Genomic DNA, 60948 nt, shown 5'->3' on the forward strand with positions numbered 1-60948 from the left:
CTCAACTATAGCAGAGGAGAATGAATGAACAGTTTTCCTAGATGCCTGGTCTTTCAACCGTGTCAAACCATGACAAGTTGTAACATAATGCTGAAGGGATTTTCAGAGATGTCTTTCACTAGAGGCCAACTCAGAGCAAAACTCACTGTGAAATCCTGGCCTGAACAATAGCCCAGTATATGTTCAGTGTATGTTTCTTTTCACCACAGCAAATGACAATACAAGCAAAATGAACTCCACCTCCATCACTTGGAGGTTGCTTTGGGTAAGTCAGAGCTTTGCAGAGACTTCCACTTTTTTGTTTGTGCTCTCCCTCTCTCACCTCTCTGCTCCTGAAAACAAAAACTGTGAGGTGTCTGTGTGAGTTGGCAGGCTGCCTAGCTGCCCTTGTCAAAATGGCTTGGTAAATTTGACCTGAGTGCTGAATGTTTACACAAGGATTGCTTCTACTTAATGAGCTGCTTGATACTCAGGGCATATAATTTCTGTGCACTGAGGGCTTAAATGAAGGGCCACATTCTGAATTTTGATAACAGTAAATCACCAACAGAACCCACACGTAACACTTGAACATATACAAGTTTGGAACACTGACATTCATGATGGATAAAACTCGTGTGATTTTAAAGATAAATGAGCAAAAGGGAGGTGAACAGCACTGAGGAACATCCTTGTGCCATAGGCTGATGTACTGCAAGATCTTGCTTGCTCTGGAAGTACAGTGATTCCTGGTCTCAGCTTAACTTTAAATGAAATATAGTAAACCATGCTCACTTGGTCCTGCACTGAAGCAGACTGGCCTAGCACATTACAAATATTTTTTTTACCAAACTTGCAGCAAGTCACTGGATTCCTTCCATGTTTTGCCCACAAGAGCAGCATATTGTAACTCATGAAGCAGTCTTTCTGTCCCAATTACCACGACATTCATAAAACTCTGACAAGAAGTCATTGAGGGTGAAAACAGATGCCCCTGATGCCTCTCCCTTGATCACCTTTTCTTTCCTTCTCCTTCCTAGGTTCTCAGTCCAATCTGATCTGATAAATTTAGGGAGCTGGGATCTATTCCTGGGACCCTTGCTCCAGGCACAAACAGCAAAGCAGCATGGCACAGGGAACCCTGGGCTTAGTTTTTCCCTTCTTTGCTTTAACACATCCCTCAGACTGTGCAAAAAACTCACTTGCCATCCTGGCAGCTACCTCTGATACAGAACTCAGCTCCAGAACTGCTCCTGGCCATTACCGCTGCCGGGCAGGTCTCCATTGGAGGAGGAGGGGACCATAGAGTGGGGCTTGGCCTCTGCCCTGCTGCCCAGACCAGGACACAGGGCACTACAGGAGCACTAAGCCCCACATCACTGTTACCCTGGCATGGCTGGGTCTCACACACATGCAGGACAGCAGAGTTGCTGAAGGCCTCCAGGCCAGATATCACATACCCTAAGCCTGGCAAGTGGGGAATAACTTCTCACCAATAAACATGCCTATGATCAACTAAGGACGCCTTGTTGCCAACTGCACAGACCATCCAGATTTTTGAGCTACGGTATAGTTTGTCAAGCTAACATATAAAGCTGGTCTGCCTTTCTGCATGAGGGAGGGAAGCGCACTATGAATGGCTCCTACTGCAATGACAAGAATTATACCAAGGAAAAGAAGCCTGCTCAAGGGAGTCTGCAAACCATTTTAACCAGGAATCAAATAGGGTGGGTTTTTTTCTTAATAGAGCATTATGCTATAAAAGTAATGTGAAATCATGAATGTTTTAAGTGATGTAAGTGAAAAGCCCAATATAATATAACAGTATTTTCAGAATGGGGGCAGGGGAGGGGGAGAGGAAAAGGGGAAGGGAGAAGCAGACATTTTTGAAGCAGTCTTGGAAATGTTAAATAGAATATATTTGTAACTATTAATTTGTAACCTTTTTAATCTCATTTCTTCTGGAATATATATATTCCTACAACTAGGTGACACAGAAAAACACAAAATAGCCCTAAGGATATCTACATACAGCTTTCACCAGAAAATTGCCTGGGAGCAGGGGCATTAAATTTGCCACCTGGCAAAGTGGTCCACTCCACTTATGACTGGCAGTTGGATAAGTTGCTTTCAAGGTAAGATCTGTTCCTAGCCACCACCTTTCCAGGGGGAGGGCAAGGAGGATGAGGCTCATCAGCTGCCATGATAGCAGCACGGCCCTGGAAACCCAGTGGTATATCCCACACTTGCACATTGTAGGTGTGTGCGCCAGAAGCCAGAAGGGCACATGTGAACCCTAAGTACTTAGAGACTGCAGAGCCGCAGAAGCTACAGCAGCCAGTGCTCTGCACACAAGGCAGGCTGCCAACAGTGGTTCCAAGGCCACACCACTGCTGCCCAGACAGAAGGCTGCCTGACTCCTTGTATTTCAGACCACCCACCAGCTCAACAGTGGAGGAAAAGCCAATCACCGCAGCAGGTTTTCATCTTATGGTAGAGTTAGGCAGCCAGGGCTTCCTTTGCACACAGCAGACACAGCACATATCCGGGACTCAACTGTTAGGTGTCTGCTCTAAGGAGACAAATCACACCTCGATCCCATCTTTCTCCCCTAGCCAGAGAAACAGCTTTCACTATTTCAGATGAAGAGTTACTCAAATTGACCCCACCCTGGAAAGCATTCACCTCCCAGCTTCAGAACTCAGGTATACAAAATACGCCCAAGTAAACTAATGGGCAAGCCTGAGTTACCAGGCCAGGGATGACTCTGCCCACATAAAGGAGTCTGGGTTTGAATTCACCTTGGATAGAAAGTGAAATAAGGAAGTGTATAGTTCTGCAACATCACTGTTTGCCTGGGATGGTGTGCATGACTGCAGGCAATGTTTGCCATGACCTCCAGGCCTGTTGTCCTCTACCATCACGTGAACGAAGTTCCATAAGCATTGGTTTACCAAAATTTCAGATCAGCCCAATCACACAGCTCAAAGCTCACATTTAGTAAGATCAGCAAATATGTGCCTCCTCATTCCCTTTCCCAAAAGCAGTTGTGTTGAAAGAAAGGAATGGTACTGAAGAGGTGTGATAAAAATTTAAAATCTGATCTCATGAATATGCTAAGATGCTTCAATTTCTTGTCCTAGCAGTCAGCAGCATTTTTTGTTGGTTTTTTAAATAGACAAGGTAAACTTTTCTACAAGGAAATAAGAAAAACACTCAAAAAAATTCAATGTATATACCACAAAAAACTCTACCAAAATTCCACTAAAAATGCAGAATTTTAATCTTAGAATAACAATCCTTTTTACAAAGAGATTTTATAGGCTGAGTGTATGCATTCACAAAAGCGACAAACTAAGGCATATGCTCCATAGCCGTGTTTGTAAAAGAAAAGCTCTGGAAAGCTATGTGACATGATCTCACATAAATCTTGTCAAGGTACAGGCAGTATGAATTTTAAACATTTAAATTACTTCTGCATGTAATGGACTGTCAGTTTATACAGTTATGAGCATGAGCTAAATTAATTTCAAATCACTGCAACAAATACTCTAGTAAGACCATGAAACTTAAACAGTATTTTAAAGTGCTCATTAGAAACCCATTTAAATTAAGCAATGTTAAAGATATTACATTCCTTACATATTAAGTCCAAAGGTACAATATGTACACAATCTACCATCTTGTCTTTACAAACAGGAAGTAATTTATCTGTTTATCTCAAACATGACTAGTAGCCAAATTGAAGCTGAGAGACTATCTCGATTTGGCCAGAAAAACAACAAAATATCCTTCCCCCCAGAACAGTCATCCCACACATACTGCTATCAGAATTCTACATCTGAAGCACTGCCACTTTGGCCAATCTCCTTGTCTAATTCTCTTTCCACCTACTCATGAAGCATCTGCCAGTACTTTGCCAGTAAAAAATTACAGCACCTCTCTTGTAACAGAATTGCTTGGGTCTCTAGAACTGGGAAGGCTTCTGTTAAAGACAAAATGTAACTGAACAGAATAAATATGCCCTGCAATATACCACAGTTTGCAAAGAGAAAAGAGCTCTTAGCTAAACAGCCCATCATATAACAAAAATTTTGACAGTTGTTAATTTTTGAATCAACTGTAGTGTTTATTAAAAAATAAGATGAAACTTATTAAAAGGCATTTGTGACACATTTAAAAGCCTACATCAGTTCTCTTATACAGCCCTAACCTGTCCCTTTCAATCCATAGATGCAGTACATTTGCTAGTTAAGTCTTGTCCTCACAGCAACTAATCAAACATTTCCATTCACTACAAGTTTTCTGTGATTTTGACTTAGCAGTTTTGCAGCATGTGGTATTACTCTGTCACAGGTTAAGCCTGTTTCACAGAGGACTAATTCGAGGTACTGTGAAATATTAGCACTGTGCATCATTTTAATCCCCATAGCGCACATGCTCTTCAATAATCCCCTTCGAAGTGCATGACAAATTTTCAAAGATACAAACAACCATAAAACACAAATCCCAAGTTAATTAAAGCACAATAAAAACATTTATGTTCCTGTCAATGATTTCATGTCTCAGCTGCCATGAATGGCAACATTTTGTCTTTTCAGACTTTGCAACTGGACTTTGTCCTTTTCAGACAAAGAGCACACCCACTCAAATACAGTAACATGATTACAGTAAAATCAAAACCCACAAAATAAAATAACAGTGAACATTCCATAAGCAGATTCTTAACTTTAGGTAAACATTTCTGCTAGGCTAAAGGCAAAAATATGCTGTACAAAATCATGTTAACATCTGCAGTAATAAGCTTTGTTTAGCTTAGCTTAGCTTCAGCGTAGTGTGTGGCCAGCCTGACCAATGCAATTTCTTAAAAGAATAAGTAGATAGAAGATTGTAAAGCTGTAGTTCTTCTCTACTTGTACCCATGAGCAGATTCTTCCCTTGCAAAACATTCATGTGAAAAAGGTCTACTGTGGCACTCAGTTGAGTTACAAAATACACGTTTTTGGGCAACAGGAGATGTCAAGGTGATAACCGACTCATTGGACTGCTTTCTTCTCCTCCTGCAGCAAGCTTGAGCGTTGTGAGCTTACGAGGGGGATGCTGAGGACTCTTGCGAAGGTTGTCGTCCATCTGCAGAGAAACAATGAGAGCCGGGTCTGGCAACAGCAGAATATAGATTGTATAATTAGTCTTAGTTGTCAGGGCTGCCATCATTAATACTGGGTTGGTTGGTGTATGTTTACTGTCAGGACCAACAACAACTACTGCTTTCGTTTCTTTCCACTCCCAAATATACATTTGTGTTAGAGCTGCTAATTGTTCCTTACATATGATGCATCAACCCAGGGCACCTGGATGTGCTTTTGCCCAAGTTACCTGGTCAAGATTACTGAAGGAAGCAACACCAATTCCAAGAGGTCAAATATTGTACAATAACCAAATGCTGAGAAGGCAGATCAAGAGTCAAACTGCTAACAACAATGGATGCTTCTGTATATTCAGCAGCATGCAAGAATAAATCTTTTGAAATCAGAAATGTTCTGCAGATGCTGAATGAATTTGTATTAGTTACACATTTTGAAAAGTATGTAATAAAGCACTTGTGATAAGACCTTTTCAAAGACAGGTTAAAATTAATCTCTGAATATAAACAATTTACATTTTCATAAGAAGTCACTCTAATGCCCTATGTGTAATGTGGTCTGAAAAGGTTTAGTTGGTACAGAATAAAAGCACAGGGAGATCTGCAGAGGCTGTCTAGTCTACTCCATTTCTTCAAGTCAGGATCACATTTTCCTCAGTCATGCCTAACAAATGTCTGTGTAACCCATTGTTTAAAACTTCCACAGCCACACTTCAATGACAGAAAAAGCATCAATACCTAATGCTACAAAAGCTGATCATAGTTAATGATCTATTTCATAGTTAAAGATCTATTTCTGATCTTTCTCAGAAGTTAAGCCTTCTACCCTTTCAGTTAGAGCATTCTATCTGCATGAAAAGGCTAATTCTTCAGAAGTATTTTTCAGTTAAGTTGTATAGCTTTTGATAGGTGCTGAGTGACAGCCTTAGAAACAGAGAACATAAGAAAAAATGTTAGATGTAGAACAAGCAGGAGAAGAGTGACTGCTGGGTAGTTACTACGGCATGCAGCTGGGAGCAAGGAAAGCCAGTGATCAATCTTAATTTGCAGGACCATTTCTGAGTTTTGACCAATACATTTTCCTCCTTCTTAGCTGAATGTACACTTGCAGAAAGATACCACTCCTCTCTTGGTGTGCACACCTGCAAGACAATGTTCTTTTGGTTGTATTAAAAATACTTTTTAGTGCAAGGCTTCATTAATTCCTCCTTCCAAATGATGTAATATTCTTCCCGCCTCTCTACACATTCACTAGAAAATAAGTAATTAAAATAAAGTCCACTGTACAGTTGCAATTGCCATGCAAGGATATCTGTGAACAAGTAACCACAAAAAAGCAGTGAAATGAAAGATACTGAAGCAAAAATAACCTTTTCAATCAAGTTGGATTCCTTATTTACAAGCTGTGTGAGTTTCTGCAGATTAGCATCTGCTGTATCCTGTCCAGCTGGAGAATGGCCTGGAGAGTGAAGGCAGAAAGAAGAAGAGTGAAAAAGTATTTACAGAAGCTTTTAAATTCTTAAAAAATAAAGTCACATTGAAGAGAATTCATGCAGTATTTTAAAGCAAAGAAGAATTTAAGTGTAAAAGCCATTCCAGGTGAGAAAATAAGAACTACTAAGCATGAGCTGTAAGATTTTGTCAATGCCGGACAGAATCTAAAACTGAGTATTAACACTTGCTTTTAATTTTGAATCCTTTCTGCCCAGCTTTAGAAGTTTCTTCATTTCTCCACAGATAGGCTAGCATAAACTACATGAAATCTAATCTGCCTTGGTTCACAAGTGCAATCCTGGAGTACTAATCCATGGGTACAGATGACAAAAAGGAGAAAAGAAACACAACTTACCTGAGACAGTTAACCTGAAATAGCAAGTTAAAATATCATCACAAAATCGGCACAGATTGGGAAGCTGTTTCAAATGCTCTTGCAAATGTACCCTCGGGAAGCACACTTTATAAATTGGTGCAAGGAAACCAAACACGAAGGCATCCAAGGTGGTAGGCCTAAAAGAGTGACACGGGAAAACACTGAAGTGACTTGAGAGAAGACCTTTATGACTTTTACAACCTAGTTTTCCGTGTATGTCAAATACCACTCAGGACAGAATACAGTCAGTCCTTCTGTCATTCCACCTTTGCCTATCAACCTGCTAAATGCTTTTTACCAACTATCTACTCCTTTCAGCATCTCTTAACTAGAGACATGCTGACAAGCTGAAACAGTAATGTCAGCATCACAACACAGTCATACTATCCCATACATTGATAAGCAAGCCCCTCTAAAACACCTTTCTGGCACCATAAAATTTGTGCGGGGTACCAAAGGACCAGTGCATCCTCCCTCATGGAGGATCAACTGCTAAACTTCAATTGCTTAAGAAGAGATCATGCTTTTCAGGACCTGCTGGCTCTGTGTTGCTAGCCCTATCTGCTTCCTGCTCTGCACACATACCACAGGAAGAGTGCTCCTGGACCTATGCCCTCCTCCCTTGAAGGCAGTAATAGTACCTCAGCCTAAAGCATTTTTTCTTACATACAAAGCCAGGAGGTGACATTCAGTGGCTAGAAAAGGGTTCTCCAGTGCACCTCACATTTTCTTAGCAGCTGTGGGAAGCATTTCCCTCTCTGTGGAACAAAGTAGGATAAGAGAGACCCCACATTGACTCAGTCTGACAATCTCATTTTTGCCCTGTTTGCTCATTCAGTTTTATCTGAAAAGCAGACTGTGAGACATAAAACTACTGGGAAGCACTTTTAACATTCTGGCAGGTTAAAAACAAAAGAGAAAGTTCAAGTATTCATAGAGTGGTGTGGTACCTTTTTCATTACTCATTTACCAAAATAGTTTTTAAAAAAATCACACTCACGTATCTCCAAAGAAAAACTGAGATGTTCCCAATCTCTTCGACAGGAGATTCAGGCACTCCTTGGCATCTCTGTATATCTGATGAGACACAAGAGCCCTAGTAGTAGCCAGGCTGGTATGCACAGCACCATTCATCATTTGACAGTGTGCTAAATTGTTTAAGTTCTTGTCTTTGACAGAACCAAATTACAGATTTCCTTACTGCACAACCCATACCTGTGCTTCCACTTCAGTGAGACTGTATAGTGGAGGGCCTCCCTTGGTCAGCAAGATCCTGTTCAACGCTTCCCTGGACATCTTTCCAGGCAGATACAAACTCAGTGGGAAGGCAATCCTTGAGGCAAACCATGGCTTTGTCACACTGCAGTAATTTTCAGCCTCAATCCAGAAAGTGTGCAGCTGTATCAACACGAGGAAAAATGTAACTGAAATTCGAATTACATGAGTAGACATCTCATGACACCTGATATGCAAGACCTCTATCAGAAAAGCAGAAGAACCAGGAATTATGGTAATTTAAGGCTATCAAGCTCTTCACTAATCCTCTGAGTGCAGAAGTACACGAGTAAGGAAATAATTACCTTCCAAATAAAGAAAGACACCAAAGATATTACAGAGATCTATATGCATCTGCATAAAATTACATACGCACTACGTACATACAGATACGTACACACACACACACAGAGTATATTGAAAATATATTCCAAAGGAGTTGCATACAGAGACATAAAGCAACAGGTTTGAACTTCCCGGAATTTTGTTTTGAAATTTTATATAAATTTTAAAATACAAGATACTACGAAATTAAGAATTTGAAACCAAGGTCAGCTGAAAAGGCTAGCTCATGATACCATCTGGTCAGAGTAATTTTCACTGTACAAACTGAAGCCAAAGTCATTCAAGAGAATCAGTATCTGTGAGTCTTACAGCTCTAATGTAATTACACTGAAATGGTGAGGGCAAATGGCCATGTATTTATACACTGTATTCAGAACTGAAAAATTAAACTATTTATGAGCATTTTAATTCATTAGAAATTTTAACTCAGCAGTTCAAAAGGCTTTCAATTGTGTGTCTCACAACAGAAACATCTTAATTAAAAGTTTTTCAGGAAATCAAATGAACCAAAAAATGGCCACAATAAGGTGTTTTCAGGATACTGTTCCCCAAACACCAACAGAAAAAAAAATACCCAAGTAGGTGTCCTTTTAAATGTCTTCCATAAATCTACTGTTACTACTTGACACTCCACAATCACACACTTATTTCCTTTTCAAAAGTTGGTAGGCAGTAATTCCAAAAAACAGACTAACAAAACAACTATGTTCCAGCCAGTGCTGTGGCTCTCACATTGGGCACCTCTGACAGTATTCAATTCCAAGTATTCGGACCATTACAAAGTATTTATTAATATTTACCAGAGCAGGAAGCAATTTCTCTTCAAGCAGTGCAATATATGCCAGTGTATCAGCTCCTTGTTTTGCAGACAAATCATAATCAGCATTGTATTTCTATGAATTAAAGAAAAATAGACTTACTACGGACTTTCAAAAAACATCATCACTGGAAAGTTACTTCAAACTTAACACCTATGAAGGCCGTAAATATATATACAATTTTTGGAACAGAAAGCATGCACTCAACAGAATTTTCCTCTCGCTTTTCCACCTTCCCATTTCTAGAGCTTTGGGCCCTCCTATTTCCAAAATAATTCTTGTGTCTCCCTTCTATTGGTTTCCAAGCAAATGTTCAGCGATACAGAGGCAATTTTTCAATACTGAGGGATGTAGCAAACCTCTGGTAAATCTCCACTGTTATTTTTCAAGAAGCATCTGACACTTCAGATGGAGTAAGCATTAAAAAAAAAAAACATGCATTCCCATATTTTGCTTTTATATTTGCTCCCTTATATTGTTACCATCCAATTAAGAAATTGGATGGTAACAATATAAGGGAGCAAATATACAGCAAAATTAACACAGTTACTGACTGAATTTTTAATTCTAATAGTGGATTCTTTTAAGATACAATATAAAGATTGAAAAATTGGGGGGGGGAGAGAGTGAGTAGATTTGCTTCATTAATTTATAAACAAAGGGCCAGTGCTGACACCTGAACATCTGAAAAGAAAGCATACAATTTTTATACATTAATATAAACAAGGGTTTTCCCCCCTCAGCATTATGGAGCAGTAAAAAACTGCTCAATTAGGGACAGTTTGTTGTCCTTTGCAATTAATTTTTTTTCATTCTTATTTTTAAATCTTTCACAATGATAAAACTTTTAAACAGCAAATTCTTGTCCACCATTTTGCAATTCTCATGCTTGTATGAGAAAAAGAGAAGCACTGTGTGTGAACTAAACTCCAGGTTTTTGGAAGCCTGTATCAGCGTACACAGGAGACATGCAAGAGTCACTGCAAGTCAAGGAAAACAAATCTTTTTGAAAGACACCTACCTGCTTTCTTAAAAAGTTTAGTATTTTTGCTGGCTGAGAAATAACAATGTCTTCTGATACCAGGACTGGCAGACCTCCTAGAAGGCATAAATAATACAGTCAATCTGTATGGATGACTTCTAACTAGAAAGCAATCAGTCATGGTATGTACTTTCCTTTTCTCAATAGCATGATCTCATTTTCCTAACATGTAAACATAAACTTAAAATTTTACACAGCAGGAGAGTTCCACCAAGACCACAAATACTAATAAAAAACATTAAAAAGGGCAACATCAAATCAGACTGAAGCCAATGTTTTTTGCTATCTATCCAATACTTTGAAAACCAGGCTACTTGTCTGGATTTCAGATGTTCATCTTAAGACAGAAATTCCAGCTCAGTCCAACTGCCCTCTCAATTCATTCACCTCTGAGCCTCTTTTCAATTTTTCCTCTGTCCTTTCCCTCCGAATCTCTTTTAACCATCTTTTTTTTCTCTAGCCTTGCTAGAAACAATGCCCAAGCTACCACTGCATAACCACGAATTACTAAAAAAACTGAGTACTTCCCTTTTGCCAGAAGTTGACTGATCAGCTTTTAGTCATAAGATTGCAGGATCAAAGCCTATAGAGCGCAAAGCCTCTGTAACAGGGCCTACCTTACAGCACATTCACAACAGAACTGCCAGAATGAGCCAAAAGGGACAGTGCTAAATACTATTAAATTATCAATCATCACCAGCAATTACTATTTAAACTGCTTTCTTAACTGATTTTATATATTTTCCTTATGAAGACAGCCCCCAAATTCCTACAAATCCACCCAGCTAGTTCCTAGTATTTTCTCCTAACAGGAAACAACAGACTGAAAAGCAAGAACCAAAGGCTCAACTTCTGCAGGAACACTGTACTGCCTGAACCGATAATGTGGGTAAGTCTAGTGATGTTAACCCTGCAGTGATTTTACCTCTCTTAAATACAACAAGACAATAACTGCTAAGCAAACAAATACGCAATGCATAGAAGCATCCAAAACAAAGACGTCCTCTCTGACGTCCTCTCAGTCAAACCCTCTAATTCAACACAACACCAAACATCCCAGCTAGTGTAAGCTGTATACTTGCTGAGGCTCACATTCTACTTCCACCTGTACCAACTAATTAAGCTACAGGTAATTAAACAGCTCTTCCATACACATGTCTAATTACTACCTTCATAAATATGCAAAGTGCAAAAAGCTTACAAATTTGCTTTCACTACACCATCAACTCAGACTGCCTGAATGAAACAGTTATGTACTTGGCATTACTGCTTTGTTAACTGTCTGTTGCCTCACCCATACACATTTTAACAAACTGTCCTCTGGAGCACTTTTATTTCTGACTTCCATTAATTCGTTCTCTCAAATTCATCACACTTGATCCTGTGAAGTCATTCAATGGGGGCAGACTGCACTCATGAACACAAACCCAATGCAAACACAGAAACTGGAACCTACATTTATAACACGGCTGTGATTAGAGCAATAAAGGCTACAAAGACGGTACCTTTTGGAGTTCTCCAGGACTTATTTATAGTATTCACTGTCAGGGGAGCACCAGAAAATTTGGCGTAAGCCTGCAATAAAGATTGGAGGGCAGGGAAGAAAACCTGTCACAATGTGTAAGAAAAGCGTAAAACAAGGCTTCAGAAGTTGTGTTAAACACCTTCGTGCACTGAGGACCAACCACCAGCAGGTGCGCGACGGGTTTCGGCTGGGCTTCATTGCCCTGAGGAGGCTCCAGGGAATGCTGGGCAGAGGCCCCGCTGTCCCGGGGAAGGGCGGCAGCGCCGCCGGGAAGGGCTCGGCGCCCCCGGGAATGGCGGCAGCGTTGCTCGCGTCTCCCGCGGGGAACGAGCCAGGCGCGCACCGCGGGCCCAACATCCCGCCTCCCACCCCCGGCCTCTCCCGAGGCAAGAAGGAGCCCCGCGGACGTCCGTGCGAGCGGCGGGCAAGCCCCGGGGCGCGAGCGCTCCCTCCCTCCCGGGCCGGACGATGGCCGCCGCCCGTTACCATGACGGTGAGAGACTCCGGGTGCAGGGACGGCAGCCCCCAGTCTCCTCCCCAGCAGCTCAGCTCCATGGGAGCCGCCATCTTGTCCGCCGCGCCGGCCGGGCAGCGCGGCGCTGGTCTTCCCGCATGGCGGAGCCCGAGCGCCCGCGGCCGCGCACGGGGCCCGCGGAGGGCTGCGAGCGCCGCCCGGAGGGACGCGGCCGCACGGGCTCCTGCCCCCGGGAACCTCCGCCGCCCGGGCTCCTGCCCCCGGGAACCTCCGCCGCCCGGGCTCCTGCCCCCGGGAACCTCCGCCGCCCGGGCTCCTGCCCCCGGGAACCTCCGCCGCCCGGGCTCCTGCCCCTGGGAACAGCCGCCGCACGGGCTCCTGCTCCTGGGATCTGCCTTCCGCCCTCGGGCCGGCGAGTCACCGAATCAACTGGGTTGGAGAAGGCCTCTGAGTTGATGACGACCAACTTGTGGCCGAACACCGTGTCAGCCAGACCATGGCAGCAAGTGGCACATCTGGGTTTTCCTTGAACACCTCTAGGGATGGTGACTCCACCACCTCCCTGGGCAGCCCATTCTAGTGTCTAATCACCCCTTCTGTGAGGAAATTCTTCCTAATGTCCAGCCCAAAGCTCCCCTGGTACAGTAACTTAAGACTATGTCCTCATAGTACCCACGTCCCTTCCCAGGACAACCCTTCCCTGGAGGAAAGGAGGTAATGAAAAAAGCGGTAAATGTCTTCCCCGGGGCGCCTCCTTTTCACCAGGCTAAACTCAGCTCTTTCAGCCCCTCCCCACAGGACTTGAGCTCCAGAGCCTTTCACAGCTCTCTACCGCTTCTCTGGACTTGCTCCGGCACCTCAATGTCCTTGAATTGAGAACTATGTCCTCTTGTCCCGTCACTGGCCAAAGTCGTTTCAGGTTGTACCCAGGTGGGGGTCAGTCTCTTGGGGAAGGACATGGGTGGCCAGTACCTGCGTTCCTGTGGGGAAATGCTGCAGCCGTAGTCCTCTTGAAATGCTTTTGGTACTGTCTGGCTGAGCCCTCACCCTCCAACCCTGACACTGCACACAGAGTTGTGACTTTTCATAGGAGCAAAAGAAAAGATTGTGATTCTCAATCAACTGTGATGAGCAGCCATCAGCAGTTTGGCACTAGAAACAAGGAGCTCTGATCGTATTTTGCCAGTTTTGACCAGGTTATAATGATAACCATTCAGTGTTATTTTAACTACAGAGCTTTAGAGGCATCAAGTTGTCAGCTGTTTATCCAGAGCTGTGCAGACGTGCCCCAGCACGTCTAAATGCTAAGTCAAGTTTCCATCCTTCCCACAAAATGAAAAAATGCCACACGCTGACTAAAAAAAAAACCCTGCACTGACCACCCTTATTTAGGTTTTCTATGCATAAGGAGAGTAAGGAAAAAGCTTCATTTTTCCTTTCACCTTCCCAGATCCACAATTTCAGATTCACTTGAAATTTGTCGAAGAAAGTGTGACGAAAGTTTATGCCACAGATCTGAGATCATTCTGTTCCATTTAAAAGGAACATGGGAGAAAAAATATGTACCCACTTTTTCCCTCATAAAACTATACCACTGGCAATATTAACAGAAGCAATTTTTTAAATTGCTCTGTTACATTTTTCCTTCTAAAGACTTATTTAAGATATATATTTTAAGGATATTTTTAATGTCTTTTCCTCCCTACAGGAACCAGCTAACTTCCCAGTCTGTCCAAGTACTTTGCTTTGGTCCTTTCACCATGTGAACTGAGATGCAAAGCTCTGAAAGGGAATTGTGGATGCTAGCAGCTGTGATCCCAAAGATCTGTTTCTATAAGAAGTATTTTACTAAGGGCTCATTACTTGTATCAGCCCTTTTTAGTATCTTTGTGGATTTTGGTGACATGGACAAGGGGATCAAGTGCACTCTCAGGCAGTTCACAGGTAACACCAAGCTGAGTAGGAGTGCTGATCTGCTGGAGGGCAGGGAGGCTCTGCAGAGGGATCTGGACTGGCTGGATCATGGGCTGAGGGCAATGGTGTGAGGTTCAACAAGGCCCAGTGCTGGGTCCTGCCCTTGGGTCACACCAACCCCAGGCAGCTCCACAGGCTGGGGCAGAGTGGCTGGAAAGAACCTGGGGGTGCTGGTGACAGCAGTTGGACATGAGCCAGGCTGTGCCCAGGTGTCCAAGAAGGCCAATGGCATCCTGGCCTGGATCAGTCATGGTGTGGCCAGCAGGAGCAGGGCAGGGATTGTGTCCCCCTGTGCTGGGCAGCTGCGGCTGCGCGGGCGTCTGACCCCAGCTAGCGGCCACAAGTGTCCCGCAGCCCACAGCCTGGTGGGGCCAGCCCCTTGCCTTCGACAGCGCTAGCCCCGGAGAGGCGGCTGGGGAAGTGGCTGGCTGCCAAGGACCTTCCCTGCGTCGAGGCAGGAAAAGGCGTCCCTGAGATTGCTGAGAAAGGAGAGGCGCAGGGCAGCAACACAGTAGCGAGGCGAAGAAACGTGAAGCAAGGCAGAAGCTCGCAGCAGGAACCGGGTTTATTTAGGGAAAGGGAACGACAGGTCGGGTAGGGAGTGCGAGCAACTGCCCCCCGCCCGCCCCTCGGAGGGGGCAGATAAAGGAACTCCGAGGGGAGGGGGAAGGCATAAACAACCAATGAGAACATGAGTACAAATAATAGACATGGCACGGCAGCAAAGGAGAACATAACAAAGGAGTGGCTTCCCACCCTGCACCAATCACCCTCAGCCCCTGATGGAAGATTCTAGGGACAGGGAGTGGGGAGAGGGTGATGGACAGGGGGGTCGCCGGGGCAACTGAGGAGGGGATAACTGATGGACACAGAAGGAGATACAAAAAGGCGGGAGTAACTAAGGTGATAGGGTGAGTGGCAGTTGGCCCGCATGGGGAAGAAGGGGGAGGGAGGGGGAGCCCTGAATAAAAAATCGCCATCTTAAGCAAATGGTAAAACCTATAAAACTCAGTATAACCTCTGCAGAACTGAACTAAACATTTACGAAAACTTCTTAAAACAAACCGCGCGCACCGCGACAGGCGCTGCTGAGGCCACACCTCAAATCTTGTGTTTAGTTTTGGCCCTTCACCACAGGAAGGTCATTCTGGTGTTGGAGTGAGTCCAGAGAAAGGCAATGGAGCTGGTGAGGGGTATGGAGGACAAGTCCTGTGAGGAGTGAGCGAGTGAGCTGGGAGTGTTTAGCTTGGAGAAAAGGAGTCTCAGGGGGGACCTTATCAGCCTACAAGTACTTGAAAGGATGCTATAGATGGGTGGGGTTCAGTTTTTTCTCCCAAGGAAGAAATGTTAGAACAAGAGAAAATGGCCTCAAGTTGCATTGCATTGGGGAAGGTTTGTATTAGACATTATGAAAAATTTCTTCACTGAAAGGGTTGTCAAGCATTGAAGCAAGCTGCCCAGGAAAGGGGTTGGAGTCACCATTCCTGGAAATGTTGAGGATACATTTTAGTGGTGGATATGGTGGTGGTGCTGGGTTGATGGTTAGATTTGATGAACTTAGAGGAGTAATTTTAAGAAAAACTTAACTATTCTATGAGCTTTTCTGTCATACGGCTTTTCTTGAAGCAGGCTGCAGGAAGGCTTAGGAGGTAAATAGGGAAATAAGCTTTGCATTGCCTTCAGGCCCAGTTTATATTGTTGTGGAGTCCGGAGCAAAGATTAAAAAAAGAGGCAATCTGTACCTTCCCTCCCCCATGCCAGGAACTTTTTCCTCTTGGTTGCCTAAGTGGAATTCCTATCAGTGTAAATGAAAAGCAAATAAGTGCACTGAAGATGGATATATGACTTGACTTGAAAAAGTGGAGCTTCAATTTGTATTTTAGAAAACCAAAAGTTCTTTTGAAACCTGTCTTTGAAATTTGAAACCCTTGAAACCAACATTTTTTTTAAATGAAGCAGGATCAAAACCAGGAGTGTTGACATAAATATGAAAGGATGTATTTTAGAGCTGATACTTCACTTGCCTTAAGATTTCTATATCTTAATTGCCCATGAATCCTGATTTTTAATAATCCATATAGTTCCACGAAAACAGTGAGTCTCCTGATGCATATTAGGAACAAAACATGTAAGGTGAATTAAGCAGCAGGGTTCTTTTCTCTTTCCCTTACCCCATTATTTGGAATTTGAACAAGTTACAGACACTTCTGTAAAGGAAAATCTGTAATGTTTGCAGCTTCTCTGTATTCTGTACGCTTAAAATCTTATCAAATTACATGATCAGGTCAAACATTATAGTGATTGAGGTTTTCTTGCAGATGCTATTTAGAAATTAGTCACCTACTTATGACTTCCTTACAAAATGTGACCAACATTATGGAAGTTTATTGGAAACACAACTGATTAATCATGTTTTTATTTTTGCTTCTTATTTAACCTCCAATAATTTAAGCTGGAGTTTGTATTTCAGAGAACACAGAAGAGTGAAAAGGGAATTGCTAGTATTTAATTGTTTTTATTGAAAATGTTGATTAAAAGGTCAAATAGTCCCTTCCAGACAGCAGATAAACTTTCTACTTTGTGAAATTCCTTAAAGAAGGTTGTGCTTGAGCACCAAATCCCCTTTAATCTGTAACATATTCCAACATAAAACTCAGAATAGAAATGAAAATTGAAAAAATGACAGTGACCTTTAAATGTGCTAAGTTCATCTAAACATGGACTTAAGCTTCTGTTTATAACATCATGAACCAGTCCCCTTCTGTCATACTGAATTGTGCCTTGTGGGCTGTTTGCCAAACATTGCTTCCATGTGCATTCTTTGTGAGTAAGCACAAAGCATAAGCAGATACAGAGCAAGAACAGAATATGGTTCTCACAAATCTAACACTAATGAAGATATAATACTACAAACAAAATCCTCCTCCTGGAGGGCTGGTCAGCACCAGTATGAGAGACTCCTTTGTATTTAAATCAGAAGTAAGGAATGGTAAGTTATAATTACTTAATATTTCTGTCAGATAAGGAAATCTTTCAAGAAAACATTTCATATGCTTTAATGATCTCAAACTCAGTAAACTCAAAGTGCATAATAAATAGCTACAAATTATTGATGGTGTTCCCCTTAGGTAAAAGCAACCCCTACTATGTCATGCACTTAAATATATGTTTGCAAAAAACACTTTTTTTTGAGTCAAGTTTTTCCTTAATAAACAGTTGAACATCATCAGTACTGCTCTAGATCCACGTATTAGCCTTGCAGCATTTGTACTGTCTCTCCATGCTTTAGGCTGGGGACAAATTTTGAACTAACACTTCTTTTTAAGGAGTTTATGACATTCAAAGTTCCTCCTTTTCTTTTTCCATCTTCTTGCCTCTTGCCTCTTACCCCTTTTAGCTGACCTTTTTTCCCTGTTCCACAGCACTCTGCACCTGATGATCTGTTTTTCTCACTCCCCTGTGCAGCTCTTGGCCAGCTCATTGACACTATCATGTCATCCTGTCACTTGCACTGCAGGGGCAAGGATGTGGGAGTGAAGCTGAGGTATTCTTGTGTGGAGACCTATACAGAAGAGCAGTAGGGTGAGGAGGAGGAATAGCACCATGCTGTCACACAAGGGCTTATGGCAGAGCACCCTTCTGCCTGGCAATGGGCAGAGGAAGAAATAGGCAACTTCAGGAGCGGGTCAACACTGCTAACAAGAATAAGCTAAGAAGTAGGGGTGTGTTATGGAATATATGCCATGTAGGGAGGGCAATTAGAGGACGTGAATATAGGCCAGCTGAAGGTATCTGACAATTTCACCGGGGCTGTGTTGGAGAGCAGCCCACAGCTCTCTGTGGTGTAGAGCTGCTGGGGCAGCCCCTCTGCAGCGCTCACAGCCCCCACTCTGCAGCATGCTGTGTTTTGCCTCCCACACAATGAGCCCCTCAAGGGCAACATGTTCTCTGTGGTGCTTAGATGTATGCACCAAGCCTGATGAGACTGAACATTAATCAACAATACTTTGCTCACTTTAACATAAACTTTCCCTTCTATTGTTGCCCTACTTTTTATGATGTAAATAATATCAGACAGCTCCAACTTTTCCAACTGAGTGTGGATAGCAAGCTGCGAAGGGGCCAAGCAGGGTTTCCTGGATTTCTGATGTGCCAGAGGTTCATCAGCAGAGCTGATACATACAGAGATGTACAGGACAAAGAGAGCTGTGCAGCAGGATAGGAAGCTCATGATGTGTTTGGGTTTCTCACTTGCTCCCTTTCTCCTGTGCTTTCTTAACATCAGCAGTCCAGAGACTAGAATTTTCTGAAGTAGAGGACAAACAATGTGATAATGATGTCCTCAGGGAACACACAGTGCTGAAAATTGTTGTAGTTGAAAGAAGGGTTTTTTTTTAAATTTACTTTGGCTAAGTTATTGAGTTTGGGAGTTTGCTAAGACAAACAGCCTTTTTCCATAGTCTCCATCTGGTCAGTTTGAGCACTCCCAATGCTTCTGAACTCTTTAAATGAAACAAAGGAGCAGATGATACATTCCTCAGTTTGCCAGTCAGAGTCTTCTAGAAACCAAATTTGCCCCAGTCTGCAATCTGCATGACCCCTTTTAGTGACACTCTTCAGTTAGGAAAAGTGGAGTATTTAAATTCCTACCAAGACCATGTCTGCACACCAGAGCATCCCCATTTGTTTTGACTTCAGATATGCATGAGAGAGAATCTGTTCAAATAGATGTTAAACCTTAACAGTTGACACTAAACATCTGACTGCAGAGCAGGCAGAGAAACCTGTGAGAGGGCTTTGCAAAGACGACAGCTGTATTGCTGTCAGAAGACACAAAGAAATATATGGTCACCACTTGCTGAACATAGAAAGGAAGGCAAGAGAGGTTTTAAAGTAAAATTGTGCCAACCTCAAAGTTGCAATCCTGCAGTCCTCAGAACTAGGTGAACAAGGCTGCATTATCTTCATGTTTCTGACACTCTTCTACATCCCTCACCAGGCAGGTGGTTCTCTGAAGGGCTGCTTGCAACAGCGCTGGACTTGCTGTCCGTCCTGAACTTACAGAACTCTTACCCAGCTCTTAAAGCACACCCAATTCACTTTTGGGGCCATCTTCTTGTGACTGGTAGTAAGCTTAGTGGCTTATTAACCACTGAACTCCATGATCTTAAAGGTCCTTTCCTACCTCGCTAATTCTGTGATATTATGAATTTAAAGTCATTAAACACATTGCAATTTTCAGGGCTCCTCAAAGGGCAGACTCCAGAGAGGGTCCTCACAGGTGTTGATTTTGGGGGTCGTCGCCAGGATCTCCAGTTCTGTCCGAGCCACGTCCACTGGTGCCAGTTCCCGGCTCGGGTTCCAACGGCGCGCTCCCTCCTGGTCCCCCCCAAGGGCTCGGCCGTCCCCCTCCGCGCCCCCCGCCCGCCTCCCGGGGGGGAGCCCCGGCCAATGGCCCGCCGCCTGCCGCCGGCCGTGCCCGGCCCCGGGGCCGCCCCCGTTAAACAGCGAGGCCCGGTGCGGAGCGGCGGCCGTCCCTCGCCGCCCTGCCCGGCACGCGGCCGCCATGGGTTGCGAGCGCGGCGCCGCGCTGCTGCTGCTGCCGCTCGCCCTGCAGCTGTGCCCGGGCCGCGCCGCCGCGCCTGCCCCCCGAGGTAAGGGCCCCGTGCCCCCGATGGAGCGCGCTCTCCTTTTCCCTCTTCCGTTGGGAAAGCTCTGGGCTTGCAGTGTCCCGACCCTTGCCCTGCGCCGGGAGCCCTGCCTTGCAGCGAGAGGGAGCGCCTCTGCAGGTGCTAGGGGAGCCGGAGCCGTGGCGGGCAGCAGGAGCCGTCGCTGCCCGTCGGGGCGCAGAGCGCGCCCGCGGAGCCGCCCGGACTAGCGGTGAGAACCGGAGGAGATGGCGGTGACGGCCGCTCTCATGCAGGCTGCAAAAAGTGTTTTTGTAGGTGTGCTGGTGGGTGCGTGAAGCATCTGAATAGCCCTTTTCCAGCTGCAAGTTCTCCTAAATGAGAAGTGAATTTCTAAGCCGGGAAAACTCTACTACATAGTAGAGTCCGTAGGAAAACTCGTCCTTTTAAACCCAGCATTGCCGTGGCAATATTATGCACGTAGTAGGTTAGGAGCTGCTGTATTTTAGAGCTTGAGCGAAGTGGGTGGTATTGCTCTGCGGTAGCAGCTCGTGACTGCAGCCAGCTCGGCTGCCGAGTGCAGCAGTTCGTGCAACTTCGTGCTACTCCAAGAACCTTAAGGCTGCTTGTGGTTTTCGCTACGTTTTTAACCCCCTCCACTGCCTTACAGAATTATTTTTGACACGTCAATCAGTTATTACTTAGGCAGATCTAAAAGCCAGCCAATCACAACAATATAGCTGCATTTTCAGAAGCCTTTGTTGAAGACCTTTATGATGTGAAGACATTTCAGAGAATTTTTGTAATGACAAGTTGCATATTACCGGATTAGAAAAAAGCCAGTTTTCTAACTTGTCAGGGGCAGTGGCCAATGAAAAACTCCACTCTCAACAAGGGATGCATTCAGCTTCTTGGGGTCAGTGGGAAATTGTGGTAGGGGTTAGGATTTCACTCCAAGTGTCTAAGCCATTAATAATTACCTTGAAAAGTGCTGAACAGTAGTGGAGCAGTGTTTACATCTACAGCTATGATTAGGTGTGACCAGAAAACAGCCTTGGAAGGTCTCAAAAAGCTGGAGTGATATGGCAACAGAGTTAGAGAAAAGAAGGGGTGCTTTAAGTTCCATGCTCTCCTGTGTCACTAATTTCACTCCTTCATGCCTCCTCATCCTAGCACTTTTTGTCATGTCTTCTAGCTCTCATCTGAAAAGCTAGCCTTGATGGGTTTGGGCAGATTTCCAAAGTGTGGTTTGCCACTGTCTCACCATGTAGCTCATCCCTTGTTAGCATTTGGCTAGGAGGGTAAGCAACTCTATTTTAAAAAACACAGAAGGAAGGTGCAGGAGAGAATTCCTGGTATGTCTCATGAGCAGGCTCAGTTTAGCCCAGTGGGTATGCACATTCGTGCTTGAAGGCATGAAGGCATGTTGGAGTTTTCAGTCCATTGCATGGATTAGAACCAGCTGCTTGTGCTTTTCAGCTTTGGCCGTTGTATTCTGTACATTTGCTTTCAAGTCTGCCTTTACACCGAGGAACAAAGAGACAGGGCTCTTCAAAAAATGAGATGTGAAATCTTTGTAATCTTTTTTTCCTTGTTTCTCCCAAACAAATAATTGTCTCTATAATGGCCAAGAGCTGTCTCTCTCTGCCAACTCTACTAAGGATGTAAAACAAATGTTCATAGCCCCCTCATTCTTCTGCTAGTTGCATTTGCTAGCTTGTGTGTAAGTTGTGCTTAAGGATGGATCTGATCATGTAATGCATCCACATACTAGTCAGTGAAGATATTCCAGGAAAGAGTTTGATAACATGGTACTAAAGGATCTGGCTGAGGCACTGTGCTTTGTGGAACACAACTGCCAAACCAATTTGAGTATTAATTTAAGTATGCAAATAACAAAAATTTCAATAAATGTTTTCTGTAACATTAGACAGATGTTTCACAGTGTTTAGTCATTACTTTTGTAATATTTTTAAGTGACTCTAGCATCGATTAATGAGTATCACAGAAATTGATAGAAATTCAGCCAATAGACCTAGAATTGAACAAAATGTATGGCTATATTTCATGCTCTCAAAGTCCTGGGTATGGTATTGCATTGCTCCAGCTGAGAGAGCACAGCTGTATTTTATGAATGGCTGTTCCTTGTAAAATGCTGTTGTACAGAGTAGTGAGTTGCATTTCAGTCTCTTATGTGGGCAGTTGCTCTACTCTCTCTGCACTGATTGTGATGAGGTGCCCAGCCTTTTGCTTCTGCTTTCCATGTCCCTGGTTTCAGTGGGAGCAGTGGTTGTCCTGGGATGCTGTAAATCTGAACTTAATGAAAGACAAGTCTTTTGACCAAGTCCACTTACATATATATGTCTTAGTTGTTTGACAGCAGTACTACTAGTGCATGCGAGTCAAGGGCCTGATATTTTTTGTAGTGTGTCCTGAAAATTTTCTGTAGAGATCGTTAGACCCAATGCAAGTGTAGATTTCAGAGATTATTTCAATGACTTCATGAAATGAAGGGAAAAAGGTCTTCATTTTTTCTCTTTTTTTGGAAATAACATTAGTGTCTAAATGAATGGATGCTTCAGAATGAGTGATGGGAGCAGCATGAACCCACACTCTATTATAAGGGAACAGGGTTTCCCACATATCTGTGGGAAGGTCTGCGTGCCCATGTGGTTGTTCTTTGAGTGCTCTTCAGTCTTTTCCTGTGCGTAGCTTATGGAAACACTGGAATGGTAGGATGGCCTCATCACCTTATAGACAACAACAGCTTTGGGGTTGTGCTGCATAGACAAGGCTCATCTGAAAAGGTCCACCAGTATTTTTTCAGCCTGGGAAACGAAACTTATTAGTACAACCACGGGCTTGAATCAAGCTAAGGCAGAATAGCTGTCATGTACCTTTGCCATCTGCCTGGTGTCACAGCTCTTCTCTGGTGGGAGCTCTCCGGTAGTGTTCCAGAGTGGGAGAAAAATATGGCCCAGCTATGGTAGGCCTTTGGCGTGTCAGTGGTATACAGTGGCTGAGTGTGCTCTTATATTTCAACAATACTTGTGCAAAATCATTTATCAAACTTTACTGCCAGGATATAGTATATATACTGCTTTAATTGCAGCAGGTTGGAATAGGATGTAATCAAGAAACCTAACAGAAGCATTTATTGAGTTCGGAGATGTCGTGGATTTAGGAACATTGAGGAAAATCCCAGTTCATTGTTTCAATGCCATAAAGGACATAGCTGACTTTTATGTGTGTAAAATCATAGACTCTATGCTGATGCGTTGTGGAAAAACTAAAATAAAAATTTGAAAGTGCTTTCACTATGCCTTCAGGGTTTGTGGGTTTTGTTTTGTTTTGTTTTTTGTCAGGCCTTTATTTCTTTGTTTCCTTTGCCAGAAAGGAAAGATGAGTCTTATTTGTATAATATATATTCTGAAAAGTCAGTGAAGTGAGAAGGTTGTGAACATCATATTGCTTACTTGGCTTTTTGGCATTTTAATTGGTGTTCTGCAAAAGCTATCAAAGGATGAGCACCCTGGAAATCTGTCTGAAAATTTTAATGCTGAATCCTTATCTAATTGAAGTGTGAACACAAACATCTGAATTTATGAAAGCTGAAGTAGATTAAAAAGCTTTCTGTTGAGGTGAATCCTCAGAAGAGGAGCACCTTTGAGATCTACCTAAAATATTTGCGTACCTCAATTTGAAGACTAGTTATTTCTATGTTAGTAACTTATCAATAATTCCTTTGAAAAATAAAAATAGTTAAAATAGTTGCAACAAATTATAGATATTTTTATAGAATGATAAAATATCATAGCTGTAGCTGGCAGGCACCATCTAGTCCAAACTCACTGCATCTATGGGGACATGTTTCCCTAGACCAGATTGCTTAAGATATCCCTTCCAGTGCCAGGGATTTGAACTTCATATTTACAGATGATCAACATATTGATAACTTTTTTTTTGGTAGGAAGAATATACAATCTCCAATATGTGGCTTCAAATATCATTCTTCTTTGGTCATTATTATATTTAATTTTCTGTTGAAATTTGCTTTTTGTTCCCCTCAGTTTTTGATCTTCTTCCTTATTCAAACAAGCGAGTGGTACTGAACTTCTTGCAACAAGCATTTGGGGATCCTATGCTGAATGAAGTGTACTTGCTCTCAACATTCAAATTACAGCCAAAGAGCACAGCCACTGTTTTTGGCCTATATTCATCAGCTGACAACAGCAAGTATTTTGAATTTACGGTAATGGGACGGATGAGTAAAGGTGAGTTGCTTGGAATGTGTATGGTATAATTGGTGTTGGATCCATAATCACTGGTGTGTGACAGATGAATGCTGACAACTGTGTGATTAACCTTTGTGCTTGAGTCATTCCTGTTTCATACTGTCACTTTTCACATCCCCTCTCACCCCTTCATCTCTTTCCTTCATCTCCTTGATGCTGCTCTCTCCTGGCCAGAGAAAACTGACCTGACAATCAGCTGATGTCTTCACTTGGCTGCAGTGCTTACTCTGAGCAATGCTGAGAAAGGAGAAAAAAACCCATGGAATATGGAGCAAGGAGACAATTTGGTTTGGTCTTTTAGTTTTTTCCTTTTTTCCCTAGGGACAATCATTGGTTCTTATTACTCAGGAATGCGAGGGACACACGCACATGCTGCCTCATGCATATGAAAGGCAGGTTCTTGTTCCAATGACCTTGGAGGTTAGATGTGACTATGCAAGACAAATATTCCTGGCACTTACTAGATCTGTTGGGTGAAATAAAGTGTTCTTTACTTACTGGAATTAGTTAGTCAGCAGTCAAAGTAGGAACTGCAGCACTTTTAGAAATAATAATAATAATAGTTTCATTGATCTGTTAACCAGATCTGGGATATACTACAATTTTAAGATTCAGTGAAAGATTGTTGATTTATTGATTGGTTGTTGTTGGTTTATTTTTTGATTTATCATTGATTGTTGATTTATATACATTATCGTTGCTGCATTGACTTCACCTCTGCTATAGTAATTTGCTACTGAGTAATTAGCTGAATCGAATATACTGTGAAATTCTACTGAGAAATTTCAGTTTCTACATAGGGAAATTATTCAATACGTTGCAAAAGAAGAAAAACATGCCTTTTCATTAAACATTGTTGGGGAATCAGTTAGGTAAAACATTGGTAGTTTTATCAGATCTGCCAAAATCCTTCTGAGGTAAGGAAATAAGAGCTATGTGTGTATAGGGAATGGGTAATACGTGGTCACACAGCCTTATCAAAAGTGCAGGGAACGGGTAATACATGGTCACACAGCCGTATCAAAAGTGCCATACAATTCCCAACACTGACTTACTTAATTGCTAAATAAATTATAAATTACACATACTCACTCTCCCTCTCGCACATGCACAACTATGTGTGCAGATGTTGTACATATATATAGGAACATATGTATATGCACAAATTTGTCTATTTACATACAAGTTTAAGCATATCAAACTGATTTTCAAAACTGTCTGCGTGACTACATGACAGTCTCTTAAGCCTGTTAGAGTGTTTCTGGTGGAAGGTTACATGGTTTCTTGTCCTCGGTAGGTTGGTGTTTGAGTAACATCTATGTGAGAGGACATATGCAATAATGGCGTATGCAAAGGCAGCATGAAGCAACTTGTCCTGTCAGTGACCAGTGTTGAGTAGATGGGGGACATCCGTAACCTATTTGATGTAAAGGATTGACCATCAGGTTGATGTAAAGGATTGGCCAAAGAGAGGGAGGCTTTTTGCAGCAAGACAGTTCATTGAATTTCTTTGCCTCCTTATTACTTTAGAGTACCTTGGTTAAGGCATATGGCAGTGAGCAAGTGGTAGGTGATGTTTCCACATGTGATTTCTCTGAAGTGTTAGGGATTCCATATGGCTACTTCATACAGTAAGTTAAACTACATCCATGAGATTGTCATGTCAGCTGCAAGTATGGAGTGTGTGAGCTGTGTATGATCCTCTCAATACTGAACAGCATCGCTTAAGTGATGAACCAATGTTGGCATCTCAGCAAAATGCTGGGTCTTCATGTCAGTGGTATTTCTATGCATGTTACTTCTAGTTATGTGCCCAAATCTGATTTAGAGAGCTCAAAGCAGGGCTTAGTTGTACTTTAAAGTGCCACATTTAAGAGTTTTGTTCCCAATGGTTGCCTCATATTCTGGTTTTATTGTGGTATAACTGATAGTAATGTGTTTGTACCACCTAAATGTTTATAAAAGCAGAGGTCTGAATTACTGAGTTAACAGCTAAACTTAGTGTAGACAATTGTGCCTTTCAGAGACAGATAGCATCCATGGATTTCTTATCCTTTTTTAATTATTCTTTTGTGGAGCAAACAGCAGTTAGTGCATAGAAGTGTTGCAGTTAAACAATTCTGTGAAGCAGTTCCTATTTTAATTGAAAATTTGTTTCTTAAGCAGTTTACGTGACACTCTTAGGAATATCTGTAAAATATTCGAGCAGCAAACATACTGCAGGGGCTTGGGTGAGTCAAATCTTGGAGGTGGAGGCTGTGATCCAAGAAAATCTCTCTTCAAAAGCCTACTCTAGTTTACCATATGAATATTTGGCTTTGGCTGAGGCAAGAATACTTGCTCTTCCTTCCAAGTCTGATTGCTCCTTGTCCTGAAACTATTCTGGCAGGGTGTGTTCTGGGCCCTGCCTCCATCTCTTCTTTCTTTCTCTAGGCTACTGTTGTGTTTGGTCACTCTGAGTGCAGGACCCAGATCCAATTTTATATGGCCAGGCGTGCATAATATTCACATAAATAAAATGCCTGTAATGTACTCTGTCTTGCCTTATCTTTGAGTTTGCCAAGAAATGCTACCTTTTAGCAAGTTACTGGTGACCTCATGCACCTTTGCAGAAATCTCAGCTCTGGCAGTGTTTTGACATAGACAGTAGTGAAAACATTCCTGATATTGATCACAGCTGCTGAGGCTCTAGCACTAGTGTAGACTTCAAAGATGGAGACATACCCTGCCCAATTCATGCTGGTATAAATCTGGGGTTTTTTTCATCATTAGACTGAGGAATTAAAAGAATTTTAGGGACCATGTGCACATTAAGTTGGAAGGTCACCAACAAACAGGTATCATAGCAACAAAGCAATTTTATTAGTAGTGGAAAGATGGGAAGGTAGTTAAATGAATAGAAATTGGATGGTTTCAGTAAGTAGCTGGTATTAGGTCCAAAGCTAGTATGAGCTTTTACCTCCACTATATCCACAGTTTTTGGTTGACTTACTTAATGTCAGATCATTTGTCAGCTCTCACTTAATGCAGCAGCCATCTGTGAATTTCAGACTTTAACAAGAGCCAGCATGTAAATATTTAGATGCCTGATGTCTCTGCAGCTTGATTCCTCATGCACATAGCTATTATGATCAGGAAATAAGAGACTGTCACCTGGTGATCAGCGGGATCTTTGAAGGTCTGTCTGATATTGCAGGGTAGTTATGTACGGTCCAGAGGCATTCTGCTCGTTGCTTCTGCAGATATGCTGTTGGAGAGACAGGGAGAGATTTTGTGGAGAGAACTAGCTAACTGATCTTAGAGATCTGGCTCACAGAATCTAGCTTACTGATCCAATTTCCTTAGGAAAGAGGCTTTCTTTTCAATATTACTCAGCATGTATTTATTTTAAGAGTATTTGTCTGCTGTTGTGGGGTTTTTTTGATGGTGCATTTTACGTAATGAAATGAGAATTTTTGTCAGGTAGGTCAGTCACTAAGGCTTTTAAAAAGAGCTGAGAAAAGGTTTAGTCATCCCTAGGAGTGGACTATGCCTTTTCTGCATTATACTTTGGTTTTACTGAGTGTTTGTTACAGAGAAGTGCAGGTTATTGGTTTGGAAACATGCTTCCTTTGGTTTTTAATTATGCATTTGGATGCACTCTTAGGCAGCTCCACTGTATGCATCGCTAAAATTGATTTTCTAGTTGCACACTTCTGCTGCAGAGTATCTCTGGTCTGTCAGATATGTACATACCGAAGTGCTGACTGGAGGCTGCCTGCTATGCCCTGTAACTTTACCACTTGCGTTTTAGCACATTATGGCCTGTAAAGTGACTTTGGTTAAGCCATTTAGGGAGGCCTGGACAAAGCAGAGGAAAATTCAGCACAGGCAGCAGAGCTTCATAAATGTCATGCAAGCATCCTGCTAGTGCTGCTTTGAGAGTCAATGTCCCATTTATTATTACCATTGTGTCTGCATATGGGATGCATTTACAGAAGCGGACATGTGGAAAAATACCAGAGCAATTGCAGATTTCCACAGGATGTTCCTTGATCAGCCTTGGGCTGTCTGCTACCCTCTGATAGTCCTTCTGTGTGTTTTGTCCTAGCGGTGCTGCGCTATCTGAAGAGTGATGGAAGGCTGAATTCCGTGATCTTTAGCAACATCCAGCTGGCTGATGGGAAACCCCATGCTGTCATCTTGTGGCTGAGTGGCCTGCAGCAGGGAGTGAGCACTATAGAGCTGTATCTGGACTGCCTGCAAGTAGGTGCCATTGAGGACTTGCCAAAACCATTTTCAGCACTGTCTCAGAAGGTGGTGGCAGCTGAGTTGCGCACTCTCCAGGAGAAGACACAGGTGAGCATGGAAACTGGGAACAGGCTAAGGACTTAGAGGGATCCCCACCGAACCTCTGGATCACTGAATTCAAACCTCAATCCTCACAGCAGCCAAGCTCTCTACAGTAATACTTTAATATTAAGTTGTGAAATAAATGTAAATAGAAGCTCCCTATGGAGCAGGCGAAATCTTAGCTCACATGAACCCTATAATATTTATGCTGTTTGTTTTAGACATAATTTTTAGCTTTTTAAATAAAATTTTTAAAAACTACTACCTCCTTCACTTCAATCTAGCTGTTTTTTGGGGAGTGGACTTTTTGTAAGGACTCAGCTAGTGCAGTAAGGGCAGCTTTCCACTGGCTTCGTACAGCTGTTCTGTATGAGCAATGCTTGTCTGTGTATGTGGCTTTCCTCTTCATGATATGCCAAAAGACTAAAAAAGACAGAAGAAAGGGAGGACTCTTTTGGTGCGGGAGTGAAACCCTCATCTGATGACTGCAATAGCTTTTCTTCCTCTGTCTGCCAAGCAGGAGTTGATAGAGCTTCCTGTCATCTCCCTATCAGCAGTCTGAGATAAACAGTGTCTTCCACAGCATCTTCCATCATCATTAATCAACAATACTTATTAGAAGGTACAAAGGCGTTCTGCCCCCAAGGTTTCCCGCTTACTTTTTTTCATTACAGGCTTGAAAGTGAGCCTGTTTTTATGGAGAATGACTGATGTGCCCATATTCCTGACATGAATATATGTACCTGTTTGAGAGGAGAGGAAAAAAACCACAGCTTTGGATGCACTTAAAATCATATGCCACAGAAATATGGGAACTTCTAGTATGTGAGATTATATTAATTAGAACAGTAAAAAAAGAGTTTGAAATAAAACCACAGCTATGCAAAAATCTGCAAGGCAATGATTAGAGATTTTATACAGTTCAAATGGTAATGGGTGGTCCTGAAGGGGATGGTGTAGGACCCCTGCATACATAGGAAATGGACTCCGTCTCTTAAAAAAATTAATTTACTTTGTCTGGTATTTCATATTCTTCCCATTGTTGTACCAGAATTGTGAGCTCTGTTTTTCTTGTGAGCCCAGGATACACTAGATGAGCTAAAGCTGGTAACTGGAGGAACTCTTGCTGAAGTGGGAAACCTGCAGGATTGTTTTCTTCAACAAATTGAGCCTGTACCTCAGTACACTGGTAAGGCCTGCAACTGGGAGTTAAAATTATTCTTAATGATACAGTGCAAGGAAACTAATGTGATGAATACTGAAAATGTGAAAAAGCCTATAGTCAAGTAATAACAATTGTTTGACTAAATTATAGCTATGACAATTTCCTGTAAATGTTTTAGAAATAGCTCTGTTTGGAGATAAAACTGTTGCTGGTGATAAAACAATGAATTGTTGTTTTAGTGAAAGACAAGTCTGTAATGATTAAAAGAGGTTTTTTAGCCTAATTTGGAAGGCAAATTTTTGTGATGATGATCTGCTTGTGTCAGCTTAATAATATTTTAAGTACTCAAATTGCAAACAATTGCAGATGGAAAGTAATGCTAAATGGAGTACATTGCTACAGGTTGTGTGAAAGGAAGATCAATGGAGTAGCAAGACCTACCCATGTACTTATCCATACTCTCAGTGTCAATCTCTTGTTGAGCACTGGACTGTCACCCAGAGGGGAAGAGCAAGGTGTGAAGAAGCTTGCAGGAGACTAAAGAAAACGTTTGTGCCATGGCTACAGAGCCTGTATGTCTATGTGAGAGAAGCCATTGCATAGTAGCCACTAGTCCTGCCACAATTTAGCCAAGGCTTTTGTCACCTGCTGAAGGGCCTCAGGAGCTTCATGCAATCCCATGTTAGGTGAGGGTGCTTCCCATCCTCTGGACACAGAAAACCTGTGCTAGACTGTCCCATCTGTAGTCGTACTAGTCCCTGTCCATATGCCTTTCTGCTGTGGGTGTGAGGGAGAAGAATGGGTTCACACTGTGCATGGAATATGTTAATATATGACAACCATAGGAAGGAAACTCTGATCAGGGCTTGAAATAGGATTAATGATATGTTCTCTCTTATACCCTTTCCTGTCCCCCTGCCAAGCCCAACCCTGCAGCATTGCTAGTTTTGATAAGAACAGAGACAAGATGCAAAAATGTTACGAGAGCATCCTGGGTATGTCACATGAATGTATGCACCATTGCGGTGGTAACAAAATCTGGTCTACTTTTTATGTATGTAAATCCTTAGTTCCACATACTTCTATTTCCCTGCTTCTTAACATATATACACTTAGATAAAAAATGAATTTTATCCTCCAGGCTCTCTCTTTTTCACTAAACCAACAGGCATTCGAACTTGAAACAGAAGGCTAATTCAGTGTTTTCTTCTGCAAAAACTGGCAGCTCTCTCATGGCGAGTTTCCAAATGACAAACTTGCAGCTTTCTCCTTTTTACTTTTTTCTCACTAATCAAAAATGCAAATGGTAATATTAGACAGACTATCTTTCTGTGGCTGCCTGCACCTGGCTTAGACTCGCAAATTCAGTTGCTTTTAACTTTCAAGTGGAATTAGTGTCAACAACAACAATAATAATAAGAATAACCCAACTACTCACATAAATACATCCAAAGACTACGTAGTCTAATCCACCAAAATAAAAGGTGGGTGTTCCAGCAGCAATTTTAACTTGTCTGTCTTGAACTTTGTGTATGCATCATGATGCCCTTCTATGGCCGTGGTATATCAGATAATGTCAGTTGTGCCTACTTCCAGGAAAAGCTGGAATACAAATGCTCAGCTGTATAGGAGGGTAAGACCTAATGTCTTGGTAAAAATCTGTGCTTTCATATGAATTGGAAAATCCTTGGGAGTGCTTTGAACCTGAATAACTGTACATGGCTTTGACTGTGTGCCTGGTTTTTGCTCATTGCTTTCACAGAAGCATTACCTCCGTTTTCAGTCTGTGAGGCTGGGACACTTAAGCAGTGGGATGATATTATGATGATTAGACACAGGCTGAAGATGAATATTTGGATTTTTGTGTTTGGGTAGGAAAATAGAATGCAAGGTGCACTGGGTTTGGTAGATGAGATTAGTACGCTGCATGTGATCATCATCACAAGATCATTCTGGTCCCAAGGAATCTAAGGAGGTTGTACAGTTCATGTAGGGTACCTGAGCCTGACAAAGTATTAAAAAAAATCTTTGTTGCACTGGACCATAGGTTCTTCACACAAGTTGCTGTTCGAGACAGTATGTCGATATAGACCCACAGGCAAGAGAATAATGGAAGGGAGTCTTAGTGTGGCTTTCTCTGAATGCTTCACTGTTCTCCAGTTCATGGTGTTCAGAGCTCTTGACTCAGTGGTCATGTCTTTGTGGTTTGTATTCAATATATGTTTTTGTCCATGAATCTGTCCAGTCAGTTTTAAATGCATGGTCAAGAAATTTATCACATATCTAAGAAATATTTCCTTCTGTTTTCTTGGAACCTACCTCTTCTTAATTCCACATAAAACTTGTACGTACAGCTTTTTGGTGAAAGATTATAGGCTGTTCAGAAATGTTTTTTTATTGTCAGCCATCATCTATACTATAGTCCTGGTTCGCTCTCTGGACAAGAAACCACAATCTTCCAGAGTTCAAGAAGATGGACAATGTTCTCACGCACATGGTGTGATTCTTGGGATTGTCCCATGTGGGGCCAGGATTTGACCCGATAATCCTGATGAATCCCTCCCAGCTCAGGCTGTTCCATGATTATATGGGTCTTGTTCTCTTAGAATGACAATTCAGGATTTGAATGACGCAGACAGGAGCAAATGTGTTGCTTGAGCCAGAGAGCTGTTGTTCTTAAGAGAGGTAGAAGCGATAGCTATGAGGTGTTTCACTGTGGCTATTGTTTGTGCATGCCTGGGCCAACTGGCTGTGGAATGAAGGTGGATCTATACTGCAACATCCTGGCAAGAGAAAGACGGGGACTTCAGTTCCCAGTTGGTCAGTAATACTTCAGAGCAGTCTCTGTACTCAGTTATTACTGTGAAAGCCACTCTGTTAATCATATTGTTAATGATTCTAGAATATAGAGCTATGGAGTAGCTGAACTGGGGAGTTGCCTTATAAGATATTAGGGGTATGGATGAGAGAGGCTACATGGAAGGGCTAGATAACTGTATAGCTCCATGCTGATACCTTTTGCTTTCCTGCTTTCTCCTGGATCCACTATATTGTGGACTGACAGCTTCATTAAAAGCCTCTCTGAGTACTTATCCCTAAACATTGGTTACTCTGCTGCAAGTGAGGCCTGCTGTTGGAATTACTTTTAATGGAAGGAAAAAAGCCAAAACCAGGTGTATTCAGCTGTTTCTGCTCTAAATTTGCACACAGAGCATGTAGTTCATGGCAGTTTAACCAGTTTAGTCCACCTTAAATGTTCAGCAGTCTGCAAAACTTAAGTACAGAATGTCTGGTTTTGATTTAGATGCTAGCCAAAAAACACCATCTGAAGTCTTGAGATTTTTTTTGCAGGTTTCAACCAATAATGCCTAAATTAGCCTTTGTTTTAAAAATAAAACAAGAACAGACCCTAGCATCTGACCTGAGAGCCTGTGCCAGGTTCCACTATGGGATTCTAAAATACCCATGATATTATGTCCTGCTGTTGTCACCCAAATAAAAATATGGCAAGGTTAGGACTAGAACAGAAGCAGCCTCTGGAACAGGTGATTCCTGACCTCAAACTTGTTCAGTGTTTGGATGAGAAAATATAGAGTGAAGAAAACTCAGTATGTGAGGATTTGGACGGTTCCCATCAGAATGTTTGGAAACAGTTAGACATGCTTTGAAGTACAAAACAATGAGGTAAACATTAAGAGATGCATTTTTCATATAAGCTTTCAGTACTCACAAAAATAACATATGAATAAACCTCCCTGAAGCTATCAGGCGTAATATCAAAATATCCTGCCTGCCTAGACTATGGAAGAGCATATATTTGTGAAGTTTGTTTTTAGATACAGACTTAGAGAAGTAAACAAATATCTTCTTCTTGAGAGGTACAAATTCATAAGTAAGCTGCAAAGAGGGGCAACTACAAGCTACTGTGCTAAACACGCTTTCTGCTTCTTCTCTGTCACTGTCTCAAAACCAGTGTTTCATTTAAGAGATTAAAATCTCCTATGAAGATCTTGGGTTTGATCTGGTCCTTCTCTATGGCTCATTACAGATGTTAACTTTTGGTCTTGTTTTAGAGGTCTTTAATTGGTTACTTGGTGTTGAAGGCTGACTTCTGGTGTGAGTTCACAGTGTGTTGAGTAGATGTTTTGTGAGTCCATACAAAGTCTGCATCTGTCCGAAGCAAATACAGCCATGAAACTTGTGCAGTGTGATGAGCTGCCTTTAAGAAGAAGAGCCAAGTGACTATTGCAGTTACTAAAAACGCTGTTTTGTCAGAGCAGGCACTGTTGATGGGTTCTCAGAGCTTCACAGTGAGCTTGCTCAGAAAGCTGGGTAACTTCACTTTGAAAAATATGTATCGATCAGTAATGGTTACAACTGTGCTATGCCAGCAGGACCTGTACTCAGGATTGGTGTGGCTGCACCTCAAACCCTGTGTTCAGTTTTGGGTTCCTCACTTTAAATATGAGATTGGGGTGCTGGAGTGTGTCCAGTGAAGGGCAACAAGGCTGGTGAAAGGACTAGAAAATATGTCATATGAGGAACAGCCAAAGAAGCTGGGCTTGTTCAGTCCCAAGAAGAGGAGGCTCAGGGAGACTTCATTGCTTTCTACAACCACCTGAGAGGAGGGTATAGCCAGGTGGGCACCAGTCTCTTCTGCCATGCCTGCAGTAGGAGGACATCAGGAAATGGCCTTAAACTGAGGCAGGGGAGATTCAGCTTAGATATTAGAAATATTTTTTCATTATTAGGGTGGTCAGGCATTGGAATAAGTTGCCCAGGGAGGTGGTGGAATTACCTGGAGGAGTTTAGATGCTGGCTGTATCTGGTGCTAAGGTGGTGGTTTAGTGGTTTAGGGGTCACAGTGGTAGTGTTGGGTGGATGGCTAGACTGCGTGATCTTAAAGGTCTCTTCCAACACTGATGATTCTATGACTCTGATTCTATGACAGGGAATGAATGCATTTACGCAGGGTGTCTTGCCATTGCATGCACACATGCTTCATGGCCTCACCTTGTCCTCCTGCCCCAAATAGGTTATGACAAATACCCAGTTCTGAAATCCTGAGGTTTTCACTCAGGGTTGCTGGTCTCAGGCCTTGGGAGGAACCACTTAGGGAGGAACCTTAGTTGCCTAGGAGAGCCTTAACACTGAAGTAATGGTAGAAGAATCGTGATCTTATTTTTCACTCTGTGGAGAGCTTTCTGCTTTGCCCATTTCTGTGGTATATGAGGAGTTCAGTCCAGAAAAGCCTTGAGTTAATGAAAATCAGGCAATAAAATTTGAGGAAAATACTGTGTTTGCTCTGATGATTTCTACAGGGCTTGCATAACAGTAGTGTCTGCCCTCTATGGCTCTTCATGGGGTTTCTATCTTATATCTCAGAAATTACCATGACAAATGAAGAAGAATTATGTTGTGTGCTCTTTTTCATTGCTGTTTCCCTGCAGGTGATTTTAATAGGCAGCTGATGGGTCAAATGATGCAGATGAACCAACTACTGGGAGATGTGAAAGACCTTCTTAGACAACAGGTAATGTATAGAGGCCTTGGTGTGAAATATCCCAGTTTTGCTTCTTTGATAGAGTCAGCACAGACTCCAGTGCAGGGTAAGCAGTAAACTCCTATGTAGAGTTACTGCCCTGAAGGCATGACACAATCAAGAAGAAATAACCATATGGGTCCTGGTACCCTCTGCTTGCAAGGGAGGACCATTGAATGTGGGAGTGTGTGGGGCTTGCTTGTTCAGATCCAGAAAATTTAGTGTCTGGTGAGGAAGTAGTGTAGCCATCCTAGCCCACTATTAGATAGTTATGAGTCTGTTGCATGGAGTGAAATTGCATTTGTTTCACTTGCTGGTGGGCGACGGAACTGAAATTGCTGGTGGCACATTCCTTTGGTCAAACAAGGACCTTTGGACCTTGAAGGCTGAACCTAAGTACATCCATTATCCATATCCTTAATTTTATGGAGTACAAAGAGCATCTCATTTAAGACCAATTACCTGTGTTGTATGGTTTGGGTGGCATCTTGGGGACTAATAGTTCCTCTCTCAGCCAGGTGCAAATTGGAACTATCTGTACCTAAATAACATTGATTTTCTATATTCTTAAGGTCAAAGAAACAACTTTTCTGAGAAATACCATAGCTGAGTGCCAAGCATGTGGTGAGTATTCCTGTTATTGCTGATAATCTAGAAGAGATTAGAGTTGTTTTAAAACTAGTATTGATGACATTAGCTTTATGTGGTTTCTAAAAAATACTTTTTAAAAAATACTGTGTCCAAAATTCTAGGTGTATTTGTATTTGGACACAAATTTAAAATAGATTTTCATTAGAGAAAAACTTCCACAGACCCAACAATCACCTATTGGGGGATAAAATGCCACTAAACCAAGCAGTGCCACTTAGGCTGTACTGTCAGTTCTCACTCTGCCACAAAGCTGTGCCACATGTTCCAGTGGAGGGAGACACTGTCTCCCAGCTATCTCATGCACAATCTTAGTAGAAGGACAAGGGAGAAGTCATATTCTGCTCTGGCTGGTATTATGAGTCTAAGGAAGATTCTGTGCAATCCACCTGAAGTTTGTCTGATTCTGAGTAGGCAGTCACTAGTTAGCAGTAAGACCCAAAAGGTGGTCTTCATCTTTTATCTAAATGAAAAAAATGCATACTTTTCTAAATGCTACTGTGTGGCCCTCCTGCATCACAATCGCATGGCAATCAGTACACAAGTGCAGTCAGTATAAAAACCAATACACTCCCTTTACTGTGTGAGATGAAAGGTCTTAAACTCATCAAGCCTTTTAGTTGATTTATTCTCCCAGTCTGTCAGCCTCATCAAAAATCAAGTCGAGCTCTAGACAGGGTAACCTTTATATGTAAGTGCCAAAGGAATAGTCAGATTCCTACATGCACTTGTACAAAGGTTCTGTACCTGCCAGAGTCTCAGAAGGACCTGTCTTTGGCTAGTCTCTGTGCACCTAAGCCTGTGTACTTGCGTAGTCCTGATGTGTTTGTGGGCTGCCTGCTGGTCTTTCTTTATTCTTATTTGTAGACCGTCAGAGATGCTGTTGTGAATCCAGAACATTGTTTTTCTTATGGAGTTGTGGTGTTACCAGTTTAGCCAGAGAAATGCCCTATATTTGTACCTGATACTTGAGTCCCTTGATCTGAGGTCACAGGCTTTCAGAGCTGCCCTGGCCAGCAGCAGGTCTGTTTTAGGACAGACCTAGAAGGAAGACTCCCATATGTATCCAGGAGAAGCACATGAACCTAGAAGAATAGCCTCAATTTCTCCTTGCTGGGGACACAATAAGTTCCTGAGCCATTCCTAGGATGGAGCCTTTCAGCCACAGCACAGCTGGTGGCAGCAGCAGCAGCAGCACAGTGCAGGGATATGAAGTGTCTTGGAAATTTCTTCAGAATGCTTGCCAGCTGAGAGCCACAATGAACATTTCTTTCAACCACTGAAACTGTTGTTCTCTCTGCATTAAAGGTTTAGGCACTGTGAGTTTTCCAACTCAGCTTCCTAGGCACACTAAACCGAAATGTGAAGTTAATTCCTGCTTCAGGGGAGTGAGGTGCATGGAGACAGCAGAGGGATTTCAGTGTGGGCCTTGCCCTGAAGGACTCACGGGAAATGGAGTTACATGCTCAGATATTGATGAGGTAAAATAGCTACTTTCACTGAATTTAAAAAAAAAAGCTAAAAAGCAACTGTTTCATACATATCAATGGGTTGCTAGTACTTTCTGTCTTGAGCGTTTACTGACTGCTTGCACAGTGAATATTAATTCATTCTGATTTGATTTTATATCCCTGTTTTGCTGTTTCTTCAACTTTATGGAGGTTATGTATGTGAAAACTTGAACCACTCTGGTGAGTTGAGAAGTCACTTAAAGAAACTTAATGTTTGGAAGAAAACCCAGAATCTAAACCCAACCAAAGCACACTTTTGACATTGCCATTTGTTTTTCACAAGAAGATGCTGTAGCTTCTGTTATAGGCTGCAGAAGCACTTTTTTTTTAATATGGGCTTTGTTTCCTTAAATTTTTGTGCTCTTGAACCGGCCTTGGAGACCAAAGTCTTTTCTGCAACCCAAACTGGAGTTATGTTTGCATTCTTACCTTAGAAGTCTGTGAAAGAAGATAATCAATCATTGCATTCTTCCTTTTACTTCTTTGTGTTTGTTTTGAAATCTGATAATGTTGACTTAAATCTACTTCTTTTCTTGTGCTATATTTTAGAAATTCAGAGCTTGCTTGTATTGAGGACTGAATTAATAAATCTACAGTATCTTAAATGATTAAAGAAAACCTATGTTAATTGGAATGTGACACTCAGAACAGAAACAACAAAACCACTTACAGGTTCACTGCATTTTTTTCTGTGGGATGATTTTCACCATTACTCTTTAGTCTTTTCTGTGAAAAAGTACCTGGATGTAGTAGACAAGGAACCAGCAGAATTAGGTCATAACTGTGGATAACACAGTTCTACCAGTGTACCTGTTTAATAATGTAAACTAGCAAAAGCAATTCCCTATTTCTCCTTCCTAGCCAACAGGAAATGTGCTTTGACTGCTCTTTTGATTTACTCCCTCCTGTAGACCATCAGGAGAGGATTTGATGTGCCTTATACCTGTCTGCAAAAAGCACTGGAGAGAGAGTGAGTTGAGGGTGGCAATTTCCTGAGGCATTGGCAGTGTCTCTTGTTTTGCCTTACGTGGCATGAACTGTGTCTACTGCAACAGAAGGCACAAAAAATGGAGGTGAAGCTCTGAAATGTGAATGCAAGTGGTGGATCGAAGACAGCTGTGGTACATATTTCATGCTACAGACAGCCACGGTGTGAGGCTCGAGCCAGCCTAGGTGGAGCCTGCCAGTATGTGGATGGGTTTCACCTCCTGAGCTATTTTCAGACTGAGGCAAAGCATGACAATAATCTCCTCCCTGCCATTTTGGAGCAACTCTACCCATTACAGCAGCAGTGGAAAAAGAAACCGAGACTGGTTTATGATGGCTTGATATTATAGTGGTTGTCTGTTAGCAGTCAGGCTCTAATCACTGGAGATTCATATACCTTCATCCTGCTGCCATTCCACATGACAGATGACCCGCTTTCACATTAGAAACAGCGAGGAATTTTTGCCAAAATTGTGTCATAAAGTCTTGATTATTATGAGGTCTTTATGTGGACACTGCCATTAAAATGCCACCTTGTCAAGAGCAGTTTTGTTCACCAGGAAATACCTACTTAATCAGCTGGATATTTACTTAGACTTGCACAGGGAGAAATAAAGAAGCAATAAATATCAATAATTTTGAATTGTCTAATGAGAGGTATGTGTCATGTTACTTGTTTTCCTGAGTTAGCTGATATACAGGAAAGTTTTTTTTTGTTTGTTTGTTTGGTTTTGTTTTGTTTTTTAAAATTTATTTAAAGCCTTTTATGAACGAACTATTTCTGTAATTCCTGATAATAGGCATTTAAAAAGAAAGTATTGTACAAATTCTTGCAAAGACAAATATGGAAGATCCCTAAGAGCTGCCATCATTTTCCCTGAGGGTGTCAATTTCTCTGTAGTACCCTCCCTAATTCATTACCATTTTGAAGACATTACTTTGGTATTCTGGTGCCCATTATCTTGGGAGCTGCAGCTCTGCTCTCTGTGCTGTGTAATTTGGGTGCCCTCTGCTGCCTACTACAAAGAATCCATAGCAAAATCAGGAGGCACAAAATGTCTGTCCTCGGTTTGCCATTTTCCTCATATTACTGACTGATGTACTATTAACAAATCATTCTGTCAAACACACTTTGATGTTAAACATACCTTGCCTTGCTTCCATGTGTGTTTGGTTACAAGTTGTAGGTCTCTTGTAGGTGTGTATTGTCTGGTTTGCTCTCCCTCCATCTTGCTTAAGTTTTTCTGTTAGTGATGGAAGGAGGAAGACAAGGCATTTTAAAAAACTTTTTAGTATTCCTTTGTCATGTTACTCATTCATTGTTGTCTTTGAGCTCTGTGCAGCAGGATGGCATGTTGATGGTTTTGGTACTTTTATAAACATTACCTAGCAGCTAGTTGTTGATGTTGGAAAGGCAGCAATGTGGGATGTGTTTCCCACATTGGCACCCACAAGACCAGTGAAATCAGTCACGGCTGTTCTGAAAAACTGCATGAAGCAATGAATTGAATGGTGCCTTCGGGCCAAGGGTGATCTTGTGGACATGAGATATTTTGGGATAAGTTCCAAGGATTGTCTGTGGGCCTCCTGTCTAGAAATGTGTGGATGCCACTGGCACATTCCTGCTTATCTGACTTATATTTGGATTCCTTCCTTGGCTATGAGATTTGTCCAAATATAAATGAAGGAAAATGCTGCTGCCACTTCTGTGTGTACAAAACACATTAGAAAGGGTGATTGTAGTCTTGGAGTTATGTGGCTTTCCTAATATTGTGGTCTGGACCCTTCAGCCTCCAAGGGATCTGAATCTTCCCAGCTAAAGGAAGGATTCAGGGTGAGAGTTTAGGGCATCAACTACAGGCTGTAATGGAAGGTTGCAAGTGATATTTAAATTACAGAGATAACTGAAGACTTACTGAGGTCAGAGATACCTGCAGAGATGGTTTCCTCTCTAAGCCCTCTCTGAAAAGAGGACATACAGATGTTCAATGTAGCATTGCCTTTGGTGAGAGGTCTGTACTCACAGTCAGAGTTTGGATGTTACTGAAGCACGAACATGTGCTTGGTTCATTTTTTCTTCGCAGTGTCGTTACAACCCTTGCTTCCCTGGTGTGCGATGTGTGAACACTGCTCCAGGTTTCCGGTGTGAGACCTGTCCTCCAGGATACACGGGACAAACTGTGCAAGGGATAGGACTCAGCTATGCCAAGAGCAATAAGCAGGTGAGTGGTAGCACCTCCACGACAACTTCCATTGCAAGGTGCTGGTTTTATATTAGCAGTGCATCTGTATTGAATGGTATTTATTTTTCAGTTGTTCCACAATTGCCTTATGCTGTTAGGCAGAGCTCAGGAGTGTTTCAGTTAGAGATCTGAATTGTGTTTGCATAGCTTTAACGGGAGTATTAACCATCTAATACTCTTGACTGGCATAGAGACAAGAAAAAATGTCGTCATCTTTGTAATGTCTCTGATCAGCTTCAGGGGGTTCTGTAGACTGGCTTTGGACTAGAAAGAAAATTATTAAAAAGGCCTATTTTACTGTAATATTTTTGCATATTTCTGTAAGCACCCTAGAATGGGAACACAGTTTTTGTGTAAACTCTTCTGTATGAACCAGAGCACATCCTAAAATTGAAATTTTGTTTCTTTAGGGTTTGGAAAATTAGTCTATGGATAATGTCTGTGACATTCTGAGAGCAGTTTCAGCAGAGGCTAAATCTCTTTTCTAGTCTTAAACTTTGGTGTTGTTTCTTCAGTCTTTGATCTCAATAAATTTACTTAATTTTATTATTTCTGGATTTGGTTTATTGCTAGATCTGCTTAGATATTGATGAATGTCAGAATGGAGGACATGGACTCTGTGTTCCAAATTCCCATTGCATAAACACTTTGGTAAGCGTCTTTTCATTTATGCCTTTAAAAAAATCAATTGTTTTAAAATACCATGAGGCTAGGATTGGATTTATGGGTCTGATGAAAGACCAATTAATAATACAATTTTTTTTCTTCTTATAATCAAAGAAGCCTTTTCTCTTTTCCTTGCTAGTAAAAAAATCAATATTTGATTTGCCATGAACACATTCATCTGGATGGTATCCTTATCACATTCCCTGAAGAGCAGGAGGTCTTCTCTCCATACCATCCAGTGATGTGTGTTTATGGGTATGTTGTTGCAAAAAACCTCCTCTGAAAGACTAAACCTTTGCTTCCCTTATCTCCTGCCTCCTGAGAACTGTGGCAACAAGCTGTTCCCCTGGGTGCTCTCTTTATAGGAGTTATGCATAGAGTAACAGCTATCCCTCTAAATAAATGGAAACAAAGAGAACTGCAGTTGGTACGAGGTTAATGCCCATATATATTAAACCCAGGAGAGCAAGTATAGGAGAAGTAAAAATGGTGTGAAAGATGTTAGGACCCAATAAGAAGGGCATACGACCACTTTAATGCTATGAAGCAAGCTGGACATAGAATTACATGATCATATAGTCAATTATGATAGAAAAGGCCCTTAAGGCCAAGTCCAACTCTTAACACAGCACTGACAATCCTGCCACTACAAGTGTTACATCCACACCTATTTTGAACACTTTCAAGAGTAGTGAGTCCACCACTTTGCTGGGCAGCCTGTTTCAATGCTTAATAATTCTTTGTGCAAACAAAGTCTTGCTACTATTCAATCTTAATCTCTGCTGACCTGAGAGGGCCTGAAGATCTGAGGCCATTTCTTCTTGTCCTATCACTTCTTACCTAGGAGAAAAAATATGAACACTACTCACCAATCTATAGTGTTCTTTCTGGTACTTGTAGGGTGATAAGGTCCCCCCTGAGGCTCCTTTTCTCAGGCTAAATACCCCCAGCTCCCTCAGCCTCTCCTCAGAGGACTTGTCCTCCAGACCCTTCACCAGTTTTGTTGCCCTTCTCTGGACTCACTCCAGCACCTCAGTGTCTTTCATGTAGTGTAGAGCCCAAAATTAAACACAGCACTCAAGGTGTGGCCTCACCAATGCCCAGCACAGGGGGACAATCTCTGCCCTGCTCCTGCGGGCCACACCATTGCTGATCCTGGCCTTCTTGGCCACCTGGGCACTGCCTGGCTCATGTTCAGCTGCTGTCACCAGCACCCCCAGGTCCTTTACCTGTGGGCAGCTTTCCAGCCACTCTGCCCCAGCCTGAGGAGCTGCCTTGTGGAACAGCAGTGGTGACTGAACACCTGAATGAGCACTGAACTGGACTGAAAACTGGACTGAACAGCTGGATGTAACTCCATTCACCACCAGTCTCTGGGCCTGGCCATCCAGACATTTCACCCCATGAATAGTACACCTGCCCAAGCCAACAGCTGCTGCCCTGGGGGATTGCTGTGGGAAATGGTGTCAGAGGCTCATCCACTGAGCAGGTCACCCTGTTACAGAATAAGCAGGACCCACCTTTCATAAATCTCTGCTGGCTTGGCCTGATTCCCTGGTTGTCCTGGACATGCCACAGGGTTTCTTCATAGCAGGAGAAAGGTTAAAAGTATCCTTCAGGTGTAGAGGTGGTCCTTTCTGCAGCAAGGCATTGTTGAGGCTGCCATTTGTTTTCAGTGTTAGCTTTCCTTGAGAATAAGCTTGGTTTCTAAGGGCTGCTTTCACTGTTCAGTATGTTTGTATCTTTTTTTTTTTAATATCTATAACATTTACTGTCACATTTTGTATCTTGCTGCATGACTAGACATGCAGCTTCTTTGGGAAGCCACTGGACCCTGTCTGCAGAGGGCAGGCATCAAGTGTCCTGCCATCTGTCCAAACAGAGCAGTGTGGGGTTTCTAATCCTGTATCCCTTCAGAAACAGTCTGGTCTGGAAATGCCACCTAAGAGGCTATTTGAATGCATACCAGAGCTTGATATAGGACAGAATATACCAAGCAAATTCAGCAGGCTCCAGAATATATTACCCTGGCATCCATTAGGATAGAGTGCACAGACTGGTGTGTTTTAAATAAGCCACACCATTTGTATCACCCAAGGATTATTTTACTCTTCAGTCATCTGTTTATTTTCATCTTCATCCTGAAAGTATGCAGACAGAACAGAGTTAAAATTTGTAACAAAATTAGGAATGGGGATAAAAAATAATGCCCATCTGAGCAGTAAGTAGATTTCTCTGTAATGGTGGACTACGACAGTACTGATGGTTCTTCCAACAGACTTTGTACAGGAAGAGTTATGTTGTATGAAGCAGCTCAGTTTCACCAATGGTTGGATGCACATATTTGTCTGAGATCCGCCCATTTCTGTCCCTTGACATGTAAAAAAATAATCATTCTCCATAAGATAAAAAGATTGTGCTCAATTAACTTTTATGTCTTAAGTTACAGGTCTACAGGAGTGTGAGATAGAGACAAAAGTCACATTGGATGCCTAAAGAAGATGTCACCTTATTTGCATTTATCTGTTTATATCTCATACGGGGCTTAGCTCAGCACATAATGAGATTCCTTGGCTTAGCTCCTTTGTGTCTGTTAACACAAGAGAGTAATACATATGAAATACATATGCATGTGTCATGGTAAACCATAGCAAAAACTTACGTGGATGTTCTTATTGCAGTGTAAATGAGGATGGCTTTGTCTTCAGGTACAGAATTCTTTTCTGAAGAAGATTTGGATCACATTGGCTTTAAAACATTTTAGCTTAAAAATAAATCAGGACAAAGACATGATGAACTTTCTTATCTCTCTTTGATTAAAATTTGGGCCCAGTTGAAAGACTGATAGGTGTGCTTTACAGTGAAATAAGATCATCCAGCCCTGATGATTAATCAGCTGATGCTTCAAGTTTTGCACAAAGTTTCAGCCACTTGGAAGCAGTGCAGGGTGATGCTAGCAAGGACAAGGCATCATGAAGAAGCTTTGCTGCTAAATGACTTCTCTCTGGCTTAACAAAACACTGGTCTAAACAGGCAGGAGTTGAGTATGTTTTCCAGCATGCACTCTGGGAGCCAAATATCAATTTCCTGTAGAAAATTAAGTTTGTTCACAGTACAAGAGGCCTCAATGGATGAAAAACTAGACTTGCACAGCATAAACAGTATCACTTGAATCTTGTGCTTCCTTTAAAAAGGAAAAAAGTACAATTAAAAGTCTGGCTAATGACTTCTTGTTCTTACAGGGGTCTTTCCACTGTGGCCAGTGCAAACCAGGATATACAGGGGACCAAACCAGGGGATGCCAGGCTGAACGGAGCTGTAGGAATCGAGCCCTCAATCCATGCAGCATCCATGCCCGTTGTATTGAGGAGAGGAGAGGAGAGGTGACATGTATTGTGAGTTCATTAATTCATGCATTTTTACAGTGAAATCAAATCATTTTTAGGCTGGAAATGAGAACGGCTTTGTGGTCATTTTATACAGTTGGATGTTTTACTAATTATGGCACACTGGCCAAGACCATCTGTGAAAACTGGCTTGCAATTGTTTTGTTCTTACCACATGTCTGTAAAGCAACCATATTAATGTATCATATTCACTGTGCCTGTGTAATTAGATCTTTAGGAATCACTTTTGTGGACTTTCTGTAGTCCCCTCAGAAATGACTGTCAAGTGTCACTCTAGAGAAGACATCACAAGGACAAATTCCTCTCCTGGTGCTCAGCTACATAGCTGTGAGTAAGGATCCTCTCTGCATAGCCAACGTGCCTGTATTTGCTGGCTGGTAGAGATGATGTTTTTCAAAGTGAGATGACAGATTCCAGGCACAGGGAGGCTGTACGAGGCTGACCAGCTGTGGGAGCAGAGGAGCACAAGTAGCTTATGAACTTCCACTGTAAGAGTATAATGAAGTATATTACTTAGTTTTTCCATCTTGCGACGTAAAGCAAGAGGCTAATCCTGTGTCCTAAATTTGGGTACAGGCATGCTTTTGCTGGCACTTGCTTTGGTCTCATTTTTAAGTACACCTGTTTCAAAGATAAATAATAGGATATTTTAAGTCCATGCTGTAATGGGAAGATGCCTAGATACTTGTACTAGGCAAGTCCCGGTTTTAAGGGAAGGTCAGATTATGACATGCAGTTCTTAGCATACGTCTTTGACGCAAATGATGTGTTGGTTTGAAACAGTAATAATTTAATTGGCTAGGAGAAACTTGTGTGCAGATGCAAACTTAGTAATTATCAATAGAGTTTTTTCTTAAAACTTCCTCTAGTTGCAGATGTGTACTTGAGGTAGTGAACAAAACAGTCATCCCATCTAACCATGTGTCCCATGCCCAGATGCTAGGTGCATACTCTACCTAGTTGCTCTTTTCTTTTACTCAACCCGCCAGCGAGGATCCAAAATTAGTTCCTGGCCAGTGTCTATAAGAAATTTATAGCTCCTACTGAAATCATTAGGTGTGACAGGAACACATTCCAGTTAACATCAAGTTGTAGCTCTTTCTAGCTATGTCTGGATACACTGTAGCATCTCTCAATGTGGAAAGAAAACCTTTGTTTCAAAGGTTTCTGTATCTCATTGTACTGCAGTATCTAGCCATGACTTCGATATACTGCTCTTTTCAAGACTGAGTTTTCCTTCTTTAATATATCTACAGTGACTCATTAACCTTTTGATAGTACTACTATGATGTTTTTTTGATAGTGCGGCATTGGCTGGGCTGGTGATGGTTATATTTGTGGAAAAGATGTTGACATTGATGGCTACCCTAATGAAGAACTCTCATGCTCTGCTGAAAACTGCAGAAAGGTAAGAAATGCTTTCTTAATTCTGTAATAATTCAGAGCATGAAAGGATAAAGAGGAAGACTGTAAGAAATATGACTCAATGTATTAATATTTTATTCAGGTGATTGAATTCTATTTAATTTGATGACTAATTTTTAATGATTAATAATAGAAAAAAATTAAAATTATGAAGGCATCCAGTTTACCTGTAGAACATCAGACTTGTCTCCTTTTCTGTTTAGGACAATTGCAGATTTGTCCCAAACTCTGGACAAGAAGATGCTGATAGTGATGGGATTGGAGATGCCTGTGATGACGATGCAGATGGAGATGGCATTCCCAATGAGCAGGTGCTGTGTATAGATCAGGATGTAGGGGTCTGTGCCAACAGAAGGATTTCCCACTGCTGCAATGGGAAGTGATTCTGAAATCTGACTCACTACTGTTTGCCAGAGATTGTTACATACCCATCACTGTCGGTGGCCCCTTAAATTCTTTTTCTTTTATATAATGTTCATTCTTACAAGACTTAAACCACACAGCCTTAAATCCCACCTTTGTATACCCTCCATTACTACCTTTTGCCATTTAATTCTAGAGCTTTTTGTATAGAGCTTGTGTCCTTCTGTCACGCTCTCCCACAGCATTCAGGAGTCCCACAGACTACAGGAACATTACTTGGATTAACATCCTTCTATTTAAAGAGCAGGCTGACCTGACAACACATTTCATCAGGGATCCAAAACTCACATAAATGAATGTGGGTCTTGCCAATAACTTGAAAAGCTTTGGATCGTATCTGCAAAGCAGAAGAGGTTTCCATGTGGGTGCATGCAGCAGAATGTATTAGAGGATACATCAGATTGGAAAAGCTGTTTTGTTTTCACCCTGTATTCTTACAAGCCAACTGTTGTTCTATATTGAGATCATTGACTGATACTGCTTAATGTGCTTCCAAGCCAACGAGAATGTGTTATCCAGAGTACAAATGTCCACCTGGAGCTAGGGCAGACTAGCAGTCACAGAGGGTCTTTCTCGGGCTGTTTTGCCACGCTAAATTCTGCTAGCTTAAATCACCTAGTTTTATTAATGTTCTAAAATGAAAAAATTAAATCCTCCTACAACTGTAAGTCAATTTGCAGGTTCAGCACCTTCATAATAAAGTAACTTCTATATTGTTTCTATTGTAGGCAGTAGGGCAGTAGGGATGAAGTCATGAGTGTGCTGGATTATACCACTTTGAAATAAAGTTTTCTCCATATACCTCCTGGTGGACTTAAAAAGTCAATAGCAGCATGCTCGAAACAAACCCACCAAAACCAAACAAAAACCGATGCCTTTTTCATCAAGAAGTTCTTCCCCCATTTTCCAGCTGGTCTGTACCAGAAGGGGGCAATGGCCGCTCACTGAGAGCGTCTGCAAAGCTTGTCAGAGGCTCTGAACTGCAGCTTTTGAGAAGGACCACGTGAGAAAACTCAGGTACCAAAACTCAGGTTTCTCACCATTGCACCCATGCAAAATGAGAATCAGAAATCAAGTTATAAGTAAAGCATTATGGTGCTGGGTGTGATTAGGGTTCCCACAGTGTGGTTCAAAGCAGAGCTTTGAGGGAGCAAGTGAAATCTGATCCAGAGCTAATATTGACATAAAATGTCAAAACTGCTCATACTTTTTTTTTTTTTTTGAAGTAGAAATAAATGCAAGAGTTTTATAAGGCAACTAAAGTAGAAATTAAAGATTCATGGCCTGACTGATGTCTGATTCTTTGTCTCTTGCAGGATAACTGTGTCTTGGTTCCTAATGTTAACCAGAGAAACAGTGACCAAGATATCTTCGGAGATGCTTGTGACAACTGCCGTAATGTCCTGAATAATGACCAGAGGGACACAGATGGTGATGGGAAAGGAGATGCATGTGATGATGACATGGATGGAGATGGTTGGTGATTTTTCACTTTTGGCTTCTCTGATCTCATTCAGATTTTCTGAGAGTGTGCTGCATGTTAGGAGATTTCATGTCACTAGCTGTAACACTGTCTTTCTTCATGAAACTTGTGGCTTTAATCCTTTTAATTTAGTTAATACATATCTTAGCCTGCACTGGAAGCAGTGTACACTGTAACAGAGAAGCCAAGCCATGTTTCGTGTAGAAGTTAAGGTTGTTGATCATTCAGCATTTCATTAAAGGTACAAACGTTCCAGGGCATCCAGCTCCTGCCAGTCACTGGTACCCAGAGCTACATAACATATTATTTTCATTGCTGTAGGAGGCTTGAAAGAAGTGAAAAACTCACACCTCTTCAAATATAATTTAAAAAGTGGAATGGATACGGGAACAGGATAAGAATTAATTGTGTGTAATTAAAGGGTGTGATGGGGTGGACAGCTGTGCTTTAGTGAGATGTTCCTAACTACTATTAAATGAGTGATGCACACATAAGAAAGATTTACTGTGCAGGCTTATAATTTCATTGCAGGAATTTCATTAAGTGGTTGCTGAAAAGGAATAGTATCTTTACTGTTTTAATGTTTATATTGTCCAGTGTGGACAAATATGGAAATTGTCTTTAACACACAATCCACTTTAGGTGTTAAGAACCTTTTGGATAATTGTCAGAGGATCCCCAATGAAGACCAGGAGGACACAGATAATGACGGTGTTGGTGATGCCTGTGACAGCTGCCCTACAATCAGCAACCCAAACCAGGTTAGCAGGCAGAAGGAAAAACTATTCTTGTTTAGGGACAGGGACTGCTGAGGCCTAAAAAGGTGCAAGAGAATGAAGCAACCCATGCGGCCATAGTGTTTGTGTTTTAATAATAAAGTGTATTTCCTGGATAATATAATATAGTATATATTTAGGTATTCAGGAGAGTTTTACAGACCTGCTGTCTCTCCTGATGTGAAAAGGGGGAGCCACCAGTTGTACTCTCACCGTTTGGGATGTTGTTAAGACCTCTGTCCAGCATGTATCTTCTACTCTCATGGTCTGAAATGGGCTCCAGTCCCACAGAGTTCAGTGCCAGAATCCACACAGGGCTGTGATTTAGTTACCCTTGATATTTCTTTAATCAGGACAAAAATCCTGGCGTCCTTATTTATCAAAACTGTCTCCTAGTGCTCCTAGGTGAGAAGTCATTGTAACTTTTCATGTGTTGGAATTCTGATTTCACCCCCTGTTGTTAGCGTTCGGAAACATATAATGACATAGGCAATTATATGTAGGTGCTTTATTAAGAGCTCTGGAAATCAGGGGTGTTTTCACCTCAAATCTGATTTCACCATACATTCAAGAGGAACAGGTTTTTATATTCTATTGTTATATAACTTCCATGTTAATTATTAAACTTATATTGTTCTATTGTATACATAGATTTCAGCTAAACATAGCCCCCTTAAGTTCCCAGCATGGTTTCTCATGATTCTTCCTATGATTATATAACAATTATATTTAATTACTAAACAATCATCACATCTAACAATTACATCATTTATTATACTGCTTACGCAGGTGCACTGATCTGAGAAAACACAAAACCTAACATTTTCAGAGTCTATCTTTAGCATTCTCCAGGGTCCCATTATCACTGTGACTAATGAAAAATGTTAGAAACTGTAGAGAAACATAGTAGATTTTTAAAGATGGTTAAGATATAAACCTTGGCTAGAAATGAAAATTACTTCTTCTCAGTAACAGAGGAATCTTGCTTGAGCTCTTCAATTAAGTTTAACTGTGTTTATTCACTGTCTTTCTTCTTTAATAAAACTGAATTTTTGGTTAGATGTATGATGCAAAAGAGAAAATACATTCTGTAAAACAGATGTCTTTTCATGCATTTATTTTAGTTGTATTTGATTTGGTTGTGTTTTGATTTAATTGTGCAAATAGATGCTCATGACAGCTGATACTGGATCTTTCTCTGTTCCCTTTTGCAGTCAGATGTCGACAATGACCTGGTTGGAGATTCCTGTGATACCAATCAGGATAGGTATGCTGTGAGGGAGGCTAGTCCTGAGCTGAAGCATGCTGCTGATTCCTGGAGAACTGTAATCCCTCAGGCTGGCCTGGATTTAATTCCTGAGAGATGTTATTTCAAGAACAGTGTTAGGATTTATTAGCATTGTTTGTTCACTGCCCTGTGGTAGTTCACTTAGAGAGCCTTCACCCTTATAACCATCCACAGGCTTCCTCTGAGTTCCTGTGGAAGTGATGTTCAAGCAGTTCTCTGGCTGTAAAACCCAGAGCACTGCTCAGAGCTTCTTAGTGAGAAAATGTCTCTCCTTTTTTGCTTTGTTTTTCATTCTTTTTTTATTTTTCTGCTTCTTTAGCAGAAATTTCACAGTTAAGGGCTCTATGTATTTCCTTAAGAACCTAGTGTTGCAGAAACAAAATTCTGTTATCTAGTGTAAAACACTCGCAGAGCAACCCCTTTGCTTTAGCACAGCAAGACTGGCAAGGATCGTCTGTCTATGGCTTTCAAATGCCTTGGGAATTCACAGAAGCACATCCCATGACAAATTGCATCACTCGTCTGGAAGCAGCTTCTGCATAACCAGCTTAAGGGATGGCAGGTTCTCCCATGTGCACCTCACTTACAGCAAGAGGCAAGGAAAATTATAAATCCTGTGCTGTCACAGCATTTCATCAGCCACAGACAGCTGCAGGGTTTCACCCCAGGGCCATTGGTGGGTGCTGCTCTCTGTGAAGGGACCTGCAGGGAGCCCACTTACATGTCTGTGCAGGGGTCATTCCCAGTCTTGGGCCAGTGGCTGCCAAGGCCATCAGCATTTTACTCTTAAGTTGGTATGTCTCTGTTCTTTTTCCTGTTTTAAAAAAGGACTTTACTGCCCCCATAAACTTCACTAATGTGTGTGAAGCATTTCCTGTGTGAAACATGCTTAACCTTGCATACACATGTATGGTGCTTATTGCATTTTATCTCAATATTGTGCAAACATTGATTACTCTGACCTAAAACTAAAGCACATTTCTTAAGCTAGGAGAGGTGTTTGGGAATATTCCTACCTATAAGCCATAGCATGATTTTAATTTGGCTGCAGGTAATTTCTACTCCACCTGTGGTAATCAGAAGCTACTGAGGGAAAGCATACCTGCTAATTGCTAGAAAACAATTTGGTTTTGGTGTGTGTACAAAACACACCATACTTCAAGCAGTTTTTTTTTTCAGGAATGCATTTAACAGTTGGGATGGAAAAGTTATGTAGCCCCCCTTAACTTCTTGAACCCTCTTCTGTAGTCTGTGTCCCTGTGCCTTCCCTGTAACCAGCTGATGCAGCCATGGCCTGGAAGGAGCTACAGACATTTTCCTCTGTTTTTTACTGTATGTCCCCCCGGCAGGATGCAATAATTTAGTTTGGAAAACACCTTCAAGACCATTGAGTCCAAGCACTAACATAGCAGTTAGTCCAATACATGACAAGTCCACCACAAAAAACTTGCTATGCAGGAGGGTGAGAACAGTGCTTGTATTTAAATAAGTCTGATTTCAGGTGCTCATGTAGTCTCTCATAAAGCTTCATTCACACTTACACCTGTACGGTCATAAGCACCAAGGCACATGTCCACATAAGACAAGGGATACAAGGTCTCCAGCACTTGCTGTCTCCTGAGTGCCTCTTGATTGGTGTCACTGCATTTTGTTGGATGTGCCTTACACACCCTTCAGGGATGTTCACTGGGGTCTTGGGCTACAGTATGTTTCCCATACTATGTAAGGCTTGTTTTCCCTGAGTATTTTTTTAGGTCCTGGCTTGGAATCTTTTTTAGTTCCTGGCTCCTTTGCTTTCCTGCCACCTTATCTTATCTGAGTTTCTTTGTTCCTGCTCTCCTTGCAGTTCAGCCACCTGAGCAACAAGAGGTTGTGTTGCCCACTGGTCTGCTTCCAGCTCCAGAGCTGCCCCTGGTGTGTTTCCCCCTCAGGTGTCCGTACTGTTCCCTGTGCAGAGGCAGGACCTGATGCTGGCATACCATTTCTTTTTTGTTTCTGTGCTTGCAGCGATGGTGATGGGCACCAGGACAGCACAGACAACTGCCCTACCATTATTAACAGCTCCCAGCTGGACACAGATAAGGACGGGCTGGGTGATGAGTGTGATGAGGATGATGATAATGATGGCATTCCTGACCTCTTGCCCCCGGGCCCTGACAACTGCAGGCTGGTCCCCAACCCGGGGCAGGAAGATGATAATGGTAAGATGGGCCTTAAGGAGCCACTTTGATTTTCAGGCACTGCATTCATCTCCAGATGTGTGCACCAGGATGCAACATTGTCGCTACCAATGCATACACTCATCCCAGGAACAACAGCAACTCAGGCTGCTGTTTTGGCCCTATAGCCAAAACAGAGGCACTCTCTCAGGCACTACAGCCAGCAGGGCTGACACTCTGCCTGCTTCTTGGACACCCTAATCCTGTGGCTGGGGCAGATGTGACTACTTGATGCACCACAAATCTCCTTTTCATTCTCTGATGCATTCAGGTGATGGAGTTGGCGATGTCTGTGAGTCTGATTTTGACCAGGATACAGTGATTGATCGGATTGATGTGTGCCCTGAGAATGCAGAGATCACCCTGACAGACTTCAGGGCCTATCAGACAGTGGTGTTGGACCCAGAGGGGGATGCACAGATTGATCCCAACTGGGTGGTTCTCAACCAGGTAAAAATACACTTGGTCTTTGTTACCTGTCTGAGAAAGATCATTTGAAAACCACAACATAATTAGCTCTGTGGTTGCTGGACCTCTGGCAGGCATGAAAAGTGGAAGGTATTGGTTAGTAGAATATTTTCAGAAGTAATAACAAGGGAATTTTCCTTTTGATAGCCTTCAAGCTATCAAAATTGATGCTCCTAATACTCTAAAACAGCTACATGCTGGCCAACTTATTCTGGGTAGATTTTGGATTTCACTGCTGCCAGAAGGCAGACATCTGTTACCCTGTTGAAATATTTCTGTAACAAACAAGTTTCATTAATCCTTCCCATAATTTAAAAGTCTGATGTGCTAAATAACAGAGCATTTCATAGAATGATAGAATGGTTTGGGTTGGAAGACACCTCAAAGCTCATCTCATTCCAACCCCAACCTGCCATGAGCAGGGACACATACCAGTAAACCGGGTTTCTGAGAGCTCCAGCCAGCCTTGAACACTTACAGGTTTGGAGCATCTCTGGGCAACCTGTTCCAGTGCCTCACAACCCTCACAGTAAAAATGTTTTCCCTCATACTTAATCTAAACCTACTTGCTCTTACTTTGAATCCACTGCCCCTTGTCCTGTCGCTGCATGCTCTTGGTAAAATAAGATCTTTCTCCCTCTTTCTGGTAGGCTCCCTTCAAGTACTGGAAGGCCAAAATTAGGTCACCCCAAAGCCTTCTCTTTTCCAGGCTGAAAAACCCCAATTCTCTCAGCCTGTCTTCATAGGAGAGGTGCTCCATCCCTCTGATCGCCTTTGTGGCTCCCTCTGGACTTGCTCCAGCAGGTCTATGTCACTGTGCTGGACCCCAGAGCACTCCAGTACTCCTAAATGGAGTCCAGTAACTTACTTACACTAACAAATTTTAGCCTTCAGGAGGCTAATGTGTTATGAGTCACAGGGAACATACAGTTTTATCCCATTGCAAAAGTCTCTGCCAAGCCAGCTGGGATGTACACATCTTCCTTAACACAGTCCTGGCAGTCAGTTTAATCCTGAAATCTGTGATCCAACTGTATGAGCTAAGCCTAGGAAAAGCGCTCTTCCTCCCACAGCCCTCTTCCCTCTTCCCCTGCACCCCAGTTTTGGCCAGATTCAGATTTCCAGAAGATTGTGGTAGGGAAAGAAAGTATCAAAATACCAGTATGACTAATTCTGCACTAGAAAAGTTAACAAGTCATTCCCAACTCAGGCTGTGCAAGCAGCTGAAACATTACTATTTGATTATAGTTCTCACTGATTTTAGTTCAGAGCTACAAGTGTCACAGATATGTTGTGAGCAAACAAAAGAGAGGGATGAAGGAGGTACTAGAAGGAGACCAGAAAAGGCTTAGCCAATCCAAATTACCAGACATGCTAACCACCCTGAATTTACCCTTACAGGGGATGGAAATTGTGCAGACTATGAACAGTGATCCTGGTCTTGCTGTTGGTATGTAGCCTCTTATGAGATTCAGTTTTTCCAGCAGAAAATGCTGAATATGAAGATGTGTTCTGCAGAGTTGTTTTTAACTTGTGTGTACTCTCAGGTTACACGGCTTTTAACGGCGTTGACTTTGAGGGCACTTTTCATGTGAACACAGTGACAGATGACGACTATGCTGGCTTTATTTTTGGTTATCAAGACAGCTCTAGCTTTTATGTGGTAATGTGGAAACAGACGGAACAGACGTACTGGCAAGCAACTCCCTTCCGAGCTGTTGCAGAGCCCGGCATTCAGCTAAAGGTACTGGTGGTGGCTCCTGGCTAAGGACACAGTGCTCACTGCAGTCTGGCTGTGCCATCCTGCCATGTGCTGGCCATGGGCTAGGTCGTTGTGCCATGCCTAAGCCAAGCCGCTGCACTGCACGTCAGCTGTGCTGCCTGACTGCTGTTCTCTCTTGTTGGCAAATGCTGTCCAAACAGCTAAGTCAGGCAGCTGCCACATAGCCCTTTTAATAGCACTGTTTTTTAAGGAACTTAATCTTGCCTTTCTGATCAGCTGGAGCATTTAGTCTCTGCAGTGATTGTGCTCTAACCCTGATTGGTCAGACTGCCTCATTTTCCTTTGTCCAGGTACCCAGCTGGTTGCATTGTCCATGTAGGCAGTGGCTGTAGAACAGAAGTTAGGAGCTTGTTAGTAGAAGAGTGGATACTTCTGCAGACCTGCTCCTCACTAAAAAAAAAAAAAATCTTGGCTTCTGAAAGTGACTTTTCTCTGTGGTCAGTGTTGGAAAATTGTATTTTTTCAGGCTGTGAAATCCAAGACAGGTCCTGGCGAGCACCTCCGCAACTCCCTCTGGCACACAGGGGACACCAACGATCAGGTCAGGCTGCTGTGGAAAGACCCCCGAAATGTAGGGTGGAAAGACAAAGTCTCCTATCGTTGGTTCTTGCAACACAGACCTCAGATTGGTTATATCAGGTAAGAGAGGAAAGGATAGATAAGGTGAGTACAGATACTGTAATTTCTCAACACCTGACTCAGATGATAACCTGAGAATTTGTAATATGTGTGGCCTTTGTGCTGATGAAGCCTAATAACAAATTAGACTTCTGGAATTCAGCCTGCAGCTCTTTTCCTAGACAATTCCAAGTTAAACCTCTTTGTATGGACCATCTGTCTGTTTTAACTGTGCCTTATCCTAATGAGCTCTTTTCTGGCTTTAATACCTTATTTTCCAAGCTACTGCTGGCTACTGATCTGAAAAGCAATATATTTCAAATTTTCTTAATTTTAATATATTAGAATTTTTTTGTTGGAATTGGGATAGTTCATTTATGTATTCTAGGATAACAGAATAAAAGTTGTCCACTTAGAAGTTGTGATTCTAACTAACAAGTCATTATCCTCATGTGATAGATTTGACATTACTCAGAAAGTTTGTAAAAGCTTTGTAATGCGTGTTTTATGTTCTTATTTTGGGGGTTTTTGGGAAAAATAGTTAATAATATTAAAAAATCACCATTCAGGTGATTTTTTTCTGCAACATCCAGCAGAGAAATCAGCAGGAATTATATCTGTAGATCAAGGCTGATGTTAAAATGCAAAAAACTAACTGCCCTGGCATGATGGGCTCAGGTCTTTCAGCCTTAAAATAGAACAGAAATACGGGTAAGTCAACTTTTCTTCAAGAAAATCACCACCCTGCAGTTGATATGCAGTAACTTGATGGTGTAATTATTCCACTTTTTTAGTGCAGAGCATCATCTTCAGTGGCAATTGCAGTGAGCATGATTGACTTTTACACTAAAATGGATTAGGAACATTTATACCATCAATTATTGTGCCCCAGCCACAGGGCAGTGGCGAATTGATCTCAAGTGGCAACTTACATTTAGACCAAGAAGTTAGTGAAGCTGCTACATGAGCAAACATCTCCTAGGCTGCAGTCTCTCCAACCAGCCTAAGTAATGCTCCCTGTAACTGGGAAAGGTAGCACAGTCTGTGTCACAGAATCCTTTAAAACTAAAGGCAGCCAGGCCTAAAGTAATCCTCTGTCAGCTGTCTACTCGTGCTGTGCACTGCTTAGGGCAGATGCCTCAGACCACTGTGTGTCTAGCATAGGTCTTCTGAGGCTTCAAGGAAGTCACTTGAGCCAGCCTCTCCCATGGAAATTTGCAAGACTACAAATTCTATTAATTGTACAGATACTTTTGAACTGCCTCAGCAAATCAGTAAATAAAATCAGAAACATACCAGGATTTGGGCTTTTTTCCTTATTTTATGAAAAGACACAGGAACTTAATTCCTTTCACCATTTGCTCTTTTCTTGTATGCAAAAATGTATCAGCAGTATCCTCATCCAGAACAGGGCCCTCCAGGCTCATTGTCCTCTAGGTCATTTACCCTGTGTCCCATAGACTGAGGACTTGATGTGGGCAGTGCTGCAACAAACAGCCCAGCTGGCTCCAGTGTGGTCCTGCTCGAGCCCTCAGTTAGAGCACACTGGGAAACTGATGGGGGCAGCTTTCACAGGGCTATTTGGGATTTGCTGATGCGTTTTCTAACAAGAAGATGCTAGATCAGCAAAACAGTTCCTGGAGTTAATCATATCCACATTTTTAAAGAAATCTCACAGACAAGTTTAAGATCCCAGTGGTTTGTTTGAAACTTTTCCTATTACAGAAAAAAAAAAAGTTCAGCTTCAAACTTCAAACTATACAAGACAATATCCATCTAGCCTTCTTCAACTGATCTAGTCTGGTTCTCCTATCACTATTGACTGTGGAAAATTTCAAGAGCTAAAGCACTCAGCTAGACTGATTACAGGAAAAAAACACATTCCAAAGTTTTTTTAGGATACGTAGAAACCCCTCAAAAAACCCTCCCTCGTCTGTCTCTTGCCAGCATGCAGCATTGCTCCAGTTCCCACTCTACACAAGAGCTACCTTAACTCCTTTTTCCCCCTGGCCAGGATGGGAGGGATAGCATGCCCAAGAATAGTCTCCATGGATACCAGAATTACTTTCAGGAATGTTGCAGCCTTAGAAATGACCTAATAGAGCTTCTCTTTACTTTCATTAAGGGCAAGATTTTATGAAGGCTCTGACCTAGTGGCAGACTCTGGTGTAACTATAGACACCACGATGCGTGGAGGACGGCTTGGAGTTTTCTGCTTCTCTCAGGAAAACATTATTTGGTCCAACCTGAAATATCGCTGCAATGGTAATGTTGTTCTTAGGCCATTTTAGCTAACAACTAGCAAGTGACAATGAAGACCCAGTAGTAAGGCTGTTGCATTAATCGATTTAGCATTCTTTCCTTTGCCCTTCTTTTACAAGTTATTCATAGCTGTGAAATGCCTCCCCTGACAGGACCTAACACCTCACAGCTGCTCCTCCCAGAGCAGTCACTCTGCTACAGAGAATGGGCCATCTGAGGGGCACAGCTGTCATCAGAGAATTAGGAATGTTACATAAAACCAACTGACTGAGAGCTGTACACACACAGTAAATACACAGATGCCATAATGTATGAAGATGCCTTGAGCTTTGAATACAACGTGAAATACACCTGGAGAGCCAGTGAGCTCAGGCATCAGGCATCACTGTCACCTGTGTACTTGCTGGCTGGTCCTGTGTGTGGGGGGACAAGATCATAAGATGCCTCTTCTCTCATGTAGGAATGCTCTTGATTTTGTGGGAGTGTGCTGGCTCAGTTCTCTCGGGTCAAGAGCCTTTTAGCTTAGCCCTGATCATCCACTATAGAAAATTACTCAAACTTTTGTCACTCACCCAGAATCTGATCATTTCAGGGTATTTCTGTCCCAGCAGCAGTTCAGGTAACTTGAACTAGGGCTGAAGGGGCTGCCCCTCTTCCTCTCAGCATCCACATCCAGTCTTTGGAAAATAATCTACCAGCCAAGTTGGAATAGTTTCCTTGTCTGCTTTCTGTGGACCTGAGAAGCCTGGTCCAGGACTGCAGGGGACATGGCCACTCTGTGGCATGTTATGCTGATGGACTCTGGCACTTGGACACTTAGTACACTTAGGTTGGCTCTTGGAGGTCACAGTTAAACAGGGAACTTCTAGACAGTAGTGCTTACAAATAAAAATTTCTTGGTAAGTATTTTGGTAAGTATTTTCAACTGTATTGTAGTTTCCCAGAAAGCATGTGTCAAAGCTGCCACTGAGTCACACTTACATGGCAGTGAGCAGGCAAGTAGCATTGATGCAGGAGCTGCATAAAGTCAATGAAACCCACTCAAAAGAACTCTGAAGTCCCACAGTATCTCTGTTCTCATATCAGAAAAGTTCCTACATTATGCAGAAAAGGCTTGAAATTCCTTTCAAGACTTTTAAAGGTGCTCAACAAAAAGCAAAGGACTTACCCCCTTTTCCTACATACTATGTGTTTATATATGTGTCCTTTTTTTTTGAGTTCAGAGCTACCTCTCCTGCATCAGGGTAGAAATAATCAGAGTGAAGTTCAGGTCATGCAATTGAGCTTTGTTGATGTTACTCCATTGCTGGCTGCAGCTTTAACTCTGTGGTTGCTCTTTTGCTCTCCAGATAAAATGTTTTGTGATCTGGCAAAGGCAGACTGCAAATAACGCTTCAAACAGAACTGTAGCTGCTCTTATGACATTGATCCATCTCCAGCTCCCTTGTCCAAGTCTCAGATCTTTATGCCAGTTGCTGTTGGTCCTGGGGTTAATGCTTTTTCGTCCCTTCTTGTGGCCTGGGAAACCATCATATCCAAGTTGAATTAGGATACATGAGAAATAGAGAAGCTGACGCTACAGATGTGTCTGACATGCAGAGTAAGACAAGCACATCTCTTGCCTTTCTGGTCAGTGTTTATTGATAAAAATTTAAGAGTGCTAGCCACAAAGTCTTCAGAGATATGTAATTTGAATATTGACAGTACTCCTTTGTGGACTGGCACTGTAGCACTCAGCCTTGTTAGCCTCTTTGTGTTTCTCAGTGGTATACAGATAAAACTGAAACTATTCCCTACTCATTATTAATGAAACAAAAGAGAAGCATGTTACCTAAAAGGAGAGTAGGTGGATAATTTAAGTGCTCCTTAATTTTGTCAGAAGAGACTAAACTTTTGCGTATTTTCCTGTTTTCAGACACCATCCCAGAGGACTTTCAGGAATTTCAAGCGCAGCAATTTGGTGTTGGGGATATTTAAAAAATAAAAGCAAACTAACATTGCTATTGCAAACAGTAAAACAATATATTTTAAATCCTTATATGATTTTTGTTGTCAGAATGCACACCACAGCTTTGTTCTCATTGATGTGACTATGTCAGACTTTTTTTTTGTAAAAAAGTGAAAATAAAAAGGAGACAAAATATACTTGGGCCTTATGTCTTTTCAAATTTGCCCTAAGATCTAAAGAGCAGCATGTAAGTGGAGTAACAAATTGCTTAAAAACACTCAAGAAAAGTTTGAATCTATTGCTTTTTTGGATTCAGTATTAAACAGGGTAGGGAAGAAAGTGGAATTTTCTCCACCTTGAATGTGTTAAATTGCTTAAAAACACTCAAGAAAAGTTTGAATCTATTGCTTTTTTGGATTCAGTATTAAACAGGGTAGGGAAGAAAGTGGAATTTTCTCCACCTTGAATGTGTTATAAACAACAGGTTGCATCTGGTAATGAAGTGGTTCAGAGCCGTTTGGCCAAGCCATAGGCTGTATCTCCTTTAGGACATTTTAAGGCCTTGGGAGACTGTTTCCTTTGGCAGACCTCCTCTTAAGCAAAGACCTCCCACTCCCAAAAATTGTGAGTCACACTACTACATCATGGAAGAGCAAAAAAGCTGACAGCGGAGCATTGTAGTCACATAACTGCACGTGACTAAAACAAACAAAAGGACTACAGAGATAGTAAATACAGAATCACCTAGATAAAACAATCCTAACTTTCACATACACAAAGCCAGGCTTTGACCTGTCACCAGAGCCAAGCTCTCTAGGCAGGCAGTGCAATATTATGCAAAGAAATCACCAAACCAAAACACTGAAATATTGCATTAAGCACTAGTAACCTTTAGGAAAGGACTGAAAACAGCCAAAAGAAACTGTATCACAATGCATTCTCTAATCTGAAGTGCAGAAAAGTGTTAATAAAGTGTGCATTTTTACTACATTGTCTTTCAAAATGGGGCTAGGAAGGGAGAGAGGACAAGCTCCAAGGACTGTTGAATAGATAGGATAATTACTTTAAAAATAACTATATACTTTTAAAATAACTGCAGGAGAATGACTTTAAAAAGGACAGTTGGAAATGGCACTTGTCTGGAGGGAGGGGGAAGGAATATAGTGAGAGTTTTAAAATCAGAAGTAACCCTGGGAAAATGAACAGTCCTAGCTCTTTCCCAGCACTAGGATACAGGGGGAATGCTGAGTTAGATTATCAGGTGAGAGCACCAAACAACAAAAACATTTCTTGTTCTCAGTACAATAAAAATACCCTTAAGGATATTACAAGCTATCAGAGGCTTTGACTACTGGCAGAATTTTTCCATGAGCTCCTTCAACATTG

The 60948-nt window shown here is 42.0% G+C and overlaps 2 protein-coding genes across 5 annotated transcripts; one reads left to right on the top strand and one right to left on the bottom strand.

The window, feature by feature from the left end:
* Positions 1-3256: 3256 nt before the first annotated feature.
* On the bottom strand, positions 3257-12579 carry MTX3 (metaxin 3). 4 transcript variants are annotated; one of them, XM_030968528.1, is made up of 9 exons: positions 12484-12579; positions 11978-12047; positions 10452-10528; positions 9413-9505; positions 8208-8390; positions 7993-8069; positions 6972-7129; positions 6493-6581; positions 3257-5109 (listed from the first exon to the last, which is right to left on the bottom strand). In XM_030968528.1, the coding sequence occupies exons 1-9, from the start codon at positions 12562-12564 to the stop codon at positions 4999-5001; spliced, it is 939 nt and encodes a 312-aa protein (XP_030824388.1). In that variant the 5' UTR covers positions 12565-12579; the 3' UTR covers positions 3257-4998. The 4 variants fall into 4 exon arrangements, with proteins under 4 accessions (XP_030824388.1, XP_030824392.1, XP_030824391.1 ...); XM_030968532.1 differs by having other exon boundaries at positions 3257-5135; positions 12484-12568; XM_030968531.1 differs by lacking the exon at positions 6493-6581 and having other exon boundaries at positions 12484-12568.
* Positions 12580-19989: 7410 nt separating this feature from the next.
* On the top strand, positions 19990-59755 carry THBS4 (thrombospondin 4). Its single transcript, XM_030968937.1, has 22 exons — positions 19990-20100; positions 24144-24347; positions 28459-28706; positions 29784-29889; positions 35316-35398; positions 35980-36031; positions 37364-37536; positions 40638-40775; positions 41370-41447; positions 44705-44857; positions 46173-46277; positions 46498-46605; positions 48034-48193; positions 48843-48961; positions 50191-50243; positions 52272-52465; positions 52755-52933; positions 54353-54401; positions 54499-54695; positions 55201-55373; positions 57478-57617; positions 59530-59755. Exons 1-22 carry the CDS (start codon positions 20013-20015, stop codon positions 59589-59591), a joined length of 2862 nt encoding a protein of 953 aa, XP_030824797.1. The 5' UTR covers positions 19990-20012; the 3' UTR covers positions 59592-59755.
* The last annotated feature ends 1193 nt before the right edge of the window (positions 59756-60948 follow it).

The sequence above is a fragment of the Camarhynchus parvulus genome, chromosome Z (assembly GCF_901933205.1).
Source record: "Camarhynchus parvulus chromosome Z, STF_HiC, whole genome shotgun sequence".
Taxonomy (NCBI): Eukaryota; Metazoa; Chordata; class Aves; order Passeriformes; family Thraupidae; genus Camarhynchus; species Camarhynchus parvulus.

What these genes read in the sequence shown, in the direction of transcription:
- THBS4 (XM_030968937.1), top strand. Translation starts at nt 20,013, where the DNA reads ATGGGTTGCGAGCGCGGCGCCGCGCTGCTGCTGCTGCCGCTCGCCCTG. An exon ending in GAGGAGAGGTGACATGTATT is followed by an intron (nt 44,858 to 46,172) that starts GTGAGTTCATTA and finishes TTTTTTTGATAG; the next exon opens with TGCGGCATTGGCTGGGCTGG. An exon ending in TGATCCTGGTCTTGCTGTTG is followed by an intron (nt 54,402 to 54,498) that starts GTATGTAGCCTC and finishes GTGTACTCTCAG; the next exon opens with GTTACACGGCTTTTAACGGC.
- MTX3 (XM_030968532.1), bottom strand. Translation starts at nt 12,564, where the DNA reads ATGGCGGCTCCCATGGAGCTGAGCTGCTGGGGAGGAGACTGGGGGCTG. An exon ending in CGGAGTCTCTCACCGTCATG is followed by an intron (nt 12,048 to 12,483) that starts GTAACGGGCGGC and finishes TCTTTATTGCAG; the next exon opens with GCTTACGCCAAATTTTCTGG. An exon ending in AATCCAACTTGATTGAAAAG is followed by an intron (nt 5,136 to 6,492) that starts GTTATTTTTGCT and finishes TGCTGTTGCCAG; the next exon opens with ACCCGGCTCTCATTGTTTCT.